This window comes from Vicia villosa, linkage group LG4 (genome assembly GCF_029867415.1).
Source record: "Vicia villosa cultivar HV-30 ecotype Madison, WI linkage group LG4, Vvil1.0, whole genome shotgun sequence".
NCBI lineage: Eukaryota > Viridiplantae > Streptophyta > Magnoliopsida > Fabales > Fabaceae > Vicia > Vicia villosa.
The window spans coordinates 191,167,788-191,239,876 of record NC_081183.1 but is presented as its reverse complement, the minus strand read 5'-3'; the positions used below and the strand labels follow the sequence as shown (position 1 = coordinate 191,239,876).

Sequence of the window (72,089 nt, the reverse complement as noted above, 5' to 3'; positions counted from 1 at the left end):
GGGGATCACCAACCTCCTCGTTTGGATGAGGACTGTTTTTACTTGGATAATATTTTCGGGCATATTCTTAAGGAAGAATCGGGTGCTCTGGCTCAGTATACTCGGCATACCTTGGTTGCTTTGGCCCTTGGCAGGTCACTGGGATGCCTTTTTGTCCGGCTGATATCCTGCTAAAAAGCAACTAATAGAGGACAACATCTGAGACTAGAAGATTCAGAAATACAGGTACCTACAAGATGTAAATAAAACTTCTACCTCTCTTTCTAGGGTAAAAAATGCTCCACTTCCTTTGAAGCTTGTTGGTTCTTGATTACACTTTGTTATTGCATGTATTTTGTCGAAGAAACGGAGAGAAACAAGTCGAAGATGACCAAATTTAAAGAATAATGGCCAAATAATGATGCAAAAATGTCCAAGTATGAAGAAATAGGGACTTGGGGGAAATTTGGGTGAAAAGAAATACGTCGGTTGAATAGGAATAGGAGACCTTAAGTAGTGGCTTATGAATTATTGTGTTATTGCATCGCCTATTCTCACTTACGCCGGTTGGCTATGGATAGGAGACTTATAGTAGAGATTAGTGAGCTATACACCAAGGGATTGGGTATAGTGGTTTTGTTAATTCTCCGTCGAATTATACCAATGATATCATTCATGTAATACATCGAACATCAATATGGGAAAAATAGCGAATGCTATACAAAATCGACTGTTTTCGTATTACTGGCATAATGAACTTTTATCTTTTGCGCAATTAAAACTTGAATACCCCCTCATTTGTTACTTTCTAAACATTTCACAATATTGTCTGGTTAAATACAAGTCCTTATGGATATGATATCTTTGTATTACTTCGACAGTATCATACACTTGTCGAGAAGTCATCAAATTTTTGGCGTTGTTGTCAGGGACTGTTGATAATTTTAACAAGGCAACACTTGTGCAACGTTTAATTTAGTTTTTTTTTTTAATTTCATTTGTATTTTCTTTTTGTAATTATCTATTTTGTTTCTTCTTAATTTTTCTTTCCAATTTTTCTCTTTTTAGTTTTATTCCTGTTTAAATTTTTTATCTAGTGCATTGCTGCTATGGTATTTTTTCTTTTGGTTTGTATGTGTAATACGGTGAACTGACTTTTTATCGAAATGTTGCGGATAGCAAGAGTCGCCACCGACTTTTATTTTATCCAAATATCGGAAAGGCTAAAAGAACAGGAAAAACCTTTTAAATAAAAACAGGGTTTGGGGAGTAATTATGCAAAGGGAAGGTGTAAGGCACCCTTTGCATCCATGGTTTTCCATGGGCTCTTAATTGCTTTGCTCTTTGTTTTCAGAAATGTAGAAGAAAAGAATATGGACTTTAGCTCGTAAATGAGCGTAGCCATTTTGAAGGTTTATGAGAAAGAATATGAAAAAGGTTTTAGAGCAAGGCAAAGCAATTAAGGGCAATTACCTGGTTGGATGAAAAACGTTCTTTTATCCTTTCAGGGTGAAAGGGTCTATCCACGCCATAAGAGGGCAGGAAGCCTTTCATTTGGAGGTTGAAGGGTCATCGAGAGTTCGTTCGCCATAAGACTGTCCCATGCCATAAAGAGGCAGGTAGTCTAAGGGAAGAACCAGAATAGCCTTTCGTTTAGGCAACCAGAGGATACCTCAGCCTTTTCGTAGGCAACTTCCGAGGGTCGAGGTCATATTGGTGAATCGAAGGCAGCATCATTTAGGGACTTTATGACCTTTGTATTTACCGAGGCAACATGGCTGAGGTATCCTCGTTCTCGAGGGACATGGCTATTCTGCAAAAAACACAAGGCAACAAGGCAACAGGCAACATGCAACAAGAGGGGTTACCAAAAAGTGTGCGTGGGTGCAGCAATCACGTGATTAATTCAATATATTATCTTATAATTAATGAGGCTAATTCAATTCAAGGCTTGCACTCCCTAAGATTACTAACCATAGCAGAAAATATAAAGCAGTTTAAGTGCCTTAAAAAAGGCCAAACAATACAAGCCAGGAACAGATACATAATAATAGGGGAGGGGAATAAGAAACCAGCGGGTTTGGCATAAGTAATAATTAGGCAAAAAATAAAAGAGGTTAAATTTAGGGTTACCGACTATTGAGCTTTGACGGTTGACTAACCCTGAAAAATTGGCAACAAAAAAATACGAAGGGGTGAGTGCATTATCGATTCATTGACAATTTAGGGTTAACCCTAATAAACTAAATAAATAAAAAGGGAAATAAAATAAAATAGGAAAAGGACTCAGCTTTTTAATTTGATCTGATATGGTTTGTAGTAAGGGGTAGCCTCGAGATTAACCCTGAAAAGGCAAAAAGGCAGACAGAAAAAGGCGTGAGTGTATGGAAATTCTTTTAAATTGGGAGGGTAAAATAAATGATTAAAAGAATAAAAGGAAAATAATATTATATTAAATATAAAAGAAAAGAAAAGGAAATAATAAAGGAAGTTTAATCGGGACTTAACTTTGTGAGGGGCGTGGCGCGTAGTCGGAGGAAAAATCCTGTTGTTAATCCTGACAATTGGGCACAAATAAGAAAAATGTTAGTGCATTAAAGTCCCCAACAGTTATAAGGATACTAAGTTAATGGACAACATCTACCTCACAGTGACTAATGATCATGAAGAAAATCAGGGTTTAAGGCATAAAAGAAATTTAATTAGCCCAAAATTAAATTGTTCCCCTAAAATAATTATTAACTTGAAAACCCTAAAAAGCAAAATTATAAGAAAAAACGGGTTTTCGATTAAAATTAATAATTAAATTAAAACATTATTTTTAGTTAATATATTTTTATGAAAGAGAACAAAATTAAGTAATTGTTAAAGAATAAAATAATTAATAAGAACTATATAATTAAATTAGAATGTATAATTAAATTAGAAAAGAAATTAAAAGTCTTAGATTTGAATCCTGTGTGGAGGCTTCATGAAGGACCATGGTGGAATTGCAGTTCGGTGGCCTTTAGATCTTGTTCGCTGGGGATCCAAGGGTGCTGATGAGAGGGTGCATCGTAATCGCATATGAGGTGATCACATGGAATATGAACGCATGCTTATTCCAGAAAATTGCTGAAAAATAAACCCTGGTGCTGAGGATCGAACTCAGCCACTCCTAGTTACATAGCCTCGCGCGTGGCCAACAGAGCTGCGATGGTTAATTGATATTGAATTGAAATAAATAAAAATATATAATTCATACCTTGGATTTCAATCCTGCGTATGCGTGGCCCCACGTTGGCTTTGACTGACCAATGAAACACAAAGAGAGAGTTCTGACCCATTGACTGCCCAATGACGTTACCACACGCGTGAGGAGAGAGATCCAGAAAGTTGACCAGTGAATAGCATTCATCCACGCGTTCGGTCAAAGTTCAATGCATTGGTCTTCATCTTCAACCTCCGCACCTGCGGATTTTGCGGCGGCTTCTCCTACACATTTTCCTGCGAATTTAGCTGGGTTTTTTCTGCAAAAATCAAACTCAGAATTTCCGCGTTAAACCAAACTCACAAGCGCCCAGATTTACTGAATTGGTCCTTACGGACACGATGGTGACCTTCGTTTGGATTAAAAAGCCCTGTAAGTGTGAGAACGAACGTGTTGAAGCTTGAAGCTTCAACAATGGTGAATATGAACTCTTGCGTTAAAACGCCCACATGAAATATCAATCATGCTCCAATGATGCATATGAGAGAACCTGGAAAGTTAATAGAGATTAGGAGCATGTGAAACTATAGATTTGAGACTTACCTACCTTACCAACCAAGAGCAACTTATGGCACTGGTTTTAGCGTCGTTTTTGATCGAGTAAGGGCTTGCTTCGAATCCTGAGAGCCTCAAGAGTGTGGCTGAATGATGTTAGATGGTCGAATCTTACCAAAAAAACAAGATAACTCGTGCCCTAGTTTATGTGAATTTCTTGAAAATAATGCTAGGGTTTTGAGTGCAGCAAAACCTCCCCTAATAATCTGATATTACTAGGTATATATAGAGGCATAATTTAGGTTAACAAATGTGGAACCAAATCAATGATTGAAGGTTGGAATATTTGATTGAAGATTTGCCCTAAAATTCCTATTTTTGGAACATATCTTGCAAGATTCCAAACCCTCTAAATTCCTTTGATTTCTCTGAATAATATGCTCCATATTTGATTGCAAAATAAACCAATATCAAATCCTTTATGATTTCCATTATTTCTTTCATTAAATTTTGAATTAAAATGAATAAAATCCAAAATAAATAAAATAAATAATAGAAACATGCATGGATGGGCCTAGAGGTCGTGGACCATGTTAGAAACCAGTTTGAAACATAAAAAGATAGGCCCATTTAGCAAAAATCCACAATTGCTCAATATTGACTTCATGCACTTTATCTAAAATTGGTCAACTTCATCGATGCATAACTCTCTCAATTTTTAAGATATGGACATGTTCTAGGACTTTTTAGAAACCTTGAAGAGTCCTCTAACCAGTGTTTTTGGTATCATGTCAAAATAATTTTCCATTCTCCTTGTGTGTCCTTTTGAAGAAAACGACTTTTTGTTGACTTTTGAAAAGGACGTATAATGTCTTAGTACATATCTCTCAAATGAAGCATTTTTAGACTTGGCATGTGAGAGGAGAAATTGTATAGAATCAAATTTCCTTCAAAATGAGCTTTGGATGGAAAATTTCTGATGTTCCATGTGAGAGTTATGACTAGTCAAAGTTCAGTTGACTTTCTCCTATACAAATCCTAATTTAGAAACTCTTTGATTTGTTGATTTTTTTATCTTTCCTTGATGAACCATGATCAATTCTTGATCAAATGGTGAATGTTACTTCAAAATAAGGTTGTTGACAAAAAATCAGGAGTTTTGACTGTACTTTAACCACAGTTGACTTTTAAGTCAAACTAGTCGACTGTTGACTTTCTGAGCAATTGAGTGATCAATCTTTTGAATCAGGGCTTGAAACTTGGCATGAGGGCACTTTGAATCATATGAGAGATCATGGAACCCACTTGGGACATCAGAAGTTCAAATTCCTTGATTAAATCCGAAACCCTAATTTAGAGGTTGTTGTTTAGGAGAGAGACTGCATGCTTTCTTCTTGTATATCTTTGAGCATTTGAAAGTCAGATGGACTGAAATATGAATAAATATGTTGGGTAAATTTTGGGGTACGACAGTATGCAAGGTCAAGATAATCATGCAAGATGAAATATCTGCTACCTTAGAAAAGTTTGAAGCTTATACAAAGGAACTTGCAGCAAAAACTCTCATTACGCAAAATGCGAGAAATTATTCTGAAACAGCACCATTTGTCAACACTAAGCAGTTATGGGAGGAGGATTCATCATCTCAACTTGAAGAAACATTGACCCAGTTCATAAAGATTATTCAAATCAATTTCCGAAAAATTAACTGGTAGCATGAAACCTTGCAAAGGGACATGGAAGCATAATTCGAGAACTTAGATATGCAACTTGGTCAAGTACCTAACCAACTAGCATTAAAACTAAGCTCTAGTGGGGAGTTCGATGGGAAAATTTTAGATAGTCCTAGAGATAAGGAAATTGAAAGAGAATTCAAACAGGAATGCGAGGTAGTCGATGACAGAGGAGTTGAAAAAGATAAAGAAGAAGAAAAGTGCACAACACCTGATAAAAAATAGAAGTAAGAATTAATTTGCAATTTTAAATTTCATGTTATTTCAACTAATCGTTTTCATTTTGTAGCATGTCGTATTAAGGAGCAGTATGACAAAGACGTGAAAAAGGGATTGAAAGAAGAAAGAGAGATTTACAAACTCTCTTTAATCCTAATAATTTTAATAATATCTTTGTACTTTCTAGTGTTGTTGTTGTTTTAGGAAATGGTTCCAAAGGGAAGCCGCTCCTCTCGAGCATCATCATCAATCAGACAAGGTCAGAGTGGACCAAACTTGACCAAAACTTCAACAACACCATGCAAGACGTATAAGACTTTTCCTGCTCTAACAACGTGTTAATTTGGAGTTTTTCGAATTTGTATTATTTTTCCAATTTTGTTTTACGTCTAACCAGTCAATATAGAGTAGTAGCTACAATAATTAGATTTATTTTGTACCACTTCTCCAATGCTTGTCTATAATAAACAAGTTTACTGTTGTAGTTTCTTTCAGATCAATAAAATTGCAACATTAGCAATGAATAGATGAACCTAGAGAATCATCTGAAACAAGTTTGATCATCGGGAAAGTTCCTTACAGATTGAAAGAGGAGGGGAAAAAGGAATCAACAGGCTTGTACTCAATCTCCAAATACTTCATCTAGTAAGGTTTGAGCCAAAAATTCCATTGCTTACTTTTCCTTTTAATAAGAGTATTCGTACAATTGTTATTTTCCAAAATTTACGTTGTTTCTTATTTTATCTATTAGTTTAATAATTACACACTGAGGTACTTGTTTGTGGTAAACTCTGAGCCTTTTTAAATTACCTGTATATCATGTTTATATCCTTTGCTAACCACTTTGAGCCTAAGCCTTTTCTTTCGGTGACATAGCCACATCTATTAGCCATTTGACTTAAAAGATTAAATATTTCCACCCTCTATTTGGATTTAGGTAGAAAATTTAATTCCTTTGTCATATGCAATAGAATAAGTTTGGGGTTGCTCTTGGAAATGAGCAAATTTTAAGTTTGGGGTACTAGAGATTTTGGTCAAAAATTTAAAAATTCAAATATTTGGATTACAAACCAAGAAGTTGAAACAACTTTTTCAAAAAAATGAGAAAGAACAAGAGAAAAAGTATGATAAGGGCCATAAAAATGTAAATCTCTAGTACCTATTAAAGGAAGCAAGAGTTGATATAAAAAAATATATGATAACATAAGGAATACTAGGTACCTAACTCCAAAGGTTTAAGCATACTCTCCCAAATTATCCTACCTTGACATAAGCCCTATTGCAACCTTAAAAGGCATAAAAAAGTGTGTGTTTAGATTACTTTGATGGATTTAGTTAGAAATTTTACAAACTTATGGTAAAAGACTTTTGTATGTTGATTGGGTGATTACCCTGACTAATCGAGAGAATTATAGTGAAATGAGAGATAGGTTGGATACTTGACAAGTTGAGGATAATTTTTGAATTTTAAGGATTGAAGTCAGGAACTGGAATGAGGATCAGGTAACAAAAACATAGAATGGTGATGTTCATTTGTTATTGTTGTAGTTGATTTTCTGTTTGAAATTTGTAGTTGCAGACAAGTTACATGAGGACAAGCAGCATATTAAGTTTGGGTTTGTGATGACACTCTATTATTGCATGTATTTTATCGAAGAAACTAAGAGATACAAGTCAAAGATGACCAAATTTGAAGAATAATGGCCAAAGAATGATGCAAAAATGACCAAGTATGAAGGAATAGGGACTTGGGAAAATTTGGCAGAAGAAGGGAGCAAAAGTGAGCAACCTATTGGAATAATCATGCCAGCCATCACATGCCATCGTGTGAATGATGGACCTATTAAAGTTGCATCGTGCGCGTGATGTTGTCCATGACATGCGCAATGGGCCTATTTTCTGGGCAAATTCTAACACATTCTTACTATTTTCTAATGGCTTTTAAAAGAGGATTTTTGGCATCTTTGCAGGGGTTCTGCGATTTTACATTGCAAGTGATGATTTACAACACCAAAAGTAAGATTTGAAACGCATTTGAAGCCACTGGAGGCCAGTTCTTCAAGGATTATCTTATGCAAACTTATTATTATTTGGTATTGTAATTTAATTATTATGAGTAGCTAAGTTTCTCTATGTAAGTTTTATATGATGAACCTATTTTAATAATGCTGGAACATATGTTTGATTTTTTATTGCATGAATAATTTGAGTTATAATTCTATTCAATTTCTTCTTGTTCATAATGCTTTTTATGTGAGATACTTGATAACTTGAAAACGTATCATATTTTACGACTCGAATCACATGCTATCATTAAGAGTTCCCTAGAATAACCCTTAAGACGTCCAAGAACAAACTCTATTTTTTACTCAAGTGTTTCTCAACCTCTACAGCCTTGAATAATGTAGCTTGTTTCTCAATCCCCTTATATAACTCCAAAGGTTTCTGAAAGCCCTTTCCTTTCTAAGTTTTCCCTTGAGAAGACCCTAAACCTTTTGATATACATTTTTTCTATAAACTCTAAGATTGTCACCCTATAAAACATTAAAGAGATACATATTTATAATAGCTAAAACCCAACATACAAATCTCAAAACACAACCCATTAATTATTAGCATACAATATTATAAATATATTATAATATATTATATATTAATTTAGAATATTTAAAATTAATATATATCAAATATTCTAACATTAAATAAACGGATCTGCAAACCAAATCGGTCAAACCCAAAATTTGTAAAACCGTCAAAATTGGACATTCTTGCTGCTTTTCGGCTTTCTGAGTTTTAGCAATCTCGAAATATATTTTCTTTATCTTCATCAACAAAGGTTTTAAGGCATACTTCAACAATCTTCACCTTGACTTTAAGCCGTGGTGATGCCAATTTAACCATCAACTACCTCGCTGCTCTCTACCATATTGAAACTCTAATCAATAATCTTGATCAAATTCAAGGCACCCTTGAATCTTGATCTCTCCACTTGCATCCACTTGTTTCCAATCACCTTTTTCTGTCTAGGTAATCTAACAAGCCCACCAACATGGTTTTTCAACCATTGTTGACTCCACCTACTTTCAAACACGTCCCTAAAGGTCCATGTTTCTTTATTTTGCAACCCTTTAGCCACATTAAGAGCATAACATACATGGCTAGCATAACCGTCACTTTGTGATGCTACAATCCTCCTCCTTACATTTTCACGAGTCAAATGATATTCAGAGATCTCTGTAACCTTTTCCTCACTACTACTAGTATCCATAGTAAGAAAATCCACCTCAAACTAAGTTTTCCCCGTTATAGTTTCTAACAAGTTTATCCCTTGGTTTTTACTATTCTTCCTCTGAATAAATTCACTACCAACCAAGTAAGCTGCTTTGACATCCGCCTTTTCCCAAAAACTCAATAACAACTCCTAGGTCACATGAATTTTTATCTCATGTTCTCTGTAAAATTCGCGATACACTTCTGAAAAAGCCTTAAGGCATTCATTACGTCTTGACCTCAAATCCCATAGTTTTTTATTGCCATGAAGCCTCCACTAGTTAATAATGAATGAATAACAATATTTGAACCTTCTAAAATATATGACCACATATTTTAGACCCTTTAGCAATAATCAGTTCATTATGCAAAATTATCAACACTCGACATTCAACTCTAGTACAATAAATTAGATCATCAAACATGCTTAAAGAATGATATCCTTAAAGTGCTCAAAGGATCTAGGTAATGAACTCAACAAGAGTATAGCCTTGTCCTCATTATCAATCTTCACTTTAATATTCTCAAGATCATCAATAATCTTGTGAAATTCTATAAGTCGATCCACTATGAATTTGTTCTCCACCATTCTCAAGATCATCAACACTCTTGTTTCAAACACAGCCTGTGAGCCAAAGACTTTGTCATGTACAATAATTCAAATTTTTCCCACATCACAACCACAGTTTGCTCCCTGACGATTTCTCTTAGAACTTTATCCCTAGAGGCACAAGATAATGACAGTCCTGGCCTTATCCACCATCTCGGTCTTCTGTGCTTGTGTAAGCGCTGCATGTTGGGGTGGCAAAACGAGTCCGGCCCGCGGGAAAAATACGTTTTGCCCGCACTTTTTTGCGGGGCGGGGAAAGATTTTAGGCCCGCTCTCTTTAATGTGCTTGTCCGCCCCATTTTTTGCGGACATGAGCTTTTTCATACAATTTTATTATTTTTAGGCCTAAAAAGTTCATTGCCGCAGGCCTTCCCCGCCCCACATTTATTTTTTTGCGGGGTGGAGCAAGGTTTTAGACTCGCACTCTCAAATATGCCCTCCCCGTCCCGCCCCGCTTTTTCATGAGCTTTTGCTGGGCGGGCCTAAACGGGAAGGGCATGCCCGTTTGCCATCCATAGTTGCATGCATCAATGCTTTACCCTTTGTTGAATGCAGTATAGGGCAAGCAACTAAAAAAAATTTGGAAATATTGATCCGGGAATTATCGTCCTCAGAGATGGAGAGATGCCATTCAATAGTTTCTACAGTTTCGAACTTTGGTTTGAATGAGCAAAAAGTAAACAAAGATATAGACAGGAAAAGAATAAACACATTCTTAGAAGAGAAATAACTTATCAGGAATGTAAATATATTCACTCTTCACAAACATACACGTACCAACCCGTTATACTCAACCCACGATACTCATCTATGTCATCACGTATCTCTCACATAAGCGTCCATCTCTGGAGCACAAACGAGATCATCTCACAACTAAGGTTATCTCTAACGCGAAGTCGCGAGAACATCCGTATTCTCGCGTCGGCGATCTCTCGCGCGCTGCTCAAACACGAAAGCATTAAGAACAGATACAAACAGTGAATGCTAGCTCTAAATCTATCTCTAGAGTTCAGAACCAACAGATTATCATCCAAGATAAGGATTCAAGAAGTTTATCTCTAAAGAATCAAAAGCAATAAACCAAAGAATCGTGAATCAACAAGTTTTGAAAACCAAAAACAAATGTATGGCTTAATACAAAAACGTATAAACAAAGTAAATACTTACCACTATCCTACAACAACAACATATAAACGAAACGAATCCTAAGCACAAAAAGCATACAAAACATTCTAACACAATACATGCTCACATCATGAATCACACCTAGCAAAAATTCATCAATGGATGAAGAACACACAAAGGTGAAGGACTTTTAACACTCATCCAACAATCTTGCAAACAAAAGATTAAATTATGCATTCATCCAAAAATCACATTGAAGATATAAAAGCAAGAATCACAAGGGCTTTTCAAGGTTGTAATGTGGCTTGGTTAATAAACAAGGGATAAGTCCTAAGGCTAATCGAAACAAAAACTTGCCTAAACCTATGGGAGTGATCAATCCACCAAAGATTCAAACAACAAAATCTCGATCAAAATTCTTCCTTAACCACAAGTTTCTCAAACCAATCATAATACTTATTAGCACAATTATTCGCTTCTCTTTTCTTTTTTGTTTTTCAAAACTATTTCACATTTTTTTTCTTTTCTTTCCTTTTCACTTTTTTTTCTTTTTCTTTCTTTTCAACATCATAGCAACAACCACATAAGTAGAAACCATTTCTCTCCCCAACTTGAATTTAACCACTTCATCATGTGAATACTCCCTACTTTCTAAGGCAAGGTAAAAATTCATACCAAAAATCATGGTTGAGGGTTCAAGAAAACAAAGAATCAATCATCCATGCAAAAATGAGAACTAAACACTCAAAGATAAGCATTTAGCAAAAACAACATGGACATTGACAAAAAGGCTCAAAAGGGTTAACAAATGATCACACACTCACAAGGTGAATTGACTATTTGGTTATGGTGGTTGTGCTCAAAATGAAACAAAATGCCTTGATCCTTTTCATGCTTTCATAAAATCAACATAAACAAAAGATTAAGCATAATAAAATCCAGTTAAAACAAAGATTGTGGCCTCCAGCATATGTAAACAATGGAAAGCTTCCTCACATTTATGGTTTGGGAACTAAAGTGATTCAATCAACAAGCAAGTAAGTCAAAAGAATGAATGGTATGGTAATTGTACAAATGAAAAGTTTCCTGAACATGCTATGCTGTAGAAAGCGATAAATGAGTACCTTGAATGATACGAATTCAAAAACAATATCCTACCATACATCCGCAAGTTGAAACACTCAAGCTTTGGAAAATCACCTCAAAAATCTTCGAATCACCGAACAAAATTTGAGTACAAACAACCAATAAAAGAATTAGAAAAATAAAACTAGTATCTCCTACTAAATAGCCTTGGTGAAAGTGGGAAAAATGAGTGAACCAAGTGGAATGGGAACCCCACTGGTACAGAGCAGAAAAACAAAATTCTGCTATGCTCGCTTGGCGGAGCTGAGCTCGCTTAGCGGGCACATCAGAACTCAGAAAAATCAGAATTGCACCAGCTGTTCCAATCACACACCACTTCACCTAAATTCCTCTTAAACATAAAAATAAACAAAACTTTACAACCGTTGGGGTGCCTCCCAACAAGCGCTTGTTTTACGTCGTTAGCTCGACGCCTTTATTGGATCGGTGTTTGGAAAGTAGCTTCCTCCCGCCATGCCATGGTGACGTCTCACCGCACAAGCCTAAAGAAAGTGTCCTAACCAACCACTCAACAAACGTTACGAGTACAAATATATACAACAATTAAACGAACATAAAAACGAAAGTATAAAACTATATACACAAACACATATGTACAAGTTTGGAACAAATAGAATTATTATCATACAAAAAGAGAAAATTGGTGAATGTTGGATTCACAAGTTGTAAAGTGAAGATTTTGAACAACGAGCTGGTTCGATCTCAACGTGTTTCACCAACATTCACCAACAAAGTATACTTGTATGCAAACACATACAAGCAACTATATGGTGAACATAAACAAGTAAACATGTACAAGTAAATATATACACGTGAAACTATACAATATATACGATATATACAAAGCTCAAAACACGAAAACTATTGCGATGCAATCCACAACCATCCCCGGCAACGGCGCCATTTTGTTGAATGCAGTATAGGGCAAGCAACTAAAATTTTTTTGGAAATATTGATCCGGGAATTATCGTCCTCAGAGATGGAGAGATGCCATTCAATAGTTTCTACAGTTTCGAACTTTGGTTTGAATGAGCAAAAAGTAAACAAAGATATAGACAGGAAAAGAATAAACACATTCTTAGAAGAGAAATAACTTATAAGGAATGTAAATATATTCACTCTTCACAAACATACACTTACCAACCCGTTATACTCAACCCACGATACTCATCTATGTCATCACGTATCTCTCACATAAGCGTCCATCTCTGGAGCACAAACGAGATCATCTCACAACTAAGGTTATCTCTAACGCGAAGTCGCGAGAACATCCGTATTCTCGCGTCGGCGATCTCTCGCGCGCTGCTCAAACACGAAAGCATTAAGAACAGATACAAACAGTGAATGCTAGCTCTAAATCTATCTCTAGAGTTCAGAACCAACAGATTATCATCCAAGATAAGGATTCAAGAAGTTTATCCCTAAAGCACCCCAAATCCCCAGCATAGAGCAAAAATCCAGGATAACATCAACACAGATTCGTAAAGCAAGTTAAATATAACATTATAATCGGTAAATATACATAAGATTCAAGTAAATATACAAACAAACCCAACCAAAGAGAAATACACAAAGAAGAAGAGAAATGAACCGAAGATCTCCCGGTTTGTCAGCTCCGTTAGACGCTCAATCCACCCCCAATCATCCTTATGCAACCTCCGAAGTTGTTTTCTAAGCCAATTCTACTCTAAGAATGAAGTTGATGGTGTTGGGACTCAAAAATACCCAACCCATAACCTAAAAATGTGATTTTTGCCCCTTTTAACGAGCTGCTGTCTTAGCAGGTCCGCTTAGCGGACCCCCTCCGCTCAGCGGACTCAAAATTGCATCCAGACTCTGATTTGCTCCGCTGGAGCTCTGCTCAGTGGACCCTCTCCGCTCAGCGGACTGACAGCAAAAGTGAAATCTTGTTTTCGCCATAAGTTGAGAACCGTAACTCCGAATTACGCCCGGTTCGAAGCGTTGAAAAGCTTATTCAATGCTCTATCCAATAATGAATGAATGGAACCCAAAATGATAATTTTTATCATCCTTATTTTGAGCCTTATTCTTTGATGAATTGATAGAATTTGCATTCTTGAAGCTTAGTCTTTGGTCTTTATTACTCAATGCTCCAAAGATGCATGAATACCTATAAAATGAATGGAAAACTATTAATTGGTATAAAAATGAATAAAAAACACAAGTATGCACATATTTACACAAAAGTTATGATTTTATTACAAAAATCATAAGAATAGAATCGATAAGTGCCACAAATATATACTCAAAATATCGACATTTTGGCACTTATCACCCTTCAAAGTATAAATGCACTAAAAAGATACATATTTATAATATCTAAAATCCAACATAAAAAGCCCAAAACACAACCCAATAATTATTAGAATAAAATATTATAAATATTTTATCATATATTATATATTAATTTAGACTATTTCTAAATTAATATATATTCAATATTCTAACACTAAATAAACAGATCCACAAACCGAACCGGTCAAATTCGAAATCCGCAAACCAACCAAACCGGACATTCTTGCTACTTTTCGGCTTCCTAATTTTTTGACAATTTCGAAATATATTTTCTTTCTCTTCATCAACAAAGGTTTTAAGGCATACTTCAACAATTTTGATACTATTTTAACTAATCTACTTATATTTGTTTATATTTGTTTATATATGTGCATATTTGGTTTATAGTCACTAACCTTCTAATTATTTTGACTAACAAAATATTTGTCAAAAATTTCACTAACTGAAAAAATTATTCTTGTAAAATTTGCATTAGAAATAATCCCACGGGATATTACCCCCTACCAAAAGAAGTAATAACCTTCTTGAACAACGAATGAAGAACATGACAATATCAAAGCAATAACAACTAAAATTATGGGTCATATACATAACCAGTCAACATACGAGAGCCATACCAATATTTTCCTCAACAAAACAGTACATCAAATATGGAAGATACACTTAACAAATTCATACAATTTTCGATAGCTACTCATCAGGATACCCATGCTTCTATCAAAGACCTTGTCACCCATATTGGAAAGTTGGCCAGTCACAAAAAAGAAAAAAAGTTTTGAGGACAAAGAAGAGCAAGAAAAGAAAAGGAAACAAAAATTGAAAAAGAAAATGAAAAAAATAAAGAAAAAAAGTGGAAATGAGGAATGAGGAGTTGTAAAAAAATGACTACTGAAGAAACATGCTAGCTGTGTTTTTTTTAATTGAAATGATATTATTCTCCCAACTCAAATCTTTCCATAATCTTTTCTAACCTCTAACAAACATCAACATATATTAAAAAAAAGTAAAACAATCTTAAAATTTTTCAAAGATACATTTTAAATAATAAAGTAGAAACCAAAATATCAAATCATCAAACCATATAAGTAATATTTCAAATTATCAAAACTAAATAATAAAGTGCAAATCGATATAAAAGGGATGAATTTGAAGAGAGTAATTGTATCCGCATTATAGTAGTACATCTAATTAAATTGAATTTTCCTCGTCAAGCTAAACTTGAAGTAGAAATCTACATTTAAATAATAAGTTACGTGCTTATTTTGGGCCACTTTTTAACATGAAATTACCTTTTATATAGCTTTTTCTATCATTTTATCAAAATAAAGAAGTTTTTAACATAGATTTATTTTTTCCTTCATGTTTTTCATATGACTTTCTTCATTTTAATGCAATGTTGTTCTGTTCTCCATCAACGTCTTGATGCAAAGTTGTTTGGTTTTTTTATCTTATTAATTTTGATATAGAGCTTGTTTGTTTAATTTTAAAAAAAATAGATTTTTTTTCTATTTTCAAAAATGAATTTTGTCAAACAAGTTTTTTTATATTTCTTTTTTTTAAAATTGAAAGATTAATTTTGACATCCTATAACATAAACATACATTATTGAAGATTAAAACATAATTAAAATCACAAAATTTTCAAAAAATTATGTTTTAAAAATGATTTTTATGAAAAGCTATTTGAAATAGCTTCAAAATTAATTGAATTTTTGAAATTTTGAGATCTAAATTTTTTTTTAATAAAATGATGAAATATCTAAAATAACATTTTAAGAATAACTATTCATACCAAATTTTTATTGAAGCTTTTACACAAAAAAAATTTTTTTTAAAGAAATCAAAACAAACGGGCCCATAAATTCTATCAATGGTTTAAATTTAAATATTACATATCTAAAAATAGGGATGTCAATTTGCAACTATTAATGGAGATCATGTGGAAATTATCTGTTCGGAGTATCGAAGTTTGGGATTTTTTTCCCATTCAGGGACGGTGATGGAGGGAAAAGTTCCCCCGAAGACACTTTGAGGCGGGGAATGGAAAAGTACCCTCCACCCCGTGCATTAATAGGGGGACCAAAAAGCTGAGAAATAAAATAGGGGGACTAAAAATTCAAAAAAACTAAAATAGGGGGACTAAAACTGCATTTAAGCCTTTTATTTTTATGTTTTATTGTGTAATGTAATGTTTCACTACCCAAGTATCCAACCCTAGAAAGTCCACCCAATATATAGAATTTATACGTTGTCTCCTCCTTTTCTTTTCTTAATTATCTTTGTCTCCTTCATTCATCATCTCCTTTATTTTCTTCATCTTCACAACAAATACTCTCCTTTGTTTATTATGCTTATGATAATCACTCTTCAAATTTATTTTACTTTCATTAGTAACATGTTTTTCATTCAATTAATAAATTAGCAGTTATGAATTTGTCACATTCACACATAATCAACCACTTGCATTGGACGACGATTGTGTTGTGATAGTAAATTAGCGGAAGCATGATAGCAACAAATTTTTTTAATATTTATTATTTTTTTACAGAAAAATATTAGCAACAACAATTGTTTTTGCTTTTTTTTTATTGATGCAAGATGTATTTTTATTTTTATTTTTAAAAAGAGATATGCAAAATATGTGTTTTTTTTTTAAAAAAAGGAAAAAAATAACGAAAACTAGTGTCATAGTTTTGATCGAAAAGTATAAACATATTCTTAAGATTCGATCTATGTGGGGATCTGTGGGGATGGGAATGAAGGAAAATATTACCCCGTAGCGGAGATCGGGGACGGAGAATAAATTTAGAGACAGAGCGGGGAGTGGGAAAGCATCCTCCGAACATTATTTGCCCCGTTGACATGCCTATCTAAAAACATGAGTATTCCAATTTTTTTTATTCGGTCACATTTGTAGGTTTTTTTTACATTAATAGAGTCGGCTCAAACATTTTAGTGACCCTGTTCACATTTTAAAAATAGGCATAATTAGTCCCCCAGTCCCATAAGATAATTTTGAGTTACGAAATAGTCCCACAATTAAAAAAAGTAACATTAAAGTCCCTTAGTATTTGCTCCGTTAACAAATTAGATCCCATTTTATGAGTCCAGGTTTACGCCTTATGTTATTGCCACAGTGGCATGTCACCTGTTGCCATGAGTCAGCACACGATATATCTTTATTATATCTAGGGTTTTCTTTGATCAAATATATGTTTTTCTTCTTAGAGCGAAGTCTTCTTCTCCTTTCTGTATTCATCTTCTTCTTTCAACTTCTTCTTGTTTCATACTTGTTTCTAATGTCAAGTTGTGATTCTAATACAATGTCCGTCATTCGCAGAAACAAGAGAAAGGAATGTTTTTGCCAAGATGAATGTGTTCTACGTACTGTGGGCGACATGAACAGTGTGAATTTTGAGGAAACGTTTTGGGGGTGCCGAAATTTCCGAAACCATGTGAATAAGGGCTGTAATTTCTTCAAATGGTTCAAGGACGACATTATTGATGAAAGGGATTTGAAGATCCAGAGGCAAAAGAAGAAAATTCAGAAATTGAAGAAAGAAATCAACAACACTAGGGGATGGTTGAAAGTGACTATAATTCTTGGAATAATGAGCTTAATGTGTAATGTTATTTTTGTAACAATTTTCTTTTAGATTGGTTAGTGCACGAGCTTAATGTGTATTGTTGTTTTGGGGTTAGGTTTTCTTTTAGGTTGGTTAGCTGTATGAGCTTATTGTGTAATGTTTTGGTGTTATAAGAAATATTGGAATGAATTGGTTTGGTATCAGTTTTCAACAGACACAATGTATCAGTTTCAGCTTTATGTTTTATGAGAAATATTGGAATGAATTGTTTTGGTATCAATTTTATGTGTTATGAGATGTATCAGTTTTATATGTTATGACATCTATAAATAGAGAATACTGGATGTAGCACTATATATAGATTTCCTACAATTAAAATACCAACATATATATGTGAAGAATGTGTAAAATTTTAGCAAGATAGGAGCAGTTTTAATAAATCTGTAGGAAGCAAGGTCAACTGCATATTTAGGAAGCAAGGTCAATTGCATAATTGGTATCAATTTTCAACAGAATTGTGCAAAAGTAAGTTACATTGAAGGTGACATTTATAAGCCATAGTCATTGTACACAAAAGGTGGCATTTATAAGCCATAGTCATTGTACACAAAATGTGGCATTTATAAGCCATAGCCATAGTACACAAAAGGTGGCATTATAAGCCAATGTCAACACAACACAAAAAAAAAGACAATTAATTCAAAGTACACAAAAGTGGCATTAATTCACAGCACAAAAGTGACAGTTAAAACTTAGGGCTGGCTTGCAACTTGCTTTTTGGGACCCTTTTGAAGTCTCTTTTTCTTTTTGGGTGGTTGTTGAGATGAGCTTGTAGTTGGTGTAGCAGAAGAAACAGTTGTTGTTGGTGTAGCAGAAGAAACATTTGTTGTTGGTGTAGCAGAAGAAACATTTGTTGTTGGTTGTTGGCTTGATGGAGCAGTGGTCGCATTTGTTGTTGGTTGTTGGCTTGATGGAGTAGTAGTCTCAGTTTGTTGGCTTGATGGAGTAGTAGTCACAGTTGGTGGCAACTTGCAAGTGGCCTTGTTGTGGCCATCCTTATTGCACCTACTACACTTGATACCAAACTTTGCCCTTTTAAGCTGTGTTGCACTTCTTACTTGTTCCCCAGCCTCTTTGTTCCTTTTCTTTTTGGGTCTACCAGGTTGTCTTTTTATAGGAGGTGGTTGTAGGTCAACAGCATCTGTCTTGGTCCAAAGAGTAGCTCCATTGGCCGGATATATCACAGGAGTATAGCATGCTTCATAGCACTCCTTTTTGTAATAATCAGGAACAAAATCATCTACTTTTAATCGTTGATCCTTCAAACATGCATATGCATGACAACATGGTAGCCCAGTCAGCATCCATATTCTACATGAACATTCATGCTTTGACAGATTAACAGAATACTTTTCTTCTATGATTGTTATGTGCCTAACCTCATATTCTACCTCACCTACACGCCTGTTATAAATAAAGGAATACAATACATAAGAAAGAAAATTACTTCATGTATCAGGTCAGAGTTAATCTACTTCATGTATACACAAATTTAAGAAAGAAAATTACCTAACCATCCAATAGTTAGTCAGCTGAGATTGTTTTGCCAACTGCTTTCTGATATTGGGCAGAACAGTATCATTATATTTTGCAATCCTTTTCCTGTTAGACTCCCATCTCATCATCAGGTACACCCTAATCTTTTCAAGCATAGTCACAATGGGCTTGGCTCTTGCAGTTACAAAGACAGAGTTAAATGCTTCAGACATGTTATTCACCAAAGTGTCACACTTTGGACCACTTTTAAACATTGATTTACTCCAAAACCTAGGTGGGATCTTCCAAATGTGATTAAAGGCATCTGGATTCTCATCTTTAATCTGTCTCATAATTTTCTCCCAAGCATTTGGATGACTTGCATAAGCAGCCTTCCATATCAACTCCTTTAATTTGACACCAGGAAACTTCTTCTTGAAATTGCTATATAAGTGCCTACTCAAATATGTTTACACAATCAAAATAAATACACAATCAAATATGTTTACACAATCAAAAGGTGGAATAAATACTTAATCAAATATGTTTACCTAACACAAAACCTTTGATCAACTCTTGGTAGCAACTCTTCAAGTGCAGGTAACAAACCCTGTATCAAACACATATAGGTTAGAGCATGTAACAAACTCAATATCAGAATAAATGTATTAGTACTAACCTTTTGTTGATCACTTATAAATGTGTATGTCTTGCATATTCTGACACCTCCCAAATCAGTTGTTAATAATTCCAAAAACCAGCTCCAAGAATCTTTGGTTTCTCCCTCAACTACAGCATATGCTATGGGCAGCATTTGATCATTAGGATCCTTCCCAATTGCTGCAAGGATTTGTCCCCATAGTAGCCTTTCAAAAAACATCCATCCAAACCTATAATAGGTCTACACTTGAAGAAACTGTCCTTGCAAGCTTTGAAGCAGATATAGATCCTTTGGAAGTGTGGATTCAAAGGCCTATCAAGATTCTCAGTATTGTCCTCTCCACCTTGACTTGGTTGACTACTAATAACCACAGTTGAACCAGGGTTGGACCTTAAAAGCTCATGTCCATAATCATGGATTCTTGTATATTGATCCCTAAAAGAACCATCTACAATGTCAACTGGAATTGACTTAGCTCTGTATGCAAGTGTCTTATTGATCCCTACATTCCACTTTTGTTTTGTTTTCTCCATGATATCCCTCAGCTTCAAGTCAGGATTCCCTCTCACAGTGCTGATAATTTTTTTGCCCAACCATTTGGAATTCAAAAACCTAACCTTATAGTCTCTGCTACATGTGTGATTGTCAACAATCTTTCTTAGCTGCCATGTCTTTTTGTCTACTAACCTTGCACAATATGACTCTCATGGACATCCTTGCTTACATATGACTCTCATTCTCTTCCTATCATTTTTCTTAAATTGGAGATTTCTACCTGAGTGTATGGCATAAGTTATAATTCCTTCTTTAAAGTCTTCATTAGAAGCAAAATAAGTCCCTAATTCCCATTTGTAATCATCCATTTTTTTGGGAAGTTTGAAAGTTGGAAAATCATCTCTTATAACCTCATCATCTTCACTATCATAGTCAAGTGGTAACTCATCAGTATCATACTCCTCAGAATCACTCAAACCTCTAAAGTTTTGTTTATTAACCTCGGTTTCACAATCATCATCAAATAAACCATTACCTTGAACTTCCTCTTCCACCACCTTTTGTTTTCTTGGTCTTCCAACCTTGGGTTTCTTGGCACCTTTGCCCTTCTCCTCAGATTCCTTGTTAATATCTAGTCCTTCTGCAGCATTTTGGTTACCAACTAGTCCCTCAGCTATTTGGTCAAATTCAACAGCCTTAGTGGTCCCATCTAAAGTGATATCCACTATAGCATCAACAGACACAATGTCCCCCTCAAAGTTAACATTCTCATTTGAGTTCCCAGTGGTCCCATCCTTATTAAATTTCCCAAAAGGATCTTCTTGGTTGGCTGATTCTTCTACACCAGTGGGCCCTCCTTCATCAACATTGTCACCTAGATTATTCAAGTCTTCAATGGTCCCCAACTCATCAAAAGTTCCTACTATAGCAGCATTATTCAATTCATCCACATCCTCATTAATTAGTTAAGCTACTGCTTCAACTGGATGCATTACATATAGATGCACATTCCCATTAATCAATGCAATAACTTTCATTCTAGTTGTTCCTGTGTCGTCTTTCAACATCACTAACTCATTATCATCCATTGCATCATAATACCACAAGCTATCTACTTTTGGGTACCCTAGTTCTTTTAAACCATCCATAACCTCGAAATAACTCCAATAATCGGGGTCAACCCCCCAAATCTCCTCTAACCCATCATAACCTAGCCTATTAAACTCAGTAAACACACCCCCATGATGTACAACACACTCAAACCGATCACTCATGACCTAATCACAACGAATAAGGAATACGTGAGACTACGGAGAAGACAACAAGCTAATAACGACAACTATGAAAACAAAATGCAGAGATGATCCACGTACCTTAGCCTGCAAATGAGTACTGGAAACAATCTTCGTCTTCAGCCTGAGGTTTTTTTTGCATCTGCTAGGGTTCCTGAGACAAACTATGGAAATGAGGAGAATGACAAAATGACGTTCTTGAAACGAAAAGCTTGAAGAAATGAGGTTACTATTTGTGACACATCAGTATATGCATAATTGACACATCAGATCACTAAATGCCACATAAACTTTTTTTAACGTTTGTTGACAGAATGGATTTAACTGCCTAACAGAGACTGTTTGAAGGAGGCTAATGAAACGTTTTAAATTTGTGGGACTAAATTGAAACAATAAATTAAGTTACGGGACTAAAAGAGTAATTAAGCCTTAAAAATATGACCTTTTGTAAATAGAGAAAAGGGATGGTGCACTGACTGTAAATTATTTTTACACTGTCAATCAATGACAATCATGTATTCCGTCAAGTCAGACTGTAAATTTTAAAATATTTTTATGATCTGGCACTTTAAAATATTCTGATTGGATGTCTGAATAATATAGTGTAATATCGTTTAACTCTTATAAATAATAGAAAATAAAATTGAAAAACAAACCTTAATAAAAAAAATTGAATATTTATTCAATAATTTAACTTTTTGAGCAAGAATTGTTTGTTGGTGTAGTGGTTGAGTAAGACTTTTTAATGTAATAGGTATGTTCGAACCTTTGTACCAAAACAAAGTCTTCTTCGATGTATCTTGTATATCAGTTGGTTTAATTGCAAAATTGTTTATATTATAACTAAATAATATATTATTAGTTAAATTTGATTTTTTTATTGAGACTCTCGAATATTTGAGGTTCTGTGTGCGGTGGTTGGATTTATTTATAGATTCATTATTATTTATTTTTTATTTTTAGCCACAAAATTATAGGTTATTTTCAATATATTCTACAAATTTAAATGATTGAATATGTTTTGTTATAAAAAAAACAAGTAAATTGACACCATATAAATTTAAAAGAATAGAAAAAGAGTACCATTGATTGGTTGGATTGAATTCAACGTATCATAATGACCGTTTTAGCACTATGGCATCATTATTGGGTTTTCTCCTTGTCTCTCTTGCATGTGTAGTCATATTCAACCGCAACTAAATTCAGCATCACATTTGCGACTAGTCTTTTTCAATAGCAATTTAATTACCACTTTTTTGTTGAGATGAGTAACTCACTAACTCCTATAAAAAAAATTAATTAATTAATTCAGATACTAATAAGATCCATTTAAGGAATGTGATATCTTATAACATGCTATTATAGGATCCAGCTGATATACTTATAATCACTTTAATACCTTGATACTACTCTAAATCGTTCACTTTAACCTCAATAGAAAATATACGTATAATAGGTAAATTTTTAATATAACTAAAAGAAATAATTTCATTCTCCAGCACATATCCATCGTCCAATCCAATCGGATGATTGTCCGAATAGCACGCCACATCACACGTTTGCGGTTTTAACCGTTCTTAACATATAATGATAAAACGTGTTATGTCAAATATTCAAATTCATTTTCAATTTCACATTCTTTCATTGTCTTGGGTGTTGAAATTTTCACATTACTTCTCATTTTCTCAATATCTTAAACGTTAAAATGTTAATCTTGCAAAACAATCACCTCTTCATCACATCGAAAACTTGCTCCATCAATTCAAAATCTTATCTCTATCGTTTCACGAAACACTCTAGTTTACTAGAGAAACCTATACAAACGTTGGCATGTTTCATATGGACAGATTAGGGAACAAGCAATCGAAACGTTGGCATGTTCCATATGGACATGGTTAGGGAACAAGCACTCCAACAAACAATTAAAAACACATAAATATATAATAAAACCTAGTATCAAGACTTCTGGGTGAAATCAACACACTCCAATCCACTAAAATTAGCATACCAATCACTATTAAATTTAGCATACCAATCACTATTAAATTGATCAAACTAGTTTGTGTCACTCATACATCATTTATATACTACCCTAACTCAGCACTTGGACAAGAATCCCCAATAAAAACATAACTTTCAGTTGCAAGACCAACCAAGGGGACGAGGGAACATGATTTTTAATGCTTTGCTCTATAAAATGGAGACTGGACCAGGCTCATTAAACAAGAAGGTAGGTGATGCATCCATAGGTTGGGCAAACAAGCTAACTGACAGCTACATAAAATATGGTCCTAAAAAACTTTAACCATGCATGTATCTATTATTCTCATAACTCATTCCATTATTTCCTTGCCTAAATTTTAACATATGCATTATACCAACACCAACTCATGTTTGGTAAACCTAGTTAATTAATTCAATTCATTTTAAAAGAGTTTTTATTTTTATTTTATTATATTTTTACAAAATAAGTTAAAACACTGTGTGGAGTAGCCACATCAACATAATTCCGACCATATAAACACTTTTTCTGTGAGGATAAAGTATGTTTCTTGGTCCATTTTCTATTGTGACTGTAGAGGGGAATCCTATAGAAATCCTATGAGTTAGAAAAGAACTATATTAAAATTTAAAAATGTCCCGCAATTTTCGAAGATATATTTTCGAACGCATCATTTGCCTTATTTAATGACGCACAAAATCAGTGTCACTCTATTACAAAACAAAATTTAGTTCTGGATATACATCTCCAAACAGATCAATTAAATATATTGTTAACTGAGTGTCCCAGTAAAGTTTCCGGAGACATTTCTGTTTTTTAAAGTGGAAATATGAAAATCTGTCACCTTTGCATGTTAGATACATCTCCGGAAATATCAAACGTGAATTTGCTAAAAACAATGCCTGCATGATTAGACCTCATATCCATTTTTTCTAAAATTCATTCCAAAAATCATTTCATTCTCAATCAAGATTTTCACTCCAAAACTTCATTATTGTGTTTCATCACATCAAAAGAAGCCAAAGAAGTTGGAATTCAAGATAAACTTCATTTATTTAAAGCATAATTGCCCACATTAATCATGTGTTGTAGCTGAAAAAACTTACGTTTAATTTGGAAATACATTTATGGATTCTATATGAATATCTCTGAAATGCATTTCCGGATCCTGTAAGTCTTCATTTTCCAGTGGTCTATTTTCAATATTAGCTGCTCTTGAGTATTTTATGTTATTGTTTTCATTAGATATGGTGCACCCCCGATGTTTTCTCGAAACCTATTATGTCTTTGGATGCCAAATGTGTTGTTTTGAAGGAGGTAGATGTTGGCAATCATTTTAAATAAACAAGAGTTTGAATTTCGTGATCACATGCTTCAATGGATTTGTGCAGAGGCATCTAAATTGGAGTTTGGTGTTGTAATCGGAAAGTTCGATAATGGTTAGGATTGAATATGTGCATTTGTGACATTGACATGCGAGAGAAGTGGGAAATATATACCTCCCCTCCGTAATTTCAAACGAGATGAAATTGGTTCAAGAAAATGTGAGCGTCCCTTTAAATTTTGAGGTTATTTATTGACAAATAACAAATGGGGATTTGATGTGATATGTGGTTTCCATAACCATGATTTGTGTGAAAATTTAGCTGGTCATCCAACTGCATGTTGCCTCAAGTCAGAAGAGAAGGAATGTGTTTCAAGCATGACGTTGAATTTGGTGCAACCAAAAAATATACCTGCTACTTAGAAACGTAAAAAAACTCAGAAATATCGCAAATATCATATAAGGATACAATATTCAGTACCAAACTAACAAGGCACTAAGGAGGTATACAACTGAAATACAACACCTCTTGAAACTTTTAGGTGATAACAATTATGTATCTAGGTAGCGAACGTGCGAGGATAGAGTAACCGTTATATACATATTTTAGACTCGTCTTCATTCCATCAAGTTGTTCAACATGTTTCCTATTGTGGTTTTCATTGATTCAACGTATAAGACTAACAAGTATAAGCTTCCATTATTGGAAATTGTTGGTGTTACCTTTACTTATTTTTTCGAGTTTGCATTTCTATATAGAGAAATAGGAGAATGTTACTTAGGATTTAGAGGTGTATCGGGCAATATTAAAGGACCAAGAAATCATGTCAAAAGTAATTGTCAGGGAACGCGATACCGCTTTGATGAATTTGATTGCAAAGGTATTTCCTACTACTTATGCATTACTTTATAGGTATCACATAACAAAGAATGTGAGAAGTTGAGTTAAGCCCGCGGTAGGGACGAAACAAGTAGAGGGCTAAGATGGAAAAATAGTGGAAAAAATAATGGATGCATGGAATGTTATAATATATTCTTCTACAAGAGAGTTATATGTTGATGTTGTTATACATTTCAGGAAGGTGTGTGACAAATATCATGATTTATTGAAATATGTTTAAACTACAATTTAGGACCAAGTGAAAGAGAAGATTGTGTGTGTTTAGACCGATCAGGTTAGACACCTTGAAAATACAACAACAAACCGAGTTGAGTCTACTCATGATAGTGTAATGAAAGATGGTAAATCGAATATATATATATATATATATATATATATAGACTGAATGGGAAGTGATACAAGAGAGATTTATTTTTACTTATAGCAGCACTTTTGTATGAAAGCGCTGTCTAAAGGCCTTTTTTGGCGTAGTGGTCGGTGACAATATGAAACTCCACATCAAAGAACAATCGAGGTAGATTGTTTATCCCGAAACCACAAACTTGAAAAAATCCTCTCAACTAGTAAGAACTAAAGGTGCTCTTAAGAAGGTCAAACCTACATCGAGTGACAATTCAACTATGTAGTCTCCTTCATATTTTGAACATGTTGACAATCTTTTTCCAGAATCACCAACTCAAAAATCTAAAAATGTGTTTTCAAAGTAGCTCGCATTAGCAAACCAATTCTCCGCTTCCACCAAAAAACCTCATTCCTTGACGAGAAGTCGCTTTGTGTGCACAGATACATTGAATGGGTCGTCAATATTAAGGGTGACGGTAACTGCAGTTTTTAAGTTGTTTTTGCTTTGCTCGGTAAAGGACAAGAGGGTCACAAAATTGTCCGCCGTCAACTGATCCAAGAGTTGAGGGCCATAAAGAATCATACACACGATTATATGGGAAAAAAAGAAAATTTTGATGCAATTTATCATTCTCTTGTTACTTGCATTAGTGGAATGGCACTAGAGGATAAATGGACGTGCTTCCCTGAAATGGTTCACCTTATATAAAGTGTGTATGCTATATTGTGTACTGGTCTTACAAGATATAGTTTCTCATAAACATTTTTTCCACTGTGCATTTTCCTACCTCAAAATCCAAATGATTGTACTATGTTTGTTGGGTGGATTTCAAACCCATGATATTTTGTTCAAATTTATATGAAACCATAATGCCCTATATCACCATTTTGTCCAATCATATTAAAGAAATGATTTTTTTTAAATTTCATAATGAAAAAATAAATATTAACCAAATCATAAAAGTTTGAAAGAAAATGGGAATAACCGAAACTGAAGTCTGATTAAAAAAACACTATGGTGTAGTTTGATTATACTACAAAGTTTGAAAGAAATGAAAACAAAAGATAAAAGAAAAATAACAATGGAGGAAAATGTGTTTCATTACCTTTTAAACTTTGAAGCTTGCAATCTTGATTGTGGCATGATAATGAAGAAAATGTATTTTTTTATTGGGTTAATACCTATTTTGCCCCCTGCCACATGGGGTATAGTTGAAAAATCCCCCTGCCAAAAAAAAAAAATTGCAAGAAGTGCCTCGTAAAATTTCAGAAGTTTGATTTTTAACCTTTTTCACGCCACCTCATTAAAAAGTCTGATGTGACAATTTTATTTTTAATTTTTTTTATTATTTTTAATGACGTGGTTGGCTTGGCATTTTTATTAAAAAATTATCCCTAAAGAGTGTGTTGAACTCAGGACACAAAGCATGCATGACCAGCACCATTACCACTAGGCTGAATGATTTTTTTGTTTTGTAGTTGCCTTAGCTAAGTTATAATAGTTACTGCTAATGTTTATTAGCATTGACAGTTATTGTTTTCATAATTAATTAATATAAATATTATTAGTTAATAATTAAAGTATTATTTATTAGTTAATATTTATTAGTTAATGTTATTAATTAATATTACTTAAATTATAAATTAATAATTAATATTTTGAATAAACAATTAATTAAGAAATTCATTATAAAATAATAAAATAATATTTGTTTACTAATTAACGCTAATATTTATATATTTATATAAAATAAAATATATAAATATTAGTTAAATTAGTAAAATAATATTTGTTTACTAATTAACGCTAATTCTTATGCCCACGTATTTTCTCTATTAATTAAACTATATTTTACAATTAGTTAAATTATAAAATAATATTTATATTTAATTTAAAATATAAGTAATATTAATTATTAATGCTTAACGTTAACAGTAACTAAACAAATATTTAATTTACAATATTTATATGAGAAAAGGGGTGATGCACTGACAGTGTAAAATATTTTTACACTGTCAACCAATCACCACACATGTATCCAATTAAACCATTTTTTTATTTAAAAAAAACTTAATGACATGGCACATTTATAATTTTCTATTGGATGACAGTGTAAAGTTATTTTACACTGTCAGTGCACTACCTTGTAACTCAATATATTTAATTAATATTTGTTTATTTAATATTAACTTATAATTATTAATGCTAATATAAATATTAATACTAATAACGTAAATTATAATTTACATTGATATTAATTGTTAATAGTTAAATTATGAAGACTTATTTTTACAATAACAGTAACTATTTGTAAAACATTTTTATAATATGAACGTTAGTAATAATATTTGTTTACAGTTAATTATTAATGGCAATTATTATGAAAACAATAACACAACAAACAGAATCATTCTGCCTAGTGGTAATGGTGTTGGTCATGTAGGCTTTGTGTTCTGGGTTCAACACTCATTAGGGACAATTTTTTAAGCTTTCATATTTAACATTTCTAAAACCAAACAATAAAATAATAATAGAAATGCCACGTGGTATTAAAATAAATAAAAATTAACAAAAATGCCACCTAAGCCAACCACGTCATTAAAAATAAAATAAAAAATTGCCACATCAAACTTTTTAATGAGGTGGCGTGAAAAAGGTTAAAAATCAAACTTCTAAAATTTTACGAGGCACTTCTTGCAACTTTTTTTTTTGACAGGGGGTCTTTCAACTACACCCCATATGGCAGGGGGCAAAATAGATATTAACCTTTTTTATTTTATTCTAAAGTTATGTTGTGAATGCTTCATTGATAAAGAAGAAATTGAAATAAATCAAATATGAGTAAAAGGTGGAAAAGGCATTATGACCCTTCTGCAAATCAGATAATGCAACACTTGAAATGATTACTTTTATAGAAATCCACTTGGTTGAGTTAAGAAATAGGGTTACTTTTGAAGTTGAATTAGAAAGCGTGGAACAAATAGTTATTCGAAAGCAAATACTAAAAAAGAAGTAAAAAAGACAAATAATAGTGAAACATAGGCAACATGCCAGATTGAGATGGAAGCAAGGACATTTAATTAGGACTTTTCCAGAACATATTATGTTCTTATATGATATATTGGGGCTTTTAGGCTTTAAGTATTTTTTGAGCAAAATATAAGAATAGAATGCCCAAACCTTGGATGATATGACACTATGGTAACAATTCTTGCACAGGGATTCATCAACAAATTCTAAATCAAAAATTAATTGGAAGATAACTGTAACTCGGTGGGAGAACTGACTTTTTATTTTGCAAACAATGTTGCGGTGAGCAAGAGTCGCCACCGACTTTTATTTGGTCCAATTTTAGGAAATGTATAAAAGTACAGGAAAGACCTAAAAGAGAGTTTGAGTTCAGGGGGTAAGTTATAAAAAGGGAAGGTGTTAGCACCCTTTTCATCCATAGTTATCTACCGGCTCTTAGTTTGCTTAGCTCGTTTTGTTTTGTTTGAAAATCTTGAAAGCGTAGTGTGAGTTTGGATCAAAATGTTTATAGTGCAACTGAACTCCCATTCAACATCCCACATTTATGAGTTTGGATCAAAATGTTTAAAGCATAAAAACAGAAAAGTAAATATTAACACCAAAAAAATTCATTCTTCAGAGAGAAGAGACTTATCAAGCATGCATATAATTTACTTCTCACAAACTTAAACTTATCGACCGGTTATACTCAACCTACAATACTAGTCCAACAAAGAGAAACTTCGCCCGACAAATCCTTATTCACTCGTCTGGCGACCAAGAGGCGAACCAAGTTAGTAGCCAGGGGAAATTTTCATCTTCACGTTCGCCCGACGAAGGAGAGCTTCACCCGATGATTCACACCAGAAGCAGCAGATTCGCCCCGCGAATGAGAGCTTTGCCCAGTACCAGTTTGCAACTTCTTCTTTTCTTCATTCCATTGGCTTTCTTTCTTTGCCTCATTTCTTTGTTGACGCAAAATGCATTCTTGAAGCTTCATTCCTCAATGCTCCATACATGCTCAAATACCTACAAAATGAATGAAAAACTATTTGTTGGTACATAAATGATCAATGTCTAAACCAACATGCCCCCCTGACATTCTAACTCTTGAATTATAACTCCCAGACTTGGTGAAACGACCCGTGTCAGGTGACATGGGTGGCCGTGTCAGCCCCTAATTTCTCACTCTTAGATTTTCTTTATCAGCATTCCATCCTGACCCGGTCCGTGTCAGGTGACACGGGTGGCCGTGTTAGGCCTCCTGCAACATGGTCAGATCTTCTCTGAAACTTCCAATTTCTTTCACTTTCTCGTACCGAGACCTTTGTATTGTGTGCCTGAACATAGAGATAATCACAAACAGCCAACCAACGCATAAAATGCATAAAAGCTAAATAAAACTCAAAACAATAAAATTCGAACAATACGCACGAAAGATGTAAATGACTCTAATAACAAAATATAACATGAATCGCTGCAGATTACCTGAATTATTGTCAATTAAATGACATGAGCATAGTAAAAATGGTGACCGATCACTTATTCTTCGTAGACTATCACTTCTTAACGTCCAATAAAACTATACTAGTACAATTATAATATCAACAGTTAATTTATTTCATTTTATTAACTATCCATTTTATATTAATTAAATTATTTTTACGCTATAAATCAATTAACAAATTCAATCATTAAAAATTTTATTAATAAAGATTTATTTTTTTTTTCCGTTAAACCAACTTAGTTGGTAGCTATGTAAGGACATCGAGTGCAAGAGCGCGAGTTTGAACCTTGATATTTGAAGAAAATAATAGTTTTTTTATTATAAAGATTTTTATTTAGTTAGCAAAGAATTGGTTTATATTAAAAAAAGTATTTCATAATGTCTAAAAAATCACACTCCTAAAAGAAAGACATAAGTAAAATAGAAAATAAAATGGTAAAATCTATTTTTGGTCCCTGTAAATTATTAAATTTTATTTTTGATCCTTATAAAAAAATTAGCATGTTTTGGTCTCTACAAAATTATAATGCACGTAATTCTAGTCTCCATTGTTAAATCAATACGTATTTCTGAATAATTATTTTACAGACATGTTTAAAACATTATAAAAAGTTTCTTAAAAAAACTTAAAATTTAATTTCTAAATTTAGATTTTAATTACTTTTATCATTATTTTTTGAAATTTTAAAAAATCATATTTAATTAATCTTATTTTAAATTTTTTTAGAATTTAGTAAATAAATATTTTATGATTTTTTTGACAAGAATAATATTTTAAAAATATATGAAAAAAGTTATTAAAAAATTTAAAAGTTAAAAACTAATTAAATCTTTTAAATTTTTTAAAAATAAGAAGAACTAAGACTTTGGTTGGTAAGGCATAATTTTAAGCTTATATCCTATAGCTTATAGCTTATAAGCTCATATGACAATTTAGATCTGTTTGATAACGGTCTTTTCATCACTAACTTATAGCTTATTTTACTAGCTTATAACTTATTTTCTAGACGTTATTTTAAATAGCATTTTAGCTTATAACTTATAGCTTATCATTTTTTTCTTTCTTTTTTATCCTTATTATTTTAGCATAAACTCATTTTTATTCTTTATAATTTATATTTATAGCATAAACTCATTTTAGCATAAATATCTTTTAAGTTATTTTATATTTATAAGTTAATAGAACCGTCTATTTTACCAAATACTTCAAATAACTTAACAATTATCAGTCTCAACCATCAGCCATAAGCTATAAGGTATCAACCATAAACTATAAGGGTATGTTTGGTGCGCAGGATAAAAGATAAGATAAGACATTTGTATCATATCCTATCTTAATCCACTGTTTGCTGACACAACAAGATAAGATAAGTTAATCCTGAAACTTATCTTATCCTGTCTCACTGGTTCAAATTGTTATCCTGAATATGAGCTGGGTTAGAATCCGACAGGATAGGATAATAAAATGATTTACTAATTTATCCCTATAAAATATAATTTAAAATAAAAAATTAAATATGACAAAATAAAAATAAAAAATAATTTGATATTAAATAAAAAATATTAATAAAAAAATTTTAAAATATATGTATAATTGTTATAAGGATAATTTTTTAACTTTATAAAATATAAAAAAATTAGAAATTTAAAAATAAAATAATTATTGAAATTTTAAAAATATAAATACTAATTTATTTTTTATCAAATTAAATATATGTTCTTGCAAGGGTAATTTATATATATATATATTCCTTATCTAATATATATATTGCTTATCTAATATATATACAAGAATTCATCATGATCTTTTTTTAAGAAAAATTGAAATTATATACTCAACAGTGTTAGGGAGTTTTTTTTAATTATAAATATTATTTTTTTTATCAATTTATAAATTTAAAATATTTTATAAAATAATTTTAAAAAAATATATTTGTTATATATATATATATATATATATATATATATATATATATATATATATATATATATATATATATATATATATATATATATATATATATATATATATATATATATATATATATATATATATATATATATATATATATATATATAATTTGGTATTTTGTGTTAACCAACCACATGATAGGATAAGTCTTATCCTGTCTGTATCATATCATATCTTTATCCTGCTTGATATTCTATCACATCTCTATCATATCCTGCACATTAAACGGTTCCTAAACTATCAATCATCAGTCATCAACTATAAATTATAAACTATCAGCTAGATTATCAGTAAACCGCAATTTTTATAAAAAAGACCCTAAGACTACGGCTCTGTTTGGTAAGTCATGTTTTCGAGCTTATAGCTTATGTCTTATGTCTTATAAGCTCATATGATAATTTAGACCCGTTTGGTAACGGTCTTTTCATCACGAGCTTATAGCTTATAGCTTATTTTCCAGACGCTATTTCAAATAGCGTTTTACCTTATGTCTTATAGCTTATCATTTTTTCTTCTTTTTTATCCTTATTATTTTAATTAAAATCCATTTTTAACCTTTATAATTTATTTTAATTTAAAATAAAATAAATATATATTAAATATCTTTTATGTCATTTTACATTTATAAGTTAGTTGAACCGCTAATTTTACCAAACAGTTTAATTAACTTATAAGCTATCAGTCTCAACCATCCGCTATAAGCTATAAGTCATCAGTCATCAGCCATCAGTCATAAGCTATAAGCTATCAGCTAGCTTATCAGTCAACCGCTATTTTTACCAAACAGACCCTACATCATAATAATTTTGTATGATTAAAATATATTATTTTTAAAAAAAATTAAAAATAAAATTAAAAGTATTTATAAGAACTAAAAATATATTTAACCTAAAACAAAATAAAAAAAGTTCATTAAGGAATTGAATTTTCTTCGCGGACACTTTATCGTGGTAATCAAAGCTAACCTGAAAATTCAGAAAGTTCAGTCCGAGTTAACATTGACGGCAACAACCATAACAACAAACCAGAGAACCGATTTTTCCATTGAAAGAAACCCTTAGATTGAAATCGGAGAAGACGATGGAATATCTAGGGATTGATTTGAGTTGTGCCGTTGGATCTCTTCGCAACGGAAACTTCCCTGACAAAGATTGCTTGCTTCCTTTAATTTCTAAACTCCTCGGTTACGCCATCGTCGCCGCTTCCACCACCGTCAAACTCCCTCAGGCACTACTCCTCCTGTTTTCTCTTCTCTCAATTTAATTTTTCCGTTACCGTTAACTGTTTTCTCTAATATCAATTAACTGTTTAGGGTAAAGTAATTAATCGATTAGGTTTTAATAGTTTCGTAGTTTATTATGCACTTGTAATGCTTAATTTTGTAATCAACTCTTTCTTACTGTTAATTCTTAGGTTTTATATATCTGTAGCACTGACACCTCTGGAAGGTGTGCCAGTGTCAGAAACCGACATTGTGATTAAGTAGTGTTAGTGTCGGTGTGGTGTTTCCGGTGTCCATGCTTCATATTTGTTTGATGTTAACTAGTGTTTTAATTTGATGAATGTTGATTTAAGCTTGTTTGGTGTGAGTTTGGTTCTTCTGTGGTGAAAATTGATTTTGTTAAATTTGATTTTGGTTAAAAGATGGAATGATAATTACTTTGGATCGATTTATGTAAATTTGAGTCGAATGATAAATTTGAGGCTAAAAGTTATAGTTGGAGGCTCAAACTCGAACTCTCGGCTTCAGATTATTAATAGAATTATCAATTCGGAAGGCAATAACAATTCTACTCGGCAACATTTAAATATGGCAAATCAATTTTTGTACTTCTAGAATTACTTACTTTTGCTAAAATGAATTCAAACATGCACTTAATTTGTTTGCACTTTGAAATTGAACTGGATTTCCTAATTGTGTTGATATTGTGAAGCTCAGATTTTGAAAATTGTGAAGCATAAAAGTGTGAGAGGCCTTAGCATGTTAGCGTTCGAGCTTGAAGTTGTTGGGTATACCATAGCACTGGCTTACTCTCTTCACAAAGGCCTTCCTTTTTCAGCTTATGGAGAATTGTTGTTTCTTTTGATCCAAGGTGCACTTGTGCTTTGCAATTTTGTTTTTGCTTATTCCTTGGTCAGTATCTGTATATGTTCTTTATCATTCTTCCATTTAACCATTATGTTATATCATGTACTTTTGAACGGTATTGTGGCGAGGGTTCAATTAGAATGAGGCGTAACTAAAAAGTTGACTGAAAAAGGAATAGAATAAACAAATATGATATGAAAAACCCAAAAAATGGCAAATTTCGGGTGTTTTATTGGAATGTGTGACTCGTTGGGCAGTAAAGTGCCCAGTGTTATAGATGGCGGATAGCAGTCCATGGCGGCGAGCCCCAAAACCGCCATGTATATCCTCCATAGAGGCCACGGCGCCGCCATTTGTTAACCCTGAAAGTGCCAATAAAAGCACGAGCCAAGTCTCCTGGTGGACGAGTAGAAAAGATAAGAAAGGAATGAATGTATCAGAGAAAAATGGGGATTGTAGTACTATTAAAAAAACAATTTAAAAATTGTCACTAAGATGGTTTGGTAATCATGTGAGAAAAGACCAATAGAGATCCCAATAAGGATAGTTGATCATATGGACAATAGTAGTCCAATTGACAAATGTAGAGGAAGACCAAGTTAACTCTTAAGGGAAACAAAGGCCTCAATCCAAACAGCTTTTCTGCGGACAACTGTAGTAAAATTTAATAATTGTGATTTGGAATTTCTTAGAGATGTAGGTCTTGGCTTCTAAAAAAGTTAAACCAAATTTACACCTCAGCCTTCATATGTGATCATTGTTTCTTTTCTGCTTTGTTACCCTGCAAGAACCGGCCCATTGATTGACTGTGTTTGAATATTACTTTTTCAAACATTCTCTCTATTCATACTTGGTGGATTCATATAGATACTAGTTTGTCCTGCTGTATTCTGTTGATGATTTTGACTAATTTTACATGCTGAATTGCTGATATTCTTGCTTGCTCGTGCAACATAGGCTGTTGATGATGCAACATGTACATCTATATCATTTGTTAGATATATCATGGTCTTCCTTTTTTGTGATTTAGTCTAACTTAATCCATCCTCTCCATTTCTGATACAGCTTTCATATTGGTTGCCATAATCTACTACTATTCTCAACCTATTAGTACAATCACATGGATTCGGCCATTAATGTATCCTACCTTCTTGCTAAAGCACTAAGTTTCATTCTCACATTTTGCAATATAATCAAATGTTCTCGATTATTTCCTTGATATATTGGTTTTCAGATATTGTGCTGTAGCACCCACAGTCTTAGCTGGTAAAATTGATCCTCTCCTCTTTGAGGCCTTGTATGTAAGTAATAACTTTATAACTTTATGTTCAACATGCATTTACTTATGGTGCTGAAAGTTTTCTCCAATTGTATATGTTGTATTCCTCTGTCAATTCTTGATGTCGAGCATTTTAGCCTATATTTATAATTAGTAGGTTATACTGATCTCTATCGTCAATATTTCTTGATGGGAATTTGATCTTTTGCAGGCTTCCCAGCATTTAATATTTCTGTGTGCAAGGGTCCCACAAATATGGCAAAACTTTTCTGTAAGTAGAAACACAAAGGGCTGTTTTGGATTCATGCTATATTGTGTTGAAGAAAATACATAGTTGGCAAATAAGCTACTTTTGTTGTACAATTGATGATGATCTACTTGAAATTAGTTAGATAGATGGTTGTCAAACTGTTAAGTTAACAAATACAATCATAGAAGTTTCTAATTCAGTTATTAAAATTGAGTTAACTTGCTTACGAAATTGTTTAATGTAAATTTTGATAGACTCACATAGATTTACATAGAATCACAACTCAAATGTTTAGAACATAATGGTTATTTCTCCTGATACATGCCTAAATTTCATGTTTTTAAAAAAATCCAAAATGAAACGGCTGATTGATAAGGCTCCAATTCACAAAAGTTCAATCTCTTTCTCACCATTGTGAGTTTTAGCACTCAACTCCACAGATTATCAATGTGAAGCATCTGCAAAGGTGGTGAATGATGTTGTATTGAGTCTCAACCCCATATCTCCTACCCATCATAAACGAAGTGAAGCGAAAAACACGAACAAACCCATCTTTGCAAGTTTGCATTGAAACCAACTGGCCAACATGGCGAATGAATGGAGCTAACTCCAGCTCCAACTAGAGGAATTCAGTTCCACCATTCTTTTCTCTTAGTAATTTCGAACCTTGGTCAATTTGTACATCAATTTTGAACTTATTACTCTTTTTTTTTTTTTGTGTTGAATTGTTAAAATCTTCTGATTTATGAATTTGTCCATCGTTTTTGAATTGGTCTGGTCCTGTGGTTAGAATATTTATTAGAATATTGATAACTACTAAGTACACACTATTAAACTATGTTTAGATATTAAGATAGATGCTCTAAGCGTTATTTTTGTATTAAGTAAACTTCTAAAATTACAAATTGACTTTACTTTCATGAGTTGTATGGACTCTTGAGTTTGACAATATTGAGTACATGACAAATATGGTTTCTAATTCTAAGTTACTGGGTTGCCATCCTATCTGCATTTTGAAGAAAACTAGGAGCTTTTATTCCTCTTGTAATGATAGGCTAGAATCTTGTGAATTTCCATATTATTCCTGAATGTTTGTTTTAGGTTTTTTTCCAAATTTTTCAACTAAAGAAGTGCATGTCAACAATTTGTTTTTCACCATTCTTATTTGTCACTGGTAACTCTGGTTTGTGCAGAATAAAAGTACAGGGGAGCTCAGCTTTTTAACTTCTTTTATGAACTTTGGAGGTTCAATGGGTAAGCCAATAGATATTTAATAAAACTTAGGCTGCTGTTTGCATTTGTTGGAATACTAAATTTTTTGTTTATATTTGCTGCAGTTAGAGTATTCACCACCATCCAAGAAAATGCTCCCAAAAGTGGTATCCTTTCTTCTTAATTTGTTTTCATCATCATTTCTTTTTTATTTGCCATTGTCATCATCATTTCTTTTTTTAGAAAAGTTAAATTGTTGTTTTGGGAGTGAGATAGAATAAACAGTTCCATTGCCATATTTATGGGCCCCTATATTTAAAAACATAGGTCCCTATTCAAGGGAATTTGTGTATTTCCCTCTCCAAGAAAGTTCACTCATTTTTCATAAGGATGAGTTTATAGAAAACATTTCCTCTTGTTCGTTAATTTGCTTCAAAAAAGCGTAATAATTATCTTCATCAACTCACATTCATATACAGTTCTCTTGGAGGATCTAATGACTAAGATAGTAGATCACTTGAGAACTCAAGCTCTCTATAGACTAGTTTTTCTTAATCCTTATGAAATAGAAACCCAAATTTTTTTATGCTTATATATACTTGTGCAAATGTTCTGTGATGTAACCTGTAAAGTCCTAATATGTGCTTCGAAAATTGTTATTTTTCAGAAGTTTCCTTTTTAAATTGGTTACCACTTCTGAAAGCCACTTTCATAATCCTAACATTTCTATGATTTTGTCGATGAAATTGAACATATTCCAACCAGTTTTTATTGTTTTATTATGTTGAAAGAAACTTTTGGGATGGTGTCCACTCAAGCATCTGGCGATGTTTAATTATTAAACTTTTTTTTTAATATAAATCATGTTGTTCATCTCTTGACTTACTAGTTATTATGGCGATGATTCAGTCTTTTTGACATTTACGTTTCTGTATAGCAGTCTTTCCCTAGTTTGTTTATTCTGATTGTTATATATAATTGTGATTGTTTCCTTAATTCTATTGAAGTTCTATTGGGCTATGCAATTGGTGTTGCAACAAATTTTACCATCTTAAGTCAGATATTGATGTACCAAAAGCCTCAGGCTACAAAAGAGAAGAAAGTGAGATAGAACTATACGGGTGTCTGCATATCCCTCCATCGTGTTCAACTCTCAACAGGCGCTGCTGCATGGACAGGCCATGCACATAATTTTATCAGTCTTGAATCTACCCCCTTAACTTTATGCAATTTCAATTGTTGATGGGTGGACATTTCTTACGATAGCGAAGAGTGCAGGTGTATGTTTTCATTTATTTAGGAACCTGAGACTCTTATGCTTAAATATTTTGCCATTGTCTATCACACGATAATTTAAAGGATGCTTGCAGGTTCGTTGTAACAATATCTTTCTTGTAGTTTTGATTCTCTTTATATGGTCATGTGATTTATTACTCACCCAAGCTAGCTTGTTAATTCTCATGGGATCAATCAATTTGGTAATATGGAAAATACTTGGTAGTACGAGACAAAAACGCACGACCAAATCTGTACCGTTGTTCTAGTAGTCTATAACTATGTACAATGTTAACTCCTAACACCAATATCATCAAATAAAAGTTTGAGAAACCATGACCAATTTTCCTTTGTTTTCCCTTCAATTAGTGCAATAACTAGTTCTGCAGTGCTTGAAAATATTTTTACATGCTAACATAACATATGTAAGGTCTCTAGAAATGAAGTCTCTTGTCAGCTTTCATACCTTGATCTAGTTGTACAATTAATCTTGATAGTTAAATTCGGATTTGATCTTAAAATTTGATGGTAGAAGTCATAAATTTTAGTGTACTACTCTATGAATGATCCATTTATCATGTCTTTAGCTAAGCACATTATTTTGACATCCTTTGTCTTATTAACACCTACATTCCATTTTCTTTAATGGCTTAAATAATGATTTCGTCCCTGTAAGTTAGCGTGTTTTTGGTTTTAGTTCTTGAATATTTTTTTTTTCGTTCCAAGTCCCCATATGTTCAATTCGCTTTGGCTTCAGTCCCTCATGTCAAAGGAACGTTAAAAAAAAAGGATTAGGTGGCAAACATTGCTGACATGGATAACATTGTTTCATTTTATTTTATTTTTCATTACACATGTGGACATCTTCTCTTTGCAATATATTTAATAGGGACCAAATGGAAAAAAAATAGAATTCGTTCTTCTTTTCTTTCAAGGTCTTTAACTTCAAAATCCCTCATCTTCTTTGCTGCACCTCTTCATTCCCTTCTGCAATGGCTTCCAATTCGTCTGCTAACTCTCATCACGTTGAAGCACCGGTTTGTGGTTGCAATAGAAGCATGAAAATGTTTATGTCAAACTCCATTGATAACCCTAAAAGGAGGTTTTGGAAGTGTCAAAATGCAGGGTTAATGTCTGGTTGCAAGTTATTCCTTTGGGATGATGAGCTTGAACGAAATCCAATTAACGATGGTAGAAGTGCATGTGTGTGCAACTGCTCTGAAATGTTGAAGGATTTACGGTCCATTGTTACGGACATTGAAACTGGCAAAAAGGCAAAGATGAAGATTAAGTTGGAGAAGGAGAAGAGGGAGGTGACTGTTGAAGTTGTTGTTGGTTGGGTCATGGGGGTTCTTCGTTGTTTGTCACAAATGGTGTTGAACCCAGTTGTTTGCTTTTGTTTATTGTTTTTTAGTTCAGTTCGTGTAACATATATGTATTTTGGAAATGGTCCCTGTACCATATGATGAATGAAAAAGATGTTTTGACTTTTGGTATCATATGTATCATATTATATTGGTCATCCTGTATTGAATTATGCATAAACCAAACTTGATAATGTTCATCAAAGCTAAAACAATTGTAAAAGCTATAGGCTTGATAATGTATCCAAAACATACTTCAAATGTGCATAGAAAATTGTGCATAGAGCATTGTATCCAAAACAATTATAAAACATTTGTTGTGTATAAAAAAAACTTGATAATGTATCCAAAACATACTTCAATTGTGCATAAAACATTGTCTCATAAAACCATATTACATGGTTGTGTCCAAAACATAATTGTTAAATCTCCAAGGGTTAGGTCATAATTCAAAATAAGAAACAACAAGTCTTAAACAAGTCATAATACACAATGGTTCACATCAACTCCATTAAGTCATAATACAAGTCTTAAACACGTCTACAATTTCTATGGTTATGTTGCACTGCTTCCTTCTCCCTTAAGCTTTTTGCACTTGAGTACCCTTGTTCTATCACTCCTCCTCAACTCCAACTTCCTTGCCACTTTTTGTTTGGGTTTTTTTGCCTATGAAGACACAAATTAAAACAGATTAAGTTAAGCAAATATCAATATAGCAGAGAGTACAACTGAAGCCATATTTTCAGTAACAAACTTAACTGGTTTAGGGGGCGCAGGTACAGGTTCATTAGTTATAGCCTCAACATCTCTAAGAGGTGCAGACAAAATGTAGTTTGGTTGTGAGTCACCAACTACTTGAGAAACCATTACAGGTGCAGCCTCACGATCTGGAACATGGTCACAAGCAACTTGAGGTGGAACTTGAGCAGTGATATCATTAACATTGGGTTGAGGTTATGCTGCTTCAAAAGTTGCACACAGATTTGCTGCAAGCATTTAAAACTCATGGTCGACATCACAATCAACATTAGGTTGTTGTTGCTCAGTAGGAGGATCCAATGGAGGTTGTGGCTGCACAGTAGGAGTATCCAATGGAGGTTGTTGCTGCACAGTAGGAGGATCAACTTGAGGTTGTTGCTGCACCACAGACGGAGGATCCTCTTGAGGCTGTGTAGTATTTTTCTTTGGTTTTTTCTGCATACAAAGTGAAACTATCAATATCATATGCCAACATAATGATTGAATACATTTTTATAGAGATAGGATTGTACCTTTCTTTTCTGAGCTTCAGGATCAGGAACCAATACTGAACAACTCCTTGCATTGTGTCCATGTACACCACAGTTGGTACAACAATATGAGGTCTGTGTCCTTCCCTTGTTAGGGTCTTCATCAGGTTTCCTCCTCCTTAATTTCCTGGGCCTACCAGGGCCTCTTTTGTATGATGGAGGCAACATCTCCTCAGCATTCACCTCAGGCCACATGTCTTGGCCATTAATAGGACTGACATTGAAATCATAGCATGCCACATATGTTTCTTTAGAATAACAGTCATCTACATATTCTTCTGGGCATTGGTTCCTAAAGCCTAAGGCAGCCACTACATGTCTACATGGTATGCCTACCAACTCCCAAAAGTTACAGGTACAAGTTCTCTTAGAAGTGTCAACTATGAAGCTATGTTTTCTATGGATATGTTCAACTTGCCAAATAGTATCACCAGACCAGTTTGGAACCCAATTACCAGCAAGTTATACCTCTTTATCTAACCTAATTCTAGATCTTGGCATTATCATATGTTCCCACCTATCAACCTTTTCTGTTAGGGTAGCATTTCTATTCATTAGGTAGTTTCTTATCCATTCACACATGGTTAAGATTGGTTTATCCCTAGCCACAAGTATTGTGCTATTAAAAGCTTGTGAAACATTATTCATTAGCACATCACATTTGGGAAAGAATGAGAAAGCATGCTTACACCATAATTTGGTAGGTACTTTCATCAACCACTCCCAAGCCTTATGATTAAGCACCTTCAACTCTTTCATCTTTGCTTCCCATGCTTGTATATATGTGGCCTTTGCTGCAGCCATCATCAAATCTCTTATCTGTGTGCCACCACCAAACTTCTTTTAGAAATTGGCATATAAATGCCTAAGACAGAGTCTATGCTCCACTCTCTCAAACATCTCTTCAAACACAGGAATCATTCCCTTGTAATCAAAACAAAACATTAACATAAGGGACATAATTCAACACAACTAAACATATTCAGGGACCAAATCAAAACAAAATTGCATAACTTAGGGACATAATTAGAAATAATTCAGATCTGAGAAATACCTTTTGCTGATCTGATATGAACACCCATCTTTTCTCTTGTCTAATGTCTTCCAAAAGCAAGGTCAAGAACCACCTCCAAGACTTCTTTGTCTCAGTCTCACACACACCAAAAGCCAATGGGTAATATTGGTCGTTAGGGTCCCTACCTACAGCCACAAGAAGGGTGCCTCCATATTTTGTCTTTAGGTGACAACCATCAACACCAATGAATGGCCTGCAATAGATACTGGCCATTTAATACAAACTTTATCTCTCTTCCATTTAATACTAACCATTGCACTACAGCCTCCTTAAATTCATGCAGAGATACAAACTCCAAACCAAATTTAAACTTGTTGTCTTTGTCTAGCTCATCCATCCTAAACCTAGGATACTTAGGTCCTTTCTCTTGGTCTGATGCATCAGGATCACTGCTCCCAAGATCATCACTCACATAATTGGTTTCAAGGCCTTTATTACAAATACTAATTCCACTAGATGAACCTACATTGCTGCCTCTAATCTTTGAAGGAGTATTCTTATGTTTCCTTGCTACCCTCTTGACCCTTTTAGTTGGTTTATCTACAACCTTAAATCCATCATCCATGCCAAGGGCCCTTTCATCCTCACTGTCCTCAAATGAAAAGGCCTTATAATCATTATCCTCACTATCTTCAATATCTTCACTATCATCACCATCATTTGCAGCGTCAATATCAGCTTCAGCATTAACATTATCAACTTCAATATCATCCACATTATCATCCACATTATCAGTTTCAGCATTAACATTAGCATCATCAATATCATTCACATTATCATCCACCTTGTGCTCAACATATAAATCCATACTACAGCTAGTTTGAACAACAACCTCATAGACCTCAGTAGAATCAACATCACTAACCACCCTTGAATGCTTACACGATATAATGTTATACCACCATAGCCAATAATCGGTTGACTCCAGATTGCAAAGATATTTCACAATACCAGTTGCTTCAAAGAAGCTCCATCTATCAGGGTCAATATCTACTGATACTTTATCCCCACCTAAGTAGTATACCGCACCATCCCTACAAAACTTACCCCCATAATGAATATTCACTGTAAAATTCATACCTGGAAGATGAAATCGAGGTTGCTCAAATAAGATTGTCAGGTCTTCAATGGAGAAATGCCTCAGAGAAGTGCTTTGTACATCGTCTGCCTCCACTTTCACTGAGTTTTCATTGAGCAGCTTCTAAATAAGTATAAACCCTAATTGATAGGGTCTAAATACCAAAAGTGGAGTGACTTTTCATTTGCATAAAACTAATATCCACGTGTGTTACAAAAAAAACAATAAAACAATGTTTAAGGAGTATGCCAAGTCACCAACGCCTGCCACATAAGCTTTTTTTTAACGTCTCACTAACAGCAGGGACTAACGCCAAAGCGAATTGAACATATGGGGACTTGGAAAAAAAATATTCAGGGACTAAAACCAAAACACGCTAACTTACATGGACGAAATCATTATTTAAGCCTTCTTTAATCCTTTTCCCTTGTGTCTTTAATCTTGATTTTTGGATTTTATTTTAAACATTTAAGAAACTCCAAAAAAATAAACCCTAACATTCGGAACAACAGTCACAATTAAATATCCAAAAAAATCAAAAGATATTTATATAAAATGGAGCACACAATTTTCTTACTTGTCTTGCTCATGTTCGTTTCAGTCGTCTTTGTTGATAGTTTTTTATGACCTTTGTCACAATGTTTTCTTTATTCCTTTATGATTCTACAAGTTGGAACTTAGTGGTTTGGAGTTAGGTCGGTGATTATTCAAGTTGGAATTGTACGTGACTTAAGGGGTGTTCGCGGTTCGGTTTGAATCGATTTTAAGGCAAAAATACATCCGATCCAAAGTTTAATTTATTTGCGGTTCGATTTAGGTTTGGATTATACGTTAAAGAAAATGGTTAATACCTATTTATCCTCTGTCATATGGGGCCTTTTCGAAAACCCCCGTAAAAAAAAGTCAGATGGATTCCTCCAACATTTAGAAAAAAGTCTCTCTTAAAACCTTTGACAGGCCAAGTCACCAAAAGTACTAATGTGTCAATGTTTTTCAGACTTTTCCTTTATTTTTTATTTTCACCTGTGTTTAGTCATTTTTACTTAGACAATTATACCCTTAAGTTAAAAACAAAACAACTTCATAAGAGATTAACAAAACCTTCATCATTCTCTATTGAACTCACTTTCAACATACAACATAGAACCAAGAACAAGGTCCAAATACAAAACGACAACAACTTTAAAAATAAAACTTTTCAAAACACAACAAGGAAGAAGGACAAATCGGAAAGCACAACCACCATCGTTGTTTTTTCCCGCCGCTATAGTATGTTGTGAGACCGCTCAAACATTGCGAAGACCAACATCGTCGTTCCGGCCTTTTCCAGCGCGCGCAGCCGCTCAACCTATATCCACCGCGTACATCCACCCTCCGCCGCGGACGCCTCAAGCCTGTTCTCGATCCTGCCATCCCTCCTCCTCCCTCTGATGTCAACACCAAAGCCCTCCTCCGCGACTCTAATCGGAACGATGCCCCTTTTCACTCTTTCCTTTGTGTTTGCAATTTATGTGGGGTTTTTTTAGTTTATTTCAGGTTTGAATGATATTTTCAGAGTGAATTTATTCAATGTGTGAATCGGATCTTGGAATAAGTTTGTCTTATGTTGGAGTAAGAGAGATTAAGTGTGGTGTTGGTATTTTTGTTCTGCTATGGAGAGAGAATGAGAAAGAAGAAAGGGAATTTGAATGTATAAATCCCTCATTCTCTTGGTCTATTCACAGTTGCTTCCTCTTCTCCATCAACAACCATTTGTCGCTCATTCATCAACGAACCTGAGTTTTGAGTAAACGTTTCATACCATAGATGACATTTGAACATGCATTATAAAAAATTTGGGTTATGAAGATTTATGGATTATGTTAAACAACGATGGCTTAATGGAAAGGTGACTAAGTGAATATTTTTTGGGATTAGGTTTTGTTTCTAACCCTAAGGGTATATTATCCAAGGAAAACTGACTAAACACAGGAGAAAATAAATAATAATGGAAAAATCTGAAAAACATTGACACATCAACATTTTGGGTGACTTGGCCTATCAAAGATTTTAAGAGAGACTTTTTTTAAATGTTGGGGGAATCGATGTGATTTTTCAAAAAGGCCCCATATGACAGGGGGTAAATAGGTATTAACCCTTAAAAAAATTTAATCCGATCCAATTTAATAATATCCAAATTATTAATTATATTTTTATTAATATTACAAAAATACTAATAAATCATTGACTTGATATAATATATACCATATAGTATATTGAAAGTTAATATTATAAAATGAGAATGATCGATTATGATTGAAATAATAAAAATAAATAGATTAAATTAAGTTAATAGATAATATTAAAAAAAAGTCATCGTATAATAATAAATTTATGTAACATATCATACTAATAAAAAATAAATAAGTAAAAAAAATATACTTGCAGTTTCGATTTGGTTTGGATCGATTTTGAAAAATCAATTTGAAATTTAATCCGAACCGTGTGAGTTTCACAAAATAACACCCAAACATATATAATTAATTTCAATTTTTTGCGATTTTGATTTTTTTTGGATCAGTTTATAGTTTTTATTTGGATTGGTTTGGATTTGAACACCCGTGTGATATATACCATGAGGAAAAATGTGGCATGCACAATAAACATCCCACTATAATGGTACATATTTTTGTTCGATGACTTTAACTAACATATTGTTCAGTGACTTTTACTAACACAATGAATGAAAAAGATAAAAGTGATTCATTTTGAATAGTTAAGAAATCAGTATAATTTTTTTAAGTGGTCATATCAACGATCTTGATATTAATGATTTGGTTAAAAATATATTTTTAAATAGAATATAATAAAAAAAATTCAATATAATCGACATCTCTTAGTAGAATAAGATTTGAAATATTTTAAAAATCAGATTGATCATCACCATCACCAGTGAGAGTACTAAATCATTGATCAAGGTACATGATAAAATTGAATTAAACCGAATAACTCATTTGAATAAATCAGTCTCTGTAACAAAATTATATAATTATTAAACTGGTTGAACCAGATGACTCGATCTGTAAAAAAATTACGTCATCTAAAAAATTTTCAAAATATCATAATTTTAAAAGTTCATTCTTTAAATTAAAGTTCTAAACATAGTCATCACACAACAAACAACAAAGTACAAAATACAAATTAGATATAAATAACATAAATTGAATAAGTATAAGTGTAATATCTAATCAATTTAATTTTAAGGAGAGAAAATTATTTCAAATACATTTTGAATAAAGTCTACTTATATTTTAATTTTACTTTTTCTTAAAAAAATTATCCAAACACATTTTGAATAAAGTCTATTTATATTTTAATTTTACTTTTTTTTTTTAAAATTATCAAAACGAGGTGTTTTGTTGGAGGAATAAAAAGCAAGCATTTAGCTTGTCAATTTTCTAAAACCTTCGATTTGTTGGTTTTTATCAATTTTAGCCGGTTTTGACTGATTCTTAGTAGTTTAATAACTTACCGGATCTAACAATCAGATCAGACCGATAACCCCTCCGATTATCGGTTCAACCAGAGGGTCCTGTCCAATTTTTAAAACATTGCTGGGTTGTTGTTGTGAGACCAAAATGAAACCTAATATCGAATCTCTATCGTGGGACCTAAAGGCTAAAACTTTCCTTGATCATCAAAAGGGTGGAGTTGAGAAGTCTGCTAACAATATGCTAGTAGTCATATGCCTCACTTAGTCAAGCCTATTTTGAAAGAGCAATGATACCAAAAGAATAAATATACAATTCACATTTCAATTTTGTAGGTTAGACTCAATCTATTAAAGTCAAACCATGAACCGTCCTACCTAAATTTAACAATCAAATAGTGTAGTTACATTAAATGTTGTACATAATTAATCAATTTTAGCCCAAAAGATTTGTCACATCACATTAAATGACCGAGATTAAGCAACAAAAAGTTTCAGATAAATTACAAGCAATCCCCATTGGAGTAAAAGTAGTTAAGTTGATTTGGTTGCTTCATAATGGTGTAGAAGTAGTTAAATTGGTTAGGTTACTTAAGTCCTAAGTTAAGTTAGTTAAGCAATCACGATTACATGACTGAGATTAATCAACAAAAATATCTATAAATTCCAAGGCAATCACCATTGGAGTAAAAGTAGTTAAGTTGGTTAAGTTACTTAAATCCTATATGACATTTCGGGTCAATGTCTGTAAAAAGTTAGTTAAGCAATCCATTTAGTTTCGAACTTTTCAACATATTAGCAACTATAGCATCACAAGCATGCTCACAATACTGCTATAGTTGTACTTGAAAACATTGATAATGCAATCATAGTCGTATGCAAAAACCAAACATCCTTAACCTTTGTTGTTTCCAATCCATCAAACCCAGGAATCCAGTCAAGAGAGGGAAATCAGACAAGTGAGAAAACAATGTAAGGAAGTATAGCACCAACATAAATAAGAGAAAAATGTCATTGAAACTTCAACCGTGAAGATTCAAATAAAAAACAAATTAACATCACACGGCATAAATTTCAAATGTAACAGTACAACATATAGAAAATCAAATGATACAAAACAAATAATAATATTGAAAAATGGTTAAAGACAGACAGCTTCCTTATGCTCTCTGTCTCTAACCATGGCGGGCACTAGTGCTACCACCTGACCATCTTCTCAAAGTACTAGCCACTATTTTCCTTCCAGATAAAAGTCCTAACCTTTGCTTGAACGAAGCCGATCGAGCAGTACTTCTAGATGCAGTATTTCCCGATGTAGATGCGGCTGCGCAGACGGGCATTGGAGGAAACTCTATAACATTGTCTTGTGCTCCACCATCACTAGCACTAGCATCTTGAAGTTCCGCTTCCACAGTATCCAAATTAACAGCAACTGATCCCCGAGTGAGCCTCAACCAATCTCCGCCCTCGGGTGTAACGCCTTTACATTTCTTAACCTTCACTTTCACCAAATTGGGACACCCGTTCGCCAAAGCTTCCATTCCATGATCCGAAACCGGACAGCCCTTAATGCAGAGTTTCTTTAAAGCTAAACACTTTGCAGCAATGCAAGATATCTCAGGATCACCAACAGTATCACTTGAACACAAAGCCAACCTCTCTAGATTCGGACAATTAGACGCCAACATTTCCAAACTTGCTTTTGTAGGGTTAACACCAATAAGCACCAATTCTTGTAAATTAGGGCAAAACTTAGCAACAGCTATTAACCCTTCATCACCAATCCGATTCGCTTTCCATCCATCAATATGAAGCTTCCTTAACAACTTACATCGCTCCGCAATCGCAACAAGTCCCAAATCAGTGCACTCAGGTGTCTTAACAAGATGCAAAATCTCCAAATTCGAACAATGTGATATAGCTTGTAACCCAATATCACTAATCTGAAGCCTCTCGAAATGAACATCAACAATCATACTCGTAACACGCTCCGCCATAAGCGTAAAAAGCGTGTCCCAATCACCCGAGCATCGAAAAAGCTTCAAAGTCTTCAGATTCTTCGCACCTAAAATCAACGAACCAAAACACTGTCCATTATAAAGCTCCTTCAAACAAATCGTCTTCAGCGACGCTGCCGCTACACCCGGTCCAATCGGCTCCGCCACCGCAGTCTCCGCAATCCCCCGAAGCCGCTTCACCGACAGTTCCTCGAGCGCAGCGCAATTATCCAGCACCGCGTTCATACCTCTAGATCCAAAAGTACAAGATCCACACGATAGTTTCTTCAATCCTCTACAGTTCTTCGCAAAAGTTTCCATTCCAACATCGGTTAGTTCCCTACACGCGCGGAGCTTAAGGCGCGTGAGATTAGGGCAACGCTCCGAGATTATCACAAGAGCTTCATCTCGTATACTCTCAGATCTACGATCGCATTTCAGAGCGAGTTTCGTCACCGAATCGAACCGATTGAAGAGAGACGGAATCACCGGAAGCAGATCCAGTTTCGCGCTCAACGACAACCGCTGCCGACTCTGTCCTTCGACAACCAACCACCGCCGGCAAACGAGTGAGCACTGATTCCGGTCACCGGGGCTCAACGACTGAAACACAATCGCTAAACACTCGTCAGGTAGATCTGATATATAATCGGAGATTCCACGGTCAACCGGATCTATAACATCGTCGTCTTCTTCGGTAGCGTTCATCGGAGAAACCAAGGAGGTGGATCTACTGGTTTTCGCTGTATTGGTGTTCCTTTCCCGGCGGTTGGCGACGGCGGCGGTGGAAGCTGCTTGTCCCATCCACGGTTGTTGTTGAATTGACGAAAGATGAAATGAACGGTTGCGATTGAAAGATGCAACGATTCGCAACGGAAACTGGTTTCAGTTCAGTAACATTTTCTATCGTTGTTTGGGTTTCAGTTTCAAAGTTTTGGTTTGAGACTCGATATAGTTGGCACTGTGATTGGGTGCGGGCAACTTCATTGGATTGCTGTGGGGGTCTCGCATGGTTTTGTGCCACGTGTAATGGTTGTGAAGGGTTATTGGTGAGAGTGATAGAGATGAGTACCAGATATAGGATGGATATGTACAAGTATTTAAAAAACATATCCCATTTTTTAGGTAAGGATGATTAAAGATCTTTATTTAAAAGTTATGAAATGATCTAGTAGAGAGTATTTTATGAAATTATTGCATATGATTTGAATTTTTTTTAGGTACATCTTGAGTTGGAGACAAGATACTAAGATAGTAGTATTAAATTAATACTCCATCTATTAATAATTAGGTAGATGAAGTTTCAATTCAAGTGCATATTGATTGTGTTTGAAAGATATATTGATTACTTATTTGTTTGGAATGAGAAATTTTTTATTAAAATATTAAAAAATAAAAACAAAAAAAATATTGATTAATTAAGATAACTAATTGGATTAACCCGTTAATGACTCAAATTAAATTTAAAGTTTTTGTTATTTGATTTTTTTTTATTATAAGGCAAAAGAAAGTGTGGATTAAAAGAAACAAACACACTAAGTTTTAAAGAGAATGCTTATGTTGTGTAGCTACAGGATGCGGCTAAGCCCTTCTAAGTAAAAATGATGGACCAAAAGATCTTGATCGGAAGAGATATCAAATTTGACTATGAAATTAGCACATTAGTTGTCTTCATAAAAAGTGAGAGTGACTCTGAATTTACCATTCTTATGCATTATATTCTTGATGTCTTTGATCAAAATAACATACTTATGAAACTTGTTAATTGATGTCTTGATAAGATTGATTTAAAATAATGAATTTGTGTTGAAGGCAAAGCCAATCTAGTGCATATTCTTAGCGATGGAAAAACTCTGATGGATGAGATATAGTTGTTGTTGAAAGATATCTAAAGGGCTTAGAATATAGTCAATAAAGCCTTTTTGCAAAGCATCATAAGAGTTATGGATGATTTCATCATAATCTAAACTTGGGTGAGAATCCCTAGGCAACTTTCATCAACATTAATAATAATGCAAGTGTGATTGAGGTGGTTGCATTTGATGAGTCTATCTTCTTTATGCATATTATTGGAGTTTTTGAAGCAAAAGAAAAAAATGTTTGTCATGTGACGAGTATCCAAAAAAAATGTAACACATGGGAGGATTTCATGGACGATACAAGTATAATTTGTTTTCATCCCAGCCCACCAAAAGCATGGTGCAAAGTGAAAGTAGTTAGGATCTATCATGTGAGTTTTGAGCTAAGTGCCACTATCATGATCTGTGAAAAAATATCGATTAAGAAAATCAAAGATTGTTAGACAACGAGACTTTATTTAAAAGGGGAGTGAATAGATCATCTAATTCAAAATTACAAGTTTTAAGATTTTTGAAAAGAGTTTAAACTTTGGCTAGTGAAAGTTTCACGTTTAGATCAAAAGTCGTATAAAGCAAACAAGTTATTGGAACTCGGATACGCGCAACTGTGTATGGTATGACCATGAGACAATCAACGTTAACAATTGAATTCTCAAATTAACTGTTCAAGTAGGCACAAGCCAATCAAATTCCAACCAATTAAAACACAAAACAATAAAGTATCAAATTATCGATCACTTGGTGTGCGGTTGATTTTTCAATTCTTTTTTTTCAAGTTTAATGATATTCAAATTCTCTTACAATCAAAGTGATTGCAAGACTATCAACAACTCAACAATGATCAAAATAATTTCCAGAAATTTATTACTAATCAATCGCTTGATTAATATGCTTAACAATTTGATAATGAAAATTTAAATGCAAGAGATAAAGAGATAGATATATAGATAGAGAGAGAGAACACAAAGAGTTGTTTAGACAGTTCACTGATCATCCTCGCTATGGCTACGTCTGCTCCCCAATTCTAATTCAGAATTAAGATACCAATCTTAATTATGCAGAATATTGTTTTACAAGAGTGTGAAGAAATCTAACCCTACAAAACCAAAGTTTATTTTTGCATTACTCTTCCCTTGATCCGAGTTTGATCAAGTCACCCAACAAATACCAATGAATTTACAGTCTCACGCTACTCCTTTGCAAAACACCACTGTTCTTTAAAGCTTTCACTCGGTCGAATCCCAATTGCATGTTATTGTCACCCAAAATTACCAATTGATTCACCGTCTCATGTTACTCCTTTGCAAGAACCACCCGTTCTTCAAATCTCTTCACTCGATCGAATCTAATTGCGTAAATCTTGTCGAAAATATCTAAATCCAGACTTTGATCTTGAAGTAAACACCCTCATAGTTTTTCCAATGAAACCCCTATAATTCTCAACCCAACTTTAGGTTACAACTAACATAAATTGAACGTTATCAACCAAGTCTAGATGGCACCCAAACAATGAATGATTATGTGTATGTCGTTTGTGTGTATGCATAGACGAGAGGTTGAAGATGATAAGAAATATTAGTATGTGTTTATAGTTTCATCAAATTGAAAGAGATGCATGTATGATGTATTTATAGTGGTTCAAGTTGGAGGCAAAAGGGAAACCCAAAAATGTGAAAAAGAATGAAAATCTAAAAAACTACAGCATATGTCGACACATGTAATTCATGTGCCGACATATGTAATGCCATGAGTCGACCTGTAACAGTTTATGCGTCGACACAAAGTTATAGAAGCTACAGGCTTTAAAACTATAACATTTGTGTCGACCTGAAAATTGTATGTCTCGAAGCAATTTCTTCAGTATGCGTCAGCCTGAAATGACGCATGTGTCGACACATAGTTACATAAGCTACATGCTTAGATACTGTATGCTTTGCATAAATTACCCTTTCTGTTCAAAATTATTACACTACTAAAAGGGCTTATAAGTAAATAACAAATGTCTCAATTAAAACTCTTCTCCATGTCATACTTTCCTACAAGTGTCATTTGTTTATTGGTCTAATTGATAAACTTTTCCCCCTAACATACACTTTCTCTCTCTTAATTAAAATTTCAAATTTCTCTCACATTTATTTTTTCACACTTTCTTACTTACATTTTAATTTTTTCCTCTATTTATTTATTATCACTAAAAATATTAATAATCTATTTTCATTTATCTCACGAGTCACTATCAACACAATATCAATTTTATTTTAATTAACCATTGTCTTAATTTTGAAAGGCAAAAATATTTTTTTAAATATTAATTTTTTTCTTTCTTCATCTCACGATTCCTTTTTTTTCTTCTTTTTGTATGATTATTTAATACAATTAATTTTATATGATTATTGTTCATTTTATAATTAAGTAAATTATTTCAAATTTTGCATTTGTATCTAAATACATTTTATATCACATCAAATAATTTTTTATTTCTCATGGGTCATTATCAACAAAATATCTATTTTTTTAATCAAACAATTACCTTAATTTGAGAGAAAAATTTGATTTCCAAAAGTTAAAATTTCATCTTTTTTCTTCATCTCATGTTTTTTTATATGGTTATCTATACATTTGAATTTATATGATTATTGTTCATTTATAATTAAGTCAACTCATTTCAAATTTACATGTATTTAAAAATATTTTATACAATATCAAATAAATATACCCGTGCTCGAGCACGGATATCTTACTATTTTTAAAAAAATACTAATCTACTAACTACCTGTAAAAGATCAATTGCAAGCTTTACATAAATTACCCTTTTTGTTCAAAATTATTACACTACTAAAATGGTTTATAAGTAAATAACAAATGTCTCAATTAAAACTGTTCGCCATGTCACATTTTCCTACAAGTGTCATTTGTTTATTGGTCTAATTGATCAACTTTTCCCCCCAACATACACTTTCTATCTCTTATAATTAAAATTTCAAATTTTTCTCACATTTATTTTCCCACACTTTCTTACTTACATTTTAATTTTTTTCTCTATTTATTTATCATCACTAATAATATTAATAATCTATTTTTATTTATCCCATGGGTCACTATTAGGGGTGGAACTAAGCCAGGCCGATAACAGGGGCCTACAGGCCAGCCTATATAGGCTCAGGCCAGGCCACAGATTATTTTTAAATAGAAAAGGCTTAGGCTTTTTTATAAGCCTATTTAGTTAAAAAGGCTAGGCCTCAGGCTCTAAAAAAAGCCTTTAAAGCCTATCAGGCCGGCCTATTTAAATAAATATGAATACTTTTTTATTTTCATTATGTTATGTTTTGTACTTTGAATTAAAATACATTAATAAAACTTGGTTATCTTGAAGAACTAGTGAAAATAAGATGAAAACACCTGATGAACATCATTTTCATAAGTTCTTTTAGTTAGTTAGTCTATTTAAACATTATTTTAATTGCTTATTTACATATGTCTAAAACAAATAGGCTTTTATGTAGGCTAACAGGCTAACCAGGCCTTCAAAAAGGTCAGGCTCAGGCCTAAAAAATAAGCCTACGACAGGCTACAGGCCAGGCTTAGGCTTTAGTTTTTTTGACAGGCCAGGCTTAGGCTTGGCAAAGCCTAGCTCGGCCCAGCCTATTTTCACCCCTAGTCACTATCAACACAATATCTATTATATTTTAATTAACCATTGTCTTAATTTGAGAAACAAAATTTTTATTTTAAATATTAATTTTGTTCTTTCTCCATCTCACGATTCTTTTTTTTCTTCTTTTTGTATGATTATTTAATACAATTAAATTTATATGATTATTGTTCATTTTATAATTAAGTAAATTATTTCAAATTTAACATTTTTATCTAAATACATTTTATATCACATCAAATAATTTTTTCTTTCTCACGGGTCATTATCAATACAATATCTATTTTTTAATCAATAATTACCTTAATTTGAGAGAAAATTTTTATTTTCAAAAGTTAAAATTTCATTTTTTTTTCTCCATCTCATGGGTTTTTTTTATATGGTTATTTATACAATTGAATTTATATGATTATTATTCAGTTATAATTAAGTCAACTCATTTTAAATTGTACATGTGTTTAAATATATTTTATACAATATCAAATAAATTGACTCGTGCGCGAGCACGGGTATCTAACTAGTTTTGAAAAGAATACTAATCTACTATCTACCTATAAAAGATCAATTCCATACTTTGCCTAAATTACTCTTTCTGTTCAAAATTATTTCACTACTAAAATGGCTTATAAGTAAATAACAAATATCTCAATTAAAACTCTTCTCCATGTCACATTTTCCTACAAGTGTCAATTGTTTATTGGTCCAATTGATCAACTTTTTTCCCCAACATAATACACTTTCTCTCTCTTAATTAAAATTTCAAATTTCCCTCACATTTATTTTCCCAAACTTTCTTAGTTACATTTTAATTTTTTCTGTATATTTATTATCGCTAAAAATATTAATCTATTTTTATTTATATCACGGCTCACTATCAACACAATATCTATTTTTTTTGAACCAATAATCTTTGATTAATTTTTAAAAAAAAACAATACAAACCAAAGGCGATCGCAAACGATCCATCCAAAAGCCCAAAAACCAATACACCAAAAGACTAGCTATTCACAAACTACAACATAAGTGTTGCTAATTATTTTTTATTTTTCTTATGTGACCAAACTCTATAAACTATAGTGCCAATAATGTTCCTATCAATGTTATCGTGCCCTTGTCTGTTTGTATCTTTAGTAAATACTCTAACATTCCTAACTTTCCAAATAGCATATATGGCTTTTGCAGCTGCACATTTTAGAATGTTAGCACGCCAACCATTCCCTTTGCAGTTTTGAGAAAACCATTTCCTTTCACATTTCCAGTCAAGAGGAGCATGATGGATTTGAAGCCAATTCAATACTTGCTGCCATATATCCTTCACAAAGCTGCAGCAAAAGAACAAGTGAGAAACAGATTCATCCTGTGGGCAGAATAAGCATTTTTCCTCCAGTATCAAGCCAATTTTCTTCAATCGGTCCTTGGTAGCCATTCTTTCATGGCAGGCAAGCCATAACATGAAAACAGATCTAGGTCGAGCCATGTTTTTGTACATCAGTCTCCTCCAATCATGTTTAATCTCTTCCTTTTGAATAGCATAATACACCTGTTTCATACAAAAACTATTATCACCAATATGAGCAACTTCCTGGTATAAACTTCTGTGTTTCAGCAGGTTTTTCATTATCCAAGAGTAGCTCTCCTTTCTAGGTACTTGCCAGATATCATCATTCTTCAAGTAGTAACACAATATCTATTTTAATTTAATTAACCATTGTCTTAATTTGAGAGACAAAATTTTATTTTAAATATTAATTTTTTTCTTTCTCCATCTCACAATTCTCTTTTTTCTTCTTTTTGTATGATTATTTAATAAATTAAATTTATGTGATCATTGTTGATTTTATAAATAAGTAAATTATCTCAAATTTCGCATTTGTATCTAAATACATTTTATATCACATCAAATAATTCTTTATTTCTCAGAGGTTATTATCAACACAATATCTATTTTTTTAATCAACAATTATCTTAATTTGAGAGAAAAATTTTATTTTTAAAAGTTAAAACTTCTTTTTTTTCTCCATCTCATAGGTTTTTTTTATATGGTAATTTATACAATTGAATTTATATGATTATTGTTCATTTATAATTAAGTCAACTCATTTCAAATTTACATGTGTTTAAATACATTTTACTCATGCGGGAGCATAAGTATCTTACTAGTTTTGAAAAAATACATAATAATTTATTGATTTTAAAAAAATGCATATGATATGAAAACGCCGGTATAATTGCAAAGTTCTGATAGAAGTCTCGAAAACCCCATATTTAACTTTGGATTTGTGAAATATCCGAAAAAAAATGACTAATGTTATTAGATTTGAATTTTTTTTAATTACCAAGGGTATTATAGTCTAAATAACGTTTTTCGGAGTGTGACAAGTTTATTTTTAAAGGTGTTAAGACAAAATCTCTTATAGAACTTATGGAGAATTTCTTTGTAGACCTTCCTATGGGGAGTACCTCTGCGGACAACCCCAAATTACCCTCCTTCGGAGATGGATCTTCGAAGTATTTTTTTCAAATTTTTCCAAATTTCGGAGATACATTTCCGAAAACACCACAAAATGGGTGTTTTCGGAGATACATCTCCGAAAAAATTGAAATTTTGATTATTTTGAATATGCAAATCTGAAAAAACCCGCAAAAAATGGTCTGAGATTTTTTCGGATATACATATCTGAAAAAATCTCGAAAAATTAAAAATTTTGAGATATTAAAGGAATTTTGAATTTCTTTAAATATTGTTTTAAAAGAAAAACATATTCTTTTTGACTAATATATATTTATGTACAAAAAATATTATTAATATATTTAATAGTTAAATTTTTAAATATTTGTTTGAAATAAATGGGCGATTTAGTTTGACTAAATAAATTTGAAATGATAAAATGGACTAAACAGAAAAATAATGTCTAATCAAAAGCTGTCATTTTTTAATTTGTTTAAATATTTATAAGAATAAAACTTATTTAACGTTAAAAATTGTTTTTGAAAAATTGTTTTTGAAAACAGTTTTTAATTCTACTAATGATATATATTTAATACAATTAATTTTACTATTATTTGTATTGATTCACCTTGATTTTATTTTTTTAATAATTATTGTATTTTTTTGGATATGCATATCCGAAACATTCGAAGACCAAAAATTGAAATATTTTGGATATGCATCTCCGAAGATATCTTTCTCCCAAAAAAAGGTGATTTCGAAAATGTATCTCCGAAAACATGTTTTTTTTGGTGTTTTCGGAAGTGCACTTCTGAAATCAACTTTTTTTCAAAAAAAATGTGATTTCGAAAATGCATTTTTGAAATATAAGAACATTTTGAAAATTTTTCCGCGGGTGACCAAAAAGGATGAGAGGTCTATAAATAAATTTCTAACTTATGAGCTCGATCTTATTGGGCTAGCAGAACAAGTTGGGCTTGACAATGCTCTTTACATGTTACTCTTTAACATGTTGCTTCCCTATCATACAATATAATAAAGCAAAATGAGTATTTTGGCAAGTTTGACACTTGGCACTCTCTAATGCATTCTTCTATTTATATTTTTACTATAAAAAGAAAGTTTCTTATAATATCTTATTATTATTATTTTTTATTTAATTAATTATTTCATTAATTTATTTATTAATGTTAATAATAATTGATTGATTCAAATGAGCCTTGAAAACAAACAAAAATAATTCACATGCATTTTTGTTTCTCGATGCATAGAGTCATTTGGGGAACACCAACAATCAAACTGGCTCACTTGCCAAAGCCAACAAACTCTTCTCACATCTCACAATCTATTCACTCACTAAACCTTTAAAAGCTATATAAAAGATAGAACCAATTACTCACAATTCTCACTCCCTCATTTACGTACACAACAATACAAGCACGTTTTTTGCTCTCTCCTTTTCCCCATCAACCTCACTGCGTTTCTCTCTCTCATATCTTCTAATTTTTCATATTCTGAGGTGTAGCTTTGTCTTCTAATTTTCTCTAATTCGGTGTTATCTATCGTTTTTTTCTCTTTTAACGCAGTATTTTCATATCAATTTTTTCTGTTTCATTCGATTTACTTATTATCGAGGTATGAAATATCGGATCTGTTAAAGCTTCGGTGTTCGTTTGATTTATGTTTTTTCTTCTTCTTTTCGATACTGTTGTAACTTTACGAAATTTGATTATTATCGTTTGTTTTTTGCTTTGTAATTTTGTACGATATTTTTGTTTGCTTTTTTGTTATATGATCAATTTTAGAATATTAGGATATAATTTTTTTGCTTATCTATCGATTTTATTCCTTATAGATCATGTTGCTTTTATTTTATCTCTTAATAGTTTTTAATAGTTTTTTTAAGTCGTGATTGTTTGCCTTTCCTCTATGTGGCTCTAACAGAATTAGATTTTGCAAACTTGATTTTATTAGGAGTAAGTTTGTATAAAGTGATTAATATTTTGGGAACATGTATTTTAAAGTGGGTTTTTTATACACTGAATTTGTAATAAGCGAAATAGTATGCACTTTTGAAGAAAAAATATATTGTTCGATGGTAGTTTGTTTGTTTTAGAGAGATACGGTGTGGAAATAACTTTTTGGGTTTTATGGGGAAGGAAGAGATTTAAATATTGAAAAATGATTAATTTGCTTTGTATACCGTTCTACATATTACTTTTTATGTTAATGTTTGCTTTGTATACCATTCTTTGTTATTAAGATGTTCCTCTCATATAAACTTTATAAAGTATTTGTTTGCATTTGGATTAGTGTTTTTACATTTTACGTGTTGAATTGATGACTTAAAATAGTTTCAAAATCATGCCTTCGTAAAATTCAAACAACTTTATCTACAATTTTTTCATTATTAATCCATCTAATGCAATAGTTATCTTCTTAGTTGGTGTTTACCCTTAGCAGCCTTGAGTCTTGAATAATTGTAGTTAGGGTAATAACTTTGACATTTTAATAAAAATCTGTAGTTAGAAAATTATTATCTGTTTTTTTAATTAAGGTAAATTACTATTAGATGGTGAAGGAAATGTGTGCGGACACTACGAATTTTGTCTATAATAAAGTTTTCAGCAATTTATAAACATGAGGACAATAGCAAAAACATGTAGTGTTGTCAATTTACTTCATGTCATTAATTCTATAATTTATAACATTTAGATTTGTTAATTTAAATTGGGTTGGGCGTGCTTTAAGTAACAAAGATTATTTTTTATTACACTGTAATAGCATATCCACTTATTATGAGGTTACCACATTTTCATTTTTAAATCATAAGTAATTTTAAAATAGTTTTTAGCATATAAGATTTTTATACAATAAGGTTACCACAATTTTTTTATACTGATATTGTATTTGAGTTAAAATGTGACAACAACAATAATATATTTTTAATATTGATATTGTAAAGAAAAAACAATCAATGTCAATGGTACACATTCATTACTATTATTTCTTATATATTATTATTATTATTATTATTATTATTATTATTATTATTATTATTATTATTATTATTGTATTTAATTTAGAAATTTAATATAAGTAATTATTATGATTTTAGATTTTTGTAATGAGTATTTATTAAGATTTTATCTACGTATTATGGGATCAATAATGAGGCAGAGCAATTGTAAAAATATTAATAACAACGGTAAAAAAATATTATTTACCTTTTTTTTTACGGGAACAAATTCAACTGCTTTCATTAATCAAATAGAAAGTAATACAATGAGGAATTACATCAAACATACAGCGACGTGACCAAGAATTGGCCGCTTTGGCTAAAGTATAGGCAACCATATTCGCTTGACGCTTTATAAACTTAACCTCAAAGTTTGGAAAATCTTATAGTAACGACTTAATAGAATTAATAATAGAGTTAAACTCCGAACTACCCTTCGAATTGGAACTAAGAGCTTTGACCACCTATTTTCGAACTGGAACTAAGAGCTTTGACCACCGGTTGGGAATCACTCTAAAAAATTATTGGGGCATTACGAAACATAGAAATAGCTTGGATTGCTTCCTTGAGGGTTAAGGCGGACTTGAGGGCTAAGGCCTCCGCCTCTACCACAGAGAAAGTACAGCTATCCCACGCAGTACCTGTAGCAATAAAGTTACCGTGATCGTTACGAATACACCAACCTCGATTTGTAGATCCGACACGCTGGTTAGAATGAGATCTTTTTGTGTCATGTCTTTTTTATTTCATTTATCGATTTATTTTTTTGTTCTGTACTCATTATAAAATTATATTACCGTTAATTGTAATTTCATAATGAATCGCTAATTAATTTTTAATGCCGTTATAATGCCGTTAATTGTAATTTCATAATGAATTGCTAATTAATTTTTAGAATAATAAATATTATAGTACCCTACATTAGAGTCATCTTTGCAATGTATATATGCTTTCCATATATCATAGGAACTAATTTTGTTCAGTAGAGCATATATATTAACCAAAAGTTTGGTTTTTGTGTTTATATTTATCGTTAAAAACGATGAAAACAAAATCATTTTTTAAGTAATGTATTATAATTAATGTATTTTAGTATTTCAAGGATGACTTTCTATATTCAAAATTCACAAACATTTATAATTATTATTGTCATTAAGATTTAACCTAACCATTTTTATTAAAAAATAAATAAAAATAAAATCTTTTTTTAATACCTGTATTCCCATTAATGTATTTCATTATTCCAACAATGATTCTCCGTATTCAAAACCTAAAATAGTCCATTCTTACCTTTGTTGTCATTACCATTTAACGTAATCAACTTTATTGAAAAAAAATATGAAAATCAATTTTAATTTATTAATTTATTAATATGATAAAAAATATTGTATTCCAAGACATTTCCATACACACGTATTGAATCATTTTAATAGTATGAGCACCAAATAAAAAACATTAATTTTTCCAAACTAAATAGCAAAATTTTTAGAACTTTTGCTTTAAATAAATTGATGCTTTTATTTTTACCACAAAATATCATAATTATTTTATTGAATACTAACATAAAAATTGATAATATAAAAATTTAAAATCATTTAAAATTTTATCAATCCACTTCTGTAATAGATAATAACTTCTAAAAATATTTTTTTTTAACTATTATCATAACAAACTAATTTTAAATTCCTTATAAACATTTTTATTGGACATTTTAAATCTTATAAATTATTCTAAACATGGAATAATAAAACTAAATTGTTTTCCAAAAACTAAATCTTTTCAAATCATAATATACTATAAATATTTAAATTTTTAATTTCTATAATTTCTTTGATTGAATTCTAATCTTTATCATTTTATTCACAAAAATTTATAAGTATATAAGTTTTCTAAATTAAAATTTATTTCATATAGGTTGTTTACTTATTTCATATCGAGCAACTTTAAAAAAGATTTTTCGTTTTAATTTCTTAATTAATATTACATATTTAAAGACTAAATGATTTTATTGGTAACTTACAAAAAAAATTAACAAATTCTATCCTTTTTTAAATTAACATCATAATTTAAAAATTAAAAAAAAATTGGTTTATAATTAAATAAATTAAATTTTTAAGTAATAAAGATATTTTTATAAACTAAACATAGTTTATTATTGATAAAAAGAATTTTGTGTGCACTTAATAGCAAAGACAACTTATAATGTTAATATAATTTTATTTATAAATTATAAATAATTATAAAATATTTTTTTAGTATCTGAAATTTAATCCTGTGCCTCGCACGGGTAGAGATACTAGTATTATATATACTCAATGAGAAAATTAAATTATGCAAAACTATAAGAAATATATAAAAAAAGTTAAAATATTATCAGATATAAATATGCTGTGTTTGGAACAATTGTTAACATTAACAATTTCAGATATATAATTTTAAAAAAATTGATAATGTGGGATACTAAGTTGATACATTAGAACAATATTCCAAATATCAACACATGTATTTATTCTTATAATTATACAGTTCAGTCTCTTTTATTAAATAACTTTTTCTTAAAATAATTTAATTTCTTTTCTATATATCAAAAATACATCTATAAAATGCATAGCAATGCTTAAAGTTGTAAGAGAAATAAGTAATCAAATCGTAACTAAAGTTCGGCAGAAATGCTAATTTTCCATATGGAAGACGTGGGGTGACTCACAAATTAAAGACACCATGGGCTTTTTTCTCATACGGACATTTTCTCTTCTGTGGGCTTTACTATTAAAGTAGCTATTATTCCTAAATTTAAAGATTTTGTCATGACATCCTTAAAAATGAATTTCACACCCTCAATTTTTTAATAATAACAAAATTATCTTTGTCGAAAAAATGGTGTCCCAAAAAATTCTGTTGTCCCAAAAAACACATTATATATACAAAAATTTGGTAGTGCAATAAATAAGTCTCGCGTGTATTTTTACTAATTTTTTTATAAAAAATAGGTGTGTCAAATTTTATAAATTTATTTTAGAAGAATTAGGGATAGCAAATATATTTTGGGACAAATAAGAATAATTTTATTCCAAAAAATATTGAACGTACAAAGTCGTCAAAATCGATCCGAGCTTCTAACAGACCAACCTAACATGTAGATCACAACATCACCTATGTGTTCAAGCTATTACAATAAGCATCCAATTTTGTATTACAGCCTATTCTCCATGCCTTAAAAGATCTTGATATTCCTAGTAGTCCATACTGCATACACTATTTCTGCAGCAATAATTTTCAGTAACTTACATTTCATATTTTTCTCTTTACTATGTTGGTATATCTAGTTCATTTCCGCCCCTAGTGTTAGGGATAATGTAACCATTTCATCCATTGCAGCCATACACTTTTAGGTTCCCTACAATCAAAGAACAAATGATTACAATTTTCTGGTTCCCTATAATAACAGGACAACCCATAATTGGCAATTCCAAACTTGGTCATACGATCTTTAGTTATAAGTCGTAATCTGCAGGCCACCCATAAGGTGAACACACATTGAGGCCTAGCCCCATTATCAAAAAACAACTTTCTCCATGCCACCTTTGATTTAATTCCCTGCACACTTTTATACATCTTACTAGTGGTATACTTCCCTACATTGATGAAGTCTTTCTATGCCTCAGTTTGTTGCAGCTCAGCTCGATGTTTAAACATTTCTTTGACCAACTAAGAGACATGTTGATGAGGTTTGTATGAATTGTAATCTCTACCTTTTATGAGATACATGTGGAGCCATCGAATCCACAAACCGTCCTTCTTTGCACAAACATTCCACAACATTTTTCCAATTATGGCCTTATTCCACCTAGCTAGGGAGATGATGTTCCTACCACCTGCAAAGATGGCCTTGTTCCAATTGTAGCCAGATTTTTTTCAAAAGCCTAAACAATTCAGTAATATTATTTTACCAATTTTTTTAAAATTCTTAGATTATCAGGTTTTTTAAGAACCTCTTATTATTGTCGGATTTTTCTCATAACATTAAAAACTCGGTAGTATTAAATTTTTATAGTTGATATTTTACCGACACTTTTGTAGAGCTGTGATTGCACCGACAATTTTGTGTGGCCTATAATGATTCCAAACTTCTATATATGCATTATATGGTGTTCAAAAAAACAAATAAGAATGTATCAATATTGGTATCTCGTGTCTGTGTACTTCAATGACGTGAAACCTCCAATTGATTTTAGGCTCACAGAGGACACCCCTCGTGTTGTTCCAAAATAAAAATAGGACAATCTTGTGCACCATAACGACAACATAAAAGTGGTTAAGATCGAGTATCATTCGCCATCGATCGATAATGAAGGGAATATTATTTTCAATAAGTTTAAGCTGAAGGCATATCAATATTTAAAAGTCATGTGGAACACATATCACCGATACAAAACAAAGGATCCAATTGAGGTGGATGCGATATTTTCTAGATATGTTAATGAAATTATCAAGATGTTGAAACATCTTGAATCATCTAGCAGTGTTTAAGTTATGTTCATGTTACTTTTATGTTATGTAAAGCAATTTTCATGATAAGTTATGTTCATCTCACAACAATGTAATGCTAATTTTCATCTAACACAATGTTAAACTAAAATGTCAATAATATACAAATAATTCTATACAAGCCCAAAATAATGTCAGCAACAATAAATAATTAAAAAACTAATAAAATCTATATAGGTCCACCACAGGCAATGTGTGCTATCTGCAATGCCAAAGCACACATCTCACCATATGTGTTCGCCAAACCATGAGGTTATCTGAAAGAAGTGTGATCCTCTATAGCCGTTGTTAGTCGGTCATACAAGGTAGAGTCGGTGGCACGTCCTTTGAATGTCCTCTATAATGGGAAGTTCCAACATCATCAGCAAGATGAACATGTGGTATGATGCGATGGTAGGATATTGTAACATACCACTCTCAATAACCATCCTCACACTGCCTAGTGAACTGCACACCCACTGCATCATATTTAATAACAATGACATTGGTGACAATGTTAGACATAAACTATCTATTAATGCCCTCATATCCCCATTAGGGACTGATCGAGGGATACCCTAAAAATGCCCAAACTGGCGCTGCCACCTCTCAAGCAAATATCTAACCCCTAAACTTTCCCATCACAAATAACTCAAAAACAGAGCAATATCATCAGAGTTCTGATGCACTCTATGCGCTACGTAGGGTGTCCAGATGATATTGGTCAACACATTAATCCTCTATCTACACTCCTGAAGACCTCCTAGATGTGAATGTCTAGCTCTCCATCTGGTGGTTCGTGTGGGAGCCAGTGGTATGAACAACAATAACAACAACAAGAAAAAAACAACATTAAACATCCAATCTCAAAAACTACAGTAACATTAAACCTTAAATATCTCAACAACAACAAAAACAACATTACTAGTACAGTCTTGGAGAAAGTATTTACGTATCAGAAACATGATGAGAAATTCAAAGAATTAAGTTGATATGAGTTGCAAGTTTCCTTATTCGAGTTTCATTCGAGTTTCCTTATTCTAGTTTCGTTCTGGTTTTCTTCCTCCTTTTTTTACTTAGTTCGAATTGGAAGATGGAATTTGGTTTGGTTTAGTGGATAAGATGAAGAAGATGCTTTGTTCACTAGGGCTAAAAATTTTTAGGAGAAAAGCAATAGTGAATGAGAATTAGCATTGTGATTATGAAAAACAAAGCTAGCTGCTGGGAGTCTTCCTCTTAGTTGGCAGTAAAAATCGAGGATCATCTGAGTTATATTTTAATTAAAAAATAGTAAAATTAAGAGAGCCATTAGTTTTCCTCTCGATTGGCTCTCAGAACCGAGGGAATAACTTCTTTAAATTTTAACTAATAAATATAATAAACTAAGGTCTCCATTTTAAAATAAATAAAATCACAAACATAAGTTTTTGGATATCGAAGCGTGTCCATTAGGGACTTTTCCCTTGGTTGTAAACCCATTTGAGAGAATAGATAAATTTTACTGTAGACAAAAAAATTGTGAACAGTAAGAAATATCAGTTCCAACATCTTATCATTGGCCATTTTCTTTTTAAGTTGCAATATTTTCTCATTATGATTGGGAATAGGTTTTTCAAGTTGTCAACTAAGGAAAGCAATAAATAATTGAATATTTGCCTTGTTGAAAATATTGATAAATTATTTATAAAATAAACAACTACAGCAACAACAACAATAATAACAACAACAACAACAATAACAACAACAACAACAATAAGAACAAAATAAAATAGAGTTTGATTTGGATAGAATATGAATTCGTAAATGGGAAATTTAGAGTTTTGAGGCAGAAAGATAAGTTTGGTTTAGAGCACGTGAAGATCATGGTGTTTTTATATATAAAATCGGGGTAACTTTTTCCCTCAGTTTTACCAATTAAACTAGGAGAAATGTTATTTATTTTTTATATTAAAATAAAAAAGGAATGCTTCATTTTAATTATAAATAAAATACGAAATTGCAGTTGTTGAAAATTGAAGCTTGTACCTAGGGACTTTTCACCTTAGTTTTTCTCACAACTGAGGGAATATGTGATATACTTTTTAATTAAAAATTAAAATTAAATTAAGGCGTCTTATGAAAGTGATTTTATCTCGGTTGATTAATACATTGAGATAAACTTTTTTTATTGAAAATATAATATTTGTTGTAGTGTTATATGGGATATTAAATTTAACACCATAACTAACAACTTTATTATCAAGAAATTTACATGAGTTGTGTTCGATTAGGAAGTTTGTTGTGGTAAGAGAACTTTCTAACGATATTATATCTTCTTAAATACCAACTAAATTGTATGAATGTATGATTACTAATTGATCCATGTAATGTGAAGTGTTGGTATATGCTTAATTGTAATGTATTTTTTATATGAGTATCATGATGAATATATTTGTTGACATGTTTATATAAATAATGCATGTCGAAGTAATATGTAAGTTGTTGTATTAACATATACAAAGAATTTTATGGTCATACATTTAAGAGTAAGTGTATGTTGGTTGGATCGTACTAGAGATATAAATATCGAGAATGAGTCCTTCCAAATCTATCATATATGCAGGGTCCATTTCCAACCAGCGTCATTCTTGCATTGCTGCTAGCCTTGGCTTCAATACTGGTCATGCTCCGTTCACGTACTTGGGGGCTCCTATTTTCCGGGGCAGACCTAAACCCATTCATTTTCAGGGGATAGCGGATAGAATTCGTTCAAAACTTTCGGCGTGGAAAGCTAGTTTATTATCTGTTGCGGGCAGGCTGGTTCTCGTGAAATCTGTGATACAAAGCATGTTGATTCACACTCTGCTGATTTACTCTTGGCCAATTTCCGTTTTGAAGAATATCCATAGATGGGCCAGGAATTTTATTTGGAGTGGCGACATCGACACTCGCAAAACAGTCACTGTGTCTTGGGATAAATGTTGTAGGCCTTTTGACGAGGGTGGGCTGGGAATTCGTTCTTTAATCGCTCTTAATGAGGCGGCCAATCTAAAGCATTGCTGGGACCTTTTTAATTCTAGTGAGCAGTGGGCTTGCTTGCTTAGAGCTAGAGTGTTTCGTAACAGACGGCATATTTCGTACCATATCTTCTCTTCCATGTGGAGTAGTATCAAAGGGTGTATGGAAGAGGTGAAAACAAATTCCTGCTGGCTTATAGGAAATGGTGACAGAATTTTCTTTTGGACTGATCATTGGCAAGGTTCGGCTGCAATTGATTCGATTCTCCCCTTTGCCGGTTCCTCTCCTTTCATTAATGACAAAGCTGCGGTTTACATCCAGAACCGTCAATGGTGTATTCCGGGTGATGTTCAGGTAAAGTATCCCATGCTAGCTAATCTCCTCTCTAATATTCATCTGTCCGCTTCGGAAAAAGAGGATTTCTTAGCTTGGACGCCGGCCACAGATGGAGTTCTTTCTCTGAAAGCTGCATACGTTTTCCAGTCTCGCAAGTATGAAGCCACTGCTTGGGGGAAGACCATTTGGAATGCCCATATTCCAGCCTCTTACTCTTTGCTTTTCTGGAGGCTGATCCACAAAAAGGTTCCAACGGATGAAAATATGGCGAAAAGGGGTTTTAACCTTCCATCCATTTGTTCTCTCTGCGGCAGGTACGAGGAAACCGCGGATCACTTGTTCTTCTCTTGCTCTTTTGCTGCCAGGTTATGGAATTTCTTATCGTCGATTATGTCGCACAATTTCTGCTCTGTTGAGGATATTTGGGTTGCCCATAACAAAGTTTCATCTGCCCAGAGTAAGATTGTTATGCTTGCGGCGGCGCTTAGTATTGTCAGCCAAATCTGGAAAGCTAGAAACATTAGGCGGTTTGAGGATAAAACCTTAATTTGGAATTCTCTTCTCAATGCTGTTAAGGTTGATGTTGCAACCACGGGCAACGCCACATCAAAAGCCGGGTCGAACTCTATCTTGGACTTCCACCTTCTCAAGAGTTTTAATATCAAAGTCAATCCTCCTAAAGCTTTATCTGTCAAGGAATTTCTTTGGCATCCCCCGATTATGCAATGGATAAAATGCAATACGGATGGCGCGTATTCAGGGGCGCCTTCGCGTGCAGCTTGTGGCGGCATTTTCAGAGACCATACTGGAAAACATCAAGGTAGCTTTTCAAAATTTATTGGTGCTGGTAATGCCTTTTCGGCTGAGTTGTATGGCGCTATTCTCGCTATTGAAATCGCTAGGCAGCGCAATTGGAATAATCTTTGGATAGAGACTGACTCAAAGCTGGTGCTCCTGGCGTTCTCTAAACCCCTCATCGTGCCTTGGGAGATGAGGAACAGATGGGAGAATGTTCTTCAACATACTAGATCCATCAATTTTTTTGTCACTCATATTTATCGGGAAGGAAATCAATGTGCGGATAGACTAGCCAATTTAGGTTTACAGGTCCATGATTTTATTTGGTGGGATTTTGTTCATAGGGAGATTCTAATGGATTTCGCTAGAAATAGTATCGGTCTTCCTTGCTATAGGATTTCTCACTAAGGGGTTTTGGTTCGGTCCCCCCCTTTTTTGTTTCCTTTTCTCTGTTTCTTCTCATTTTCTTTTCAATATATTTTGTGGTGGTTTCAGACCACCTTACAATTAAAAAAAAAAAAAAAATCCTTTAAATTTTTTATACTATAAATAAACTAAGGATGACTCGATACTATAAACAAAGATCAATATGAATTGTTATGTTGATCGAAAGTGATACAACTTGATGCCATTTGAGAGTTTTAGTACCTACCCATCCATAGTTTATTTATAATCTAAAATTTAGTTTAAAATATTATTTAAAGTTATTTATTTCTATATTCTCTTTGGAGATCTTTAATATAATCATGAAATATATTATTTAATTGAATTTATTATAATTATGGTGTTTAATGTCAAGTATTTGAAGCAGGGCCGGTCCTTTGAATTTAGGTGCCTTGGGCGAATCAAAAGAATAGTGTCAAAAAAATAAAATAATAAATGCATAAGAGTAAAAGAAATAATTGGATAAAAACACATTTTAATTTGACATTGTGCAACATTTCAAGCAATCAAAGAGATGAAACAATAGTACCTGATTCAACTTAAATTCTGATCACCAAATCAAACTTGCATGAGTAGAAGACTTCTAACCAATCAAATAACATTATCAATAATATAAAATATTCTTTATATAATTATTTTAATTTTAGTGCCTCAATTAAACTCTTTAGTTGTTAAAATTATAGATATATTAATTGATTTTATTTTAAGAGAATTAATTAATTTTATTCTACTCTACATTTTATTTAAGAAAAATTATATTATTTTATTAATTTTGATTTTCTAGTGTCCCTATAGTTTTATTAGGCAATACTTTTCAACAAAAAAAAGATAACAATTATTTTTATATTATAATTTTTTAAAAAATATATATGGGGGTAAAAAGAATTTGGTGCCCCTAAAATTATGAGGCTCTGGACTCCCGTCCCGCGAGCTCGTGCTTAGGGCGATTTGAGGTTGTCATTAAATTACATGTCATGAAACTATTTTATAAAATGTGAGAATGATTCAAAATATCATTTTGAAAAATACTTTTTGAAAAATACTTTTTGAAAAGAAAATATACATATTATGATTTTAAGAAAAAGGATGATTGTGAATGATTTATCTAAAAGTTTTAGTGGTTTTTTAACTGTATATAGGTTGGTTTGGGTTGAATTTAGCCAAAATCATAACCCAACCCGTATATGATACACTAGTTTGGGTGAGGTAAAATAATCATCCACTATATCATTGGATCGGTTTGGGTAAAACCACAAATTTATGGGTTGGATTGTGAGCTACCAATTTTCTGTCTTACATAATTATTAATGATGTTTTACATTTTTTTCTTAATAAATAGTTTAACATATTATCGCTATTTTTTTAAAACATCAAATGTCTAAATGCACGATAAAATTCATTATAAACATATTTGCAAAAACCAAAGTTACATTACACTAATACCTAGAATTGGATAAAATACTTGTAACTACAAGAATTAGCGTCAAAATAATCAAAGTGTGACATCCTAAATAAGTTTAAATCATTATTTATAAAATAAATGATGTTCAAAAGATCGAAATTGAAGCAACTAAGATGAAAAACATCAAAATGATCACTTATATAATTATAAAAAAGAGCAAAAAAAGAGCACTCAATAACCTATGGGTTTTGTGTGTTGGGTGTGAGTTTACCCATAACTCAATTATTTTGAATGAGTTTTCACTTTTAAAAACCGTATTCACCCAATAATCCGACCCAATCCATTCTTTTGGTCGAGTTGGGTGGGTTGAGTGTGTTTATTAGATTTATCCAACTCATGTACACTCTTACCTACATCCATATCCATTAACAAATGAGCATTTAAATATTCATATATTTTATCCGTGAACGTCTATTAAATTATTCGTCTCATATTCGTGATAAATTTTATCTACAAATATATAAGAGTACCTATTTTTTTTACAATCCCTAATCTTAACTCACTATATTTTAGAAGTGCAATTCCTTATTATAAATATAAATCTCGCCCGGTGTATTTTCATTGAAATATATAATTACCTAATCAATTCTAGAAATTAAGAAAAATTTATAGTATTTATAAAGTTTTAACTATGTATCGGAGTATTTACCTTAAAGATATAATTTATTATTAAGTGAAAACAATTTATTTTAACAGGGTAAAAATCAAAAGAGACATATTACTATCATAAATGATTTTCCTACCTAACATATAGTTTTGTGGAATCAGAATCTCTTTGTCTTCCCTAGATAGATACCTCTTGACAAAGCTACTGCTGTTTCCAGAATCGTACCAACTTGTTTTTAGGTCCAACACCAACAAAATTTGGCATGTCTCCTCCACATGCTTATTTATTATCATCACACTTGTGATAATAACTGCATGATACATTGCTTCTAGAATTTTATTTATTTATATATGTATCTTTGTTTTTTCTTTCCCATATAGTTGGTATATTCCTTCATTAAGATTCAATTTTTAGGTCACAGGTGGGCAAAAAATAAAACAAAATTTGATTTCTTAGTATTGTAACTAACTGCTTTTTTTCCCACCTAACAAAATCACCATCTTATTAGTAAGAGAGAGATCAATGAATAATATTTTTTGGAGAGAAAGAAAGTTTTAGTTTTACATCATTTTCCATTAAATTAAATAAAACAAAGAGAACAGATACAATAGGTAGTTGTTTTAATATTTCATGTATTTTATTTGCGTTGAACTGTCTAAGACGGTTTAATAAATTATTTGCATGTTGAGATTGAGTCAGTTTCCTCGAATGGATTGCTTAGATTTTTCTAAGATGTTATTTAGATTCCTCTGGTTAAAAGTAAACAATTCCATCCAACAATATTCTAATGG

The 72,089-nt window shown here is 32.4% G+C and overlaps 3 protein-coding genes across 3 annotated transcripts; 1 reads left to right on the top strand and 2 right to left on the bottom strand.

Moving 5' to 3' along the window:
* Positions 1-18,481: 18,481 nt before the first annotated feature.
* Positions 18,482-20,459, bottom strand: LOC131598590 (uncharacterized). Its single transcript, XM_058871173.1, has 5 exons — positions 20,156-20,459; positions 19,945-20,105; positions 19,817-19,875; positions 19,299-19,721; positions 18,482-19,193 (listed from the first exon to the last, which is right to left on the bottom strand). The coding sequence occupies exons 1-5, from the start codon at positions 20,457-20,459 to the stop codon at positions 18,482-18,484; spliced, it is 1,659 nt and encodes a 552-aa protein (XP_058727156.1).
* Positions 20,460-33,674: 13,215 nt separating this feature from the next.
* On the top strand, positions 33,675-39,038 carry LOC131596497 (mannose-P-dolichol utilization defect 1 protein homolog 2). Its single transcript, XM_058869156.1, has 8 exons — positions 33,675-33,998; positions 34,711-34,864; positions 35,926-35,998; positions 36,095-36,161; positions 36,351-36,410; positions 37,583-37,643; positions 37,727-37,768; positions 38,609-39,038. The coding sequence occupies exons 1-8, from the start codon at positions 33,852-33,854 to the stop codon at positions 38,710-38,712; spliced, it is 708 nt and encodes a 235-aa protein (XP_058725139.1). The 5' UTR covers positions 33,675-33,851; the 3' UTR covers positions 38,713-39,038.
* Positions 39,039-48,145: 9,107 nt separating this feature from the next.
* Positions 48,146-50,209, bottom strand: LOC131596496 (F-box protein At1g47056-like). The gene has a single exon (XM_058869155.1). The coding sequence runs from the start codon at positions 49,950-49,952 to the stop codon at positions 48,327-48,329; it is 1,626 nt and encodes a 541-aa protein (XP_058725138.1). The 5' UTR covers positions 49,953-50,209; the 3' UTR covers positions 48,146-48,326.
* Positions 50,210-72,089: the final 21,880 nt, after the last annotated feature.

Excerpts from the sequence above, each read along its gene's own strand:
- LOC131598590 (XM_058871173.1), bottom strand. The coding sequence starts at position 20,459 with ATGGAGAAAACAAAACAAAAGTGGAATGTAGGGATCAATAAGACACTT. Across the intron at positions 19,876-19,944 it reads TTATAAGTGATCAACAAAAG|GGTTTGTTACCTGCACTTGA; the intron begins GTTAGTACTAAT and ends TGTTTGATACAG. Across the intron at positions 19,722-19,816 it reads GATCAAAGGTTTTGTGTTAG|GCACTTATATAGCAATTTCA; the intron begins GTAAACATATTT and ends ATATTTGAGTAG.
- LOC131596496 (XM_058869155.1), bottom strand. The coding sequence starts at position 49,952 with ATGGGACAAGCAGCTTCCACCGCCGCCGTCGCCAACCGCCGGGAAAGG.
- LOC131596497 (XM_058869156.1), top strand. The coding sequence starts at position 33,852 with ATGGAATATCTAGGGATTGATTTGAGTTGTGCCGTTGGATCTCTTCGC. Across the intron at positions 33,999-34,710 it reads CCACCGTCAAACTCCCTCAG|ATTTTGAAAATTGTGAAGCA; the intron begins GCACTACTCCTC and ends TGTGAAGCTCAG. Across the intron at positions 36,411-37,582 it reads AAATATGGCAAAACTTTTCT|AATAAAAGTACAGGGGAGCT; the intron begins GTAAGTAGAAAC and ends TGGTTTGTGCAG.